The following is a 72089-nucleotide window of genomic DNA, read 5'->3' on the forward strand; positions in this document are numbered from 1 at the left end:
TTGCAATACTTTTGCCACCAGTGATTTGCACAGCAGTCTCAGTCATACTCCATAATCTGTCAATGCTCCATAATCTGTCAGTCAGACCCACTGGACAACATCAAATGCACAGCTTTGCCAGTCTAAACAGTGGCTTGTAATTTGTTCTGGAGTTGTTGTAGTTGCTGGCTCTGATGCTGACAAACTTCTTCCCAAACTTTTCTCGCTTGACATAAGACCTCCTGCACCAAAGATGAGAGAAGGGTAAGGAATATGTCGACGGGCTGGGAGGTGTGCTGTGAGAAGACCATAGCATAGGCTGAAAGGCACCTCTGTTCAAATCTCTAGTGGTTTCAATCTCTCTAGGTGGTGTTTTCAGGGGGAGGTTTTCAAAGGTGAGGTATTTTGGGCTCCTTTTCAAGGCATCTACCTCTCCAGTTTGTGCAGTTTATTTCTGCCATGGCTCTATCTCTTCTCCATCCATCTTCTGGAGCCCAGGCCCAGAGCTTCTGCTCAGCTCTTACAATAAATAGATCAATAAGCGAAGTTGTGTTCAGTTGCCAATAAACTCTCCTCGGTAGTTCCAGAGAGTGCAGCAAGGGTAGTAGCCATAGATTGTGGTCCGGAGGTTCAGGCTGGACTGTAAGAAAAATGACTTCACCAGGGCTGTCAGATCTCCAACCTTGGATCTTTTCAAGACAAGGCTGGACGAAGACTTGGCAGACCTGAACTAGTGATGGTGATGGTCCAGTTTCAACTGGAAGTTGGATTAAATAATCTTCAAACAATATTTCTACGGTTTTGTGATTGTCTGTGTTCTTAAATTGTCAGAATGGTCGTTTGAATGGGTTTGGCCTGAAGCAAGTATCAGTCTCCTGAACCATTCCCCGGGCATCACTTGGGAATTAGTCTAACCCATACCCAATAAGCAGTTTGGATGGTGCCACGTTGTTTATAAGGGAAAGAGAATTTTATAGTATGGTAATGAGGCATTCTGTACCAGTGTCAGAGTGCCCAGAAAACATATAACTAATTAAATTTCCTAGGATAGATGTGTCTGTCAAGGAATGTAAAGTGGCAACCAGTGCAGATGTGTTTCCCGTTTGGCTGTGTTTCTGGTAAAGGCAATCACAGTGTGGCCATTTTGTTAGCTTGGACAGAGGGCTAACAAAATGTGCACTTATTTACTGGAGCACTAGAATCACTAGTTTATTACTTTAACAGTTCTTTAAAGGATGAAAATGACAATCATTTATCACTGCTGTCAAGAGGGTAATCTAGTTGTGATCTTGCAGATATGTTTCTGAGTATTCTGTAGCAAAATAAAATTTGTCATTGTCTTTCTTTATAGAGATGTAGTGTGATGTTAAACTCAATTAGGATATACAATAAGAGGTGGTGCTGTCACATAATAACCTGATTTCTAAGACCTGAAGTTTATTGTCTTGAATTCTTGGTAAGAATCAAATAAACATGAGACTCTGTTAGTCTTTGTTCATGGGTAGTCTAGTTCATGGGCTCCAGGCTACATGTGTCTGAAAGAAAGGTGGTAATTCAGTGCTTTCATTTAAGAATTTAGATATTGCTATCATTTTACTTCTAGGAGGGGTCACAAGAATTCTCTTTCTGGATCAGACCAGGAGGAATTTAATCCAATGTTTTGTCACAGGCACTGGCTGGGCTCAGCATCAGGGGGAGCCTGAGATTCTGGAAACCAGTGGACACAACAGTCGGTACCAGATGGTGAAGAAAAAAGTGAAAATAACCCTGCAGCAAGGGCTCTGGAGTGAGAGATCAGGGAAATTCACAATAACCATATTTAGACCTTATTTTTCTGACCTTTACCATTGGGTTTACATTGCATCCAAAAAGTCTCCTCTATTTTTGTTCATGTTCACCATTAGCAAATGCTGAATGTGGATGAGCTCTGTCTCCAGGGTGCTGTGCTCAGGCTAAGAGGAAGGAGAGCACAGTGCCTTTGGGCACAGCTGGCCTGCATCACTGTCGCAGGGAAGGGAGGCAAAGCAAGCTTGGCCCTGGGCAAAAGGTCATGCAAACAGGCTGGTGCATAAAAGCTATGGGTAAAGTCTGCAGGCAGTCCTGCCTCAAATGACTCACAAATTACCATCTGGGGCTGAAACTGAGAAAAGTGGGTGTTTGTGCAAGCACAGGATTAGCCACCTCTTCCTCCTAACACCCTTCTGAAGAAGAAAGTTTTATTTCTATTCCAGAACTGGTGAAGTTGGAGCAGTGAGGTTACACTTTCTCCAAAGGCACATGGGGAGTCAGTGGGAGGGTCTGAATGACAACCTGTCTCTTCTGCCTCTGGCCCTGATCTTGGCCTTGCAAAGCGTGCTGCCTCCCTTTTAATTTCCCATTTTCTTTGTCCCACCATATCCACCCGGAGAATGATGAAAACTGGACATCGAGTCTCCTCTCCAGGTTCAATCCCTGTATATTCATTCGATTAGTGACAAATTTACTTTTGATTGTAATGCAGCATGCAGCTCAGAAGGGCATTTTTTTTGAGGTGTTTTAGTCTTTTTATAATAAAATTTTTTTTTTTGTAGTGGCACTTTGCAAAAGAAACATTTTCAAGTAACATATAATTATACTCTACAGTTGTCAAACAGAACAGTGGTTAAGTAGCTGTTCAATAACATGCAGCAGCAATGCTATATCAGGTACTAACGCTGCTTACCTTTTAGCTACAGTGTAATTATTGGTATTTTAGGCAAAGTACTGCATTTATGCCCACATGAAAGTGCTGCTGTAATGTGGGAAAGTATTCTTAAATCATAATGCTTATCAAAGTTCTTATGCATGTGAGTGAAAATGAACATGTCAATCACCCTAGAAAGAAAATGGATAATTGCTCATCCTTTCTAAAATCAGTAGTTGTAAAAAAAGTACGAGTGTGTTAGAGGCACCTGACTCGTGTGTGTTCTGAAAAAGTTCTGAAAACATGTTGTCTTCCCCCATTTTATAGAGTAATAGGAGGGCTATAAAAGAAGATGATGCTTGAATGTAGAGGGCAGCAGAACATAATAAAGGCCATTCAACATTACTCAAACTGGTAAGTGGCTGATAGTATTCAGTTCAGCATGTTTTTCATAGCACCCTAAATTAAACATCCAAAATTTTTAGAAGACTGTGTTTGAGCCTAGAAAAAAATGCACTGGAAGAGCTAAATCGTCTCTAAAATTCTTGAGGTCAAGGTGTCTTTTCTGTAGTGTCTTGAAACCTGGATGCACTGAGAAGGCTTAGCAAAGAAAGCTCCACCTGTGTTTTGTGCATCTTAAGTATGTGTTTCTATAGGTATTAACTTCCTTCGTGGTTAATCAGGATGACAGTGTGGGGATCTGGGGAGTGCAGCACTCTCCTCAGACACTGCACATACTTGCACCCTTGTCACTTCTCAGCACTAGCAGCCTACTAACCTGTAATAGCCAGACTGAAAAGATATCTGACACCCTTTCCTACCTTATTACACAGGAGCAGAGATGCAAATGCACAGGGTAGCACTTTAAAATGCTCAATACTAGAAGTACAGGGAAAATATTGTGAACATCTCTTAGAATTTCAAATGGTTGCTCATACACAGTATTTCTTTACTAAGCATTTCAGTGAAAGGGTGTTTGCAAAACGTCTTTTCTATGTCTGAATACTTATATTCATGTCAAAAAAGTTGTATCTACAGAGGAACGAGAATGCTGTCTGGTTTTAGATGGTTGCTATTTGTCCACTGCTGTTATGCTTGAATCTCTAAAAATATCTGTCTTGGGAGAAGAAACAGGATCATGTGAAATGTAGCCAGTCACATGCCAAACAGAGATTAGCTACCTATTTATGAATTACCTGAAACAGACATTTCTTTATGTATTAAGTTTCTCGTCTTATTCTCAAGAATAATTGACACTTTCATACAAGACATGATTGTTTGCAAAGAGGATAATGGCTAAAGTTTCAGATTTATTCACAGTGAATCATTCAAAACAACCTTACTCACAATTTTTTTTTTTCTTGGAATAAAGAGCTGCTAATAGATGGAAAAGAAGGTTTATTGTCCAAAACATGGAGCACAAGATACTGGTTGGAAACACAGCTGAATTCTTTCGTATGTACATAGCTGCAGTAAATGTGCAGAAGTTTTATTTTGTACACAAATCTTTCAGAGCTACAGCATCAGATGGCAGCTGCCTGCCTTGCTATCCTGTGTCCTGAAATGAATAATATTACTTGTGAACCTCAATTGTGACCTGTGTATTCCTAACAAAATAGGTACTTTTTCATAGCTTTAGTGAAATGTGGTGAATATTCCAGACCAGAAGGTAAGTTGCTGACTTATTGGATAGGTGCAAGAAAACCTTTGGTGTTAATTCTTCTAACTCCAAACATGAGATAAAATCAGAAGCTGACTAAACTAGAAAGAAAGTGCTTTCACTTACTGAGTCAGCTGGTAGCTGGTGACAGAACTTTCTCTGTATGGGATGAACAAACTCTTTCTCCCAGGCTTCAGTTTGAATCATTAGGTTGGATATCACAAACAGCATAACATCCACGGCCTCACACCCATCCTGTCAAAGATGGAAGAATAAAACATTTGAGAATCAGAGAGAATTAATAGAAAATTTTCTGGCTGATTCTTCCTTCCACTGAAGCTCACAAGGTAGTTGCTGAATGGGGTCCTGCAGCCTTGCACTCAACGTTAAGTAAGTAAGTGTGAACATCCCCCCAGTTTTTCCATATCTATGACATATACACAACAAAACTCCCTGGTAAGAATTACATGTAACTTCAGCTCAGCTTCCCTTTTTCCCTGAGTAGTGTTTAAAACTTCCAAATTGCCTGGGGCTTTCTGGGAGCTCTTTTTGCAGAAGGAGAGCAGAGTCACTCCTAACCCTTTGACATCAATTCCCTCTTCCTTCTCTGCACCCCTGGCACTCTGCTCATTTAATTACTTTGCTCCTCAGCTAGGAAGAAGTGAGCATTTGGCACCAGAATGGCTAAATGCTCCCAAAGTGCCATCAGTTGGCTCTGAGGCTGATGGACAAAGGAAGACCGAAGGCCCTGGGGCCAGACCTTGGGGAAAGAGGTCTTTCTGCTCTGCAGCCCTGATCTGAGACTGGCTCAGTTCTGTAGAGACAGAAGCTGACACAGCAACATGCAGACTGTTGTCTCTGGCAGAGTTGCACCTGAAGCATTAAGTGCAATCAAACATAAGTCAGCAGGGCTCTATAGTTCATTTCCCAGTGGTATTCTACTCAATCATGTGCTTAATTTTTTGATACATTTCAGAAACATGATAATAAAGAGATATATCTGTGCAATGCCATCTTTCACTTCTTTGAATACAGCCCCTCTAGGCAAATTCAGGAGCATCTGTCCGAAGTAAAACATGAAGTAAAATCAAGAACCTCAGAAACAGAAAGATAAATCATTTAAACACTAAGTGAGGCATAATTCTGAGTTTGGACTGATAAGTCCGCATGCTTGGCACATCAGTTATTTCAACAGGTGATTCAAAGATGATGAAGGCCATAACCTGAGGCTGTTTAAAAATCAATGATGAAGCAGTTTAGCAAGCATGCTAGTTAATTCTTGGGCTTTCATATAGTGAATGATTAATTAAAAAAAAAATATATATAGTAAAAAATTAATAATTTTAAACTATTTTCTCTTAATAACGGATCTGTATTTTTTTCCTCTCCTAAGGATCATTTATCGGCCTCACTTTATTTTTGTTTGCTGAGGTTTGAAAATGACCTCCTTATATTGGTTCTGGTAAGAATTTTCTGTGTGATGAGATCTAAAACTTCCCCAGTAAATACAATGCTGAAGCTCCTAGGTATTTCAGTAATCAGGGCTTTGGGGTAACTGTCAATTTGGTGACAATAGTCTCAAGTGCCTGGTGCTAATACAATCGTAGAATCATAGAATCGTTTAGATTGGAAAAGACCTTTAAGATCATCAAGGCCAACCGGTAACCTAGCACTGCCAAGTCCACCACTAAACCATGTCCTTAAGCACTACATCTACACGTGTTTTAAATACCTCCAGGTATGGGGACTCAACCACTTCCCTGGGCAGCCTCTTCCAGTGCCTGACTACCCTTTCAGTGAAGAAGTTTTTCCTAATATCCAACCTAAACCTGCCCTGGCACAACTTGAGGCCATTTCCTCTTGTCCTATTGCTTGTTACTAGGGATAAGAGACCAACCCCCACCTCACTACAACCTCCTTTCAGGTAGTTGTAGAGAGCAATAAGGTCTCCCCTCAGCCTTCTTTTCTCCAGACTAAACAACCCCAGCTCCCTCAGCCGCTCCTCAGAAGACTTGTTCTCTAGACCCTTTACCAGCTTTGTTGCCCTTCTTTGGACACTTGCATCCATGTCTGTAGATTCAGACCCTAGCAACATGAATTGCTATACCATAGAGTTATCAAAACAAGAAAAACATGCATTATCTATCTGCTAGAGTGGAATTGGAAGAAGTTACAGTACGGCTGGCTAGTGCCTGAAATATATTCTTAGTGCCTAATCTTATTTTAAATTGTACTTGCATCTGTCCCATTTGAGGATCGAAATTTGAACCACAATTTGACAGCAGAAAAATGTTCCTATTGACCTAAATAAACCTTTTTTCTTCCCTGCAGACTGCAGACTCAAGGCCTTTTACTATAGTGATTTAACAAACATACTGGCTTAGCACAAACATTGTGGGGAGGTCCAATATCTTCAGTGTGACTTCTTCCATGCACTGAATCTTGGTAAAAATCTTGGGCCTTGTCATTAAAATGCCCCTCAGAACCTTGGACTTGAGCTGATCAGAAAAATCATGTGAGCATAAAAGATGAAACGTGGTTGGGAACACAGTTCCTTTAGCACATCAGTGTCTGTGGACGGGGCAGCTCCTTTGCTAGCTTTTTCCATGTCTTCATGTAATGTCCATTATGTGCCCTACATGCACAGCTAATTATTGTATCAGGCACACAGTTTTGCCTTCTGTCTGGAGTGAGGGTGAACAAACACCAACCAGTGTGTTGCTTAATGCGGTAGCAGAAGGGATGTTGACATTCTGGGAAGAAGAAAGCTGCAAGGATTTCTGCAGAAGGGAATGAGTGGCTGATCACTGCTCCCAAATCCCTCTGAGCTTTGTGCGTCCAGCTGCTGAGGTTATGATGATGAGTCTGGACCATTAAAAACGGTTTTCAGAAATGTCAGTCAGCTTTGTTTAACAAACAGAGCTTACTGGCAAGTCTCATGGCATAATAGAATGGGAGGAGGCTGAATATGACCTACATGAAAGGTTTTTGGTCTGAAAACTGGGGTAAACAACAGCAACACAGAAAGTATTTGTGTGATTGAGAACTCACTCAGCTCCAAACCATACAACCAACTTGGCACTACTGTCTCAACAGAAAATGGCCAGGCTAGCAGTGACAGCCCAGCTGGTGTCTGGAGTTCAGATGCCCCTACGACTGATCCCAGAAGCAGCAGCCAAGAGACTTATTTGAAAGTGCTAGCAAGCACTTGGGCTTGGCTGGCTTCACACAGAGCTTGTTTCAGCTAGAGACGGACAGCGCTCATGGTTTTTAATCTGCAGTTTTTATGTACTGACATTGCCATTTTGTGTCCTGGGATTTTGGATGCAGGCCCACAGCTGAATTTAGCTTTTTCTGCAACTTTTCAAGCAATAGCTATTTCATGTTTGTGACTCTTCTTTCACCAAAAAGGGAGAAAGATCAGCCAGCTGTTACTTTAGCACCAGCAGCACAGAGACCTGTTCATATTGCTTGTAACTCTGGGTTGCAAGGTCTCTGGTGGATGTTGCCTGGCTGGTTTTGTCCAGCTGACCTGAGATGTGATAAAAGATGTGTGTTCACCCCTGCTGAGGGGTAAATACAGAAGTCTGATCGAAAGGAGAAAGAAAAAAGTGAACCCCCCTTTGTTCTCCTTTCTGCTTGGGCGGAATAAAGAGGAAAAAGGGTTGGTAAAAATATATATCACAGAGATCAGGAACAGCTTGTGTCATTATTGACCTTCTGCTCTGGTCCGGTGCAAGTTTCCTTCGCATTGCTCACTGCCAGGATGGAGAAAAAAAATGCCAGTTTTATTATGGCTAGGCAGAGGTCAGGCCAAAACTTGTAACCTGATTGCGAGGTCTGGGCTGAGACTACACAGGGCCTACTACATGCCTGCTCAAATTAGTGCTTATACACACTTCATACATCACTTTATAGACAGTAGTACAGAGGGAAAAGAAACTCACGGCTTGGTAACACCCTCCCTGGGAAGTTGCAGAGCTGTACCCCAGTATTTGCTATGAACTAGGTGGAGCAGAGGATTGAAGGTAAATTTCCCACAACTTGAGTGCTTTTGCTATCCATCTACTGATGATGATAGGGAGGCAAATGCCCACTGCTGGTTTACTATCAGTGGTCCCCATGTATGCTGCTGTGACCATCTGCAGCCTGGTGTGGAGTTAGCCTGCATAGCTTGCCCCGAGGGACCTAAATACTTGAAGCAGGTAGATGGTGGCAGGGCACATGTCACCATGGTCACCTTCTTCTTCAGAGGGTGAACCGACTCCCACAGAGCTCCGCATTGCTGAAACCAGGCTAGTTCAGGTCTGAGGCTCTCTCTGTAGTCTCTGTACTACCTGGCAGCCTGCATATAAGTGTTCCTTTTTAGTTCACTGTGATTACTTCAGAGAAATTAATTCCTAATTAGAAAACTGACTAGTTACCAAACTTGGCTTATAGTCACACACAGGTGCGTACCTTTGGGGGTGGATTTTCTTTTTATAAACACAGAATAAAAACATGCGGAACTATTTTCCCCTCTTATTCATGCTAACAATATGGTGTTGTTATTCTCTCTTCTATTCCCAGGCCATCCATTACCGCTCTGTTGTTTGACAGTCCCAATATACACAGTAAATAAACATAGTGGGACCAATTTAAGCATAGGCAGATAGGCAGCCATCTGTGGTGCAGGCTGTAAGTGGTGGTAAAATGGTGATGGTAAAGGAAAGCCAGCATCCTGCCGCTGACTTTGCCAGGGCTGGAGCCTTGGAGAACCAGGATTGCTCTTGAAGGAGATGTGAGGGCTAAGGAGGCAAAGGCTCCTGCTAAGAAAAAGGCGTCTGTACCCTAGATGAGATTTTTCAGCTGATGACAGGAGAAAGATCCCTGCCCTCTACCTGTCTTACCCCCGAAATGCACTGAGCCCCCTCCTCCAACCTGGCCCTGCTCTACTGCTCTGTTGTTCTGTCCCAATTAATTTTGTCCTGAGAAGCCATGAGCCAGCTTTGAGAAATAACAAGATCATCTAACTATATTCCTTGTTATGTTTTTTGATCTTAAATAAAAATACCTCAACATTAAGAGCTCAGTCCTGTTCATCCCGAGTTTGTGGTGAGAGGAGCCTGGCATTGCTCTCAGGATGTGGTTTGCATCTCAGATGTCTGAGAGCATATCTATTAAGAACAGGAGAAAGAAAATACAACTCACCACCACACTGAATTAACAAGCTATTAAAGACTGTGTTTTCCTTGATTTTCATCGGTAGCGTTAATGTGATGCAAGTATGACCTAATGGAAAGAAGATCAAATCCTATGGATTCTCAAAGTCATTGTGGACATTGGCTTTTCTGGTGAAGAATTACTCCTATCTATGGCTTCATAGTCATTTTTTGGCTCCTGCAGTACAGGATGCATTTTAAATTTCTACCACAAATCCATAAAGAAAAATATTTATAGTGTCTGTGGTAGGTAATAATTTCAGATATTTATTAAAAAACAAAACCCCATGCAATTCTTCTTCTTCTAAAATAAATAAATTTCAACCCTATACTTTTTAAAGAGTAAGCAGCATCACAGGGAATTTTGGTGTTTAATATTCTATGTTTGTAGTACTCTGAAATCAGCTAACATTTAAAAAAATGTCACTGCACAACCAAGCACTAATGCATATTTTTAAGGTTGTTCAGGTTTTTGATGTGATAAATCAGTTTGATTTTGAGAGCTTTTTAGAGTGCTAGGACAGTTTCCACAGAGTTTGCAGAGTTTGTTCCACCTTGGTGTTTAGCTGGAACTTCATCTCAAAACATAAATTTACAAAGGTTTTTCTGGGTCTGGACATTTTCAGAAAGTTTTTAAAAAAGAATGAGGGCATCCACATGTTTATCTGAGAAGAACACAGCCGGTTGGAATCTCAGAAGAAATATGTACAGTTGTACAGTCTGGAAATTTAAGAGATCTGAATTATTATATTTTCTGTGGGTCATTTTTGCACCTCTGATTACTGACATGGAAACATTTCCTGAATTTTACCCATTGTGACAGAAGCATGTGTGGAATGACAGAACATGAAGACATTGTTGAATTAGCATTATAATTGCTATATATGTTTTTATAGGCTTGGTATGGCTGTACTCTCGAGGAAATGGATCTAAAAGACAATTTTTATTGCTTAATGCATAGCTCCACTTTGAAAGAATGTAGGTAACAAGTTCCAGTTCAGATTAATTTTACTTGGTCCAAACCTGGAGTTCTAAGACCTAAAACTATGCAAAATGGCTGGACTGGCCTATAGTAGAGAGCAGGGAATGGGAGGTGCACAGGTCTCTGTGCACCCCAGTCGCTGTGCTCAAGATAGGTACTTGCCTGGAGATGCTATGAATCTTCAGTTTGCTGTGTGGAAACTGAATTGCCATTTTTTTAACCCTGGCATTGTAACTGAGAGGACCAAGTGTGGGTGCTGGACTGATCGTGGACCTGCTGTCTTTGCATTGTTGTTAGCATTGCCACCCTCGGGCGATGCCAGTATGGTGCTTACATCCTCAAGACTTTGCTTGCTCTGTTGGTCCCTAAGCTTAGCATCACTACTGGGTTATCACAGTGGAAATGTAATCCCTAAAATTTCTTGGGACTGCATAGCTCACTGCATTTGGACCTTTTTATATAACTAAGATGCTATTGATAATCATTTATTTTGGCCTTGACAGGACAAATATTGACACAGTATCAATCAAACTCTGACTCCTGAGGAGGAAAAAGCAAACCTTTGTCTTCTACGGGTAACTAGATTTTCATTTCAAGAAAGACGACATTTATAAATTCTCATTTCTTTAGCAACTTCTTCCCTTTTTAAATATCTGCTAACAGATTAAAAAAAACAAAAAACAAACAACCCACACCAAAAACCACAGCCAGAAAACACCTACAAGAATTCCTGACCTTAGTTATGACTATGGCAACTCTATGTGGGTAATTGAATTAATCAGAAAATGCACCCTTATGAAACCTTCACACTTACCTGTCTTGCCACTGAGCATTTTTGAGTTCATATGCTTAATCTTGGATGACGATGACTGTGTAGTACCATGAGGAGAAATTGGTGCAGGCATGCCTCAAGGAACCAAAGTGGCTAGGGAAGGACATGGGATGTAGGTGGAAGAGCCCAAACACCTGCTAGGCTGTACCTACATTATTTCCAATAAAAATGCATTACAAATGGGTTTTCTGAGGTATGAAATGGTTTGGGCAAGTGGAGACTGTGTGAGATCCTTCACAGCTGGAAATGTTTTCATAACCTTTGGCATAAACAGTAGCTTCTATGTAGGTATTTCACTCTTAACAAACAAGTAATATTCACGTAGATGAATAATAAGAGCTATCTTTCTAGTCCTTTAAAATTTCCTTTCTGCCTTGGGAACTTTCAGCAGAGCAAGTGAATATCTGAAGTTACTGCCAGTGTTGTGGGGTGACTGGGTTGACTGGGAAAACAAGAGCTACCACCATACTTTGTTTTTCTCTGAGACGTTCTGAGGCTCAGCTGGGCAGCAAGAGTGGAGTTTGGTACAAGCTGTACCTACTTATGTTATTTTGTCAGATTGTATAGTTATTTTTCAAAGTGTGTCCTGCAAAAGGAGAGAATACACTGGGCCGGGCTGGAACATGCATAGATCAGAGTAGCTCCCTCTCCATTTGCCTGTGTGGAGCCACGTTGTAGCTCTGACCTAGGTTTAATGAAAAGGGAGTTTAAATTCTACACAATTTAAATTATTTTTGTAATTAAATTTAATTTCTTCAGAATTTAATTGCATAGAGGGTAGATCAAATATGCTTAATCCCTCTGTGGTCTGTGATACTGAGACTTGTGACCAAATAATTATAGTTGAAGAATGAATCCACTTTCTCTGCCTGTCACAAGGCAGGGATGTGCACGAAGCAGCAGAAGAGAAGGAAGGGGACAAGGTGTGGACAGTAGCCATAAGGTCTGTGAGGGCCATCACACTCCTGCCTCAGACCCTCAGAAGTTTTGTTGAGATGAGTTCCAAGAGCATGGAAACAGAGTTTGCATAATCCACAGGACACCCTTTCTTTTGAAAGCTGCTGCAAAAACAAGCCCTGGTGCTTCAGCATATTTTGAATGTCAGATATGATTTATGAAATGAGACTTCAAGCCTTATTTCCTTTTATTACTGAATAAAAGTTTTTCAAATGCTTATTAAGATAACCTGAGAATCTAGGAGGAAAACAATGAATCACTCACAAAGAAGAAATGAATCTTTAAGAGATTCCTAAAAAAGAAGCATTTATCATTCATGCTTCTTCATTTATCTCCCCAGGCTGAGTTACAGTCCCATCTGTGATGCTGCCCCTGAACAACCTTCTCCCCACCTCCTGCCCTGCCTTTTCTGGGTTAGTCACACCACCTGCCCGGAGAATTCAAGGATCTGGAGCTTCTTTGAGGTGATGTGACAGTCTCCCGTTACCATTCATATTGCAGCCAGTTCAAAAGGTGAACGCAAATCAATACGCTCAGCTGCTGAAATCAAGCAAACCTTATGGGCTGTTCTGCACGGTCTTTCATGATTAAGTCATTTTCCGACCGTGGATTCTTAGGCTGCTGTTACAACAAGAAAAAGATCAATTTCTCCAAGTGAGGAGCTGAAAGACAAAAGCCAGAGATATTCACTTTGATCCCAGTCTTCACCCAGAAACACTTGAATGTAATGGCTGAAAGCTAAAAAATATTAAGACCTTCTTAAGCAGTTGTGGTTTGCATGCTATGGCCAGGTTAGGTGTAGGGTACTTATTCCTGTCACCCAGGTACCCTCCGGTGAATGATCATCATCTGCTCGATCTGTTTAATCTCTTCTCTAGTTTAAAACTATTTTGTTCCTATGAATCTTCTATCTCTCATTACAAAAGCACTACAGAAAAATAAATTGCTTGCTGTGCTCATCTGTATGTTAGCTCAGAGATTGATTTTTCCCAGCTCACAACATCAGTAACAAACAGAAAAGTTTGGAAGTGTTTCTGCAATGCGCTAATGGATAAGCTTCTGCTCTTCATCCCACTCAGCACAGGGCTGCACTAGCGTTGCTGGTAATTAATCTAGAGCTATGTTCAAAAAAGTCAAGAAGAGAAGTGGGGCTTTAAAAAGTTAGTGGCTCACCTTCAAAAATGTTATCTTCAGTTTCTGTAAGTAATAGCAACTCCAGCACTGGACTGCCTCCATTTGGTAAGGCACTTGAGAAAGAGCTGTCAAAGGTAACTGGAGCTCCTCCTCTGCACTAAAAGGGCAAGACATTTGTAAGACTCCATGTTTATTCTCAGTCTTCGTTTGTAATAGAAACCTGCAGAAAAGAAAAAAGACATCTATAATGTGTCTCAGGTGTGATGCAAGCTGGCTGTTTACTTGCTGCTGATGTTGGGCACAGGGATGTGTACGTTCAGGAAGGCATTGGGACCCTGGGGTTGCTGTGAATGCTCTTTGGAGAGGAGAGGCTTCCTAAGTGTCCTGCCGAGTTTGGAAAATGTAATCAGCAATTAAATTGCATTAAATCTGAAAATAAGAATTAAACCCCAGGTTCAGGAAGTATTGGTTTGGGGAAGAGCAATTCAGCACTTAGCTGAGTCTTTGTGTAAGAGTTAGAGTTTAGTTGTCTAAAGATGGCCTGGTGGAGTTTTTGGGATTGATCATCTACCAGAATGCACTGGTTATTCTTTCTTCAGTAAGAGCTTCGCTATCAAACTTTGGCACATACCTCTTGTGCGGTGCACGTGCACAAACACACAGAGGCAAACATCTTTTGTTTCCATAATATGATGAAGATATCTCCCAGGTTTTGACAAAGGTTGCTCTGAACTTCTTGTTCCACCTGTCGAGCCATCTGTCTTGAATACTTTCCATACCTTGGCCTGGCTTCTGCAGTCAATATGTAATTTCCCATTGAAAAGTGTTTCTTTTTAGATTTGTCACAGAGAACAACAGAGCCAACATCCACAGCTTTTTCCAAGGCCATAGGTGAAATACTGAAGAGAAGCCAAAATTTTCCATGAGAGTTCTTGAAAACTGAAGAAATATTCCTTTGAAAAAGGCCAGCAACTGACTTCATTGCTGAGAACAAAACTAATTTTTTATTATCTATACTCCTTATTTAAAGCTCAGTCTTGAAGTAGCCATATGCCAAACTTACCACTGGAACTAGTGGTGACTTTGACATGTAAAACTACAACACCATAGCAGCTAGCAAGACTCCAGTGCAGCAGCATATATTCCTCCTCTTGTGATTTTAGGTATTATTGACAGTGCTACTATGAATTAAAGTCTCCAAGCTCTGCTGCAGACCTATTCTATAGCCCACTTCACAATGCCTTTAGAGACCCCACGTACAGAGACAGTGGGATAGAAACTCTTATGCAGTATGCACAGATTATCTGGAGCTATGTTCTATTGCCATTAAGTTAGTAATAAAACTGCTGGTGATTTACTGGTACAGGAGTGAGACCTTAGGAATTCCTGGTTTTAATGTTATACACAAATAAGAAATATTTTTATTATAACACTATAAATTCAGTTGAAAAAGCAGACTGAATGGCATGCTACCACAATTATTAATGAAAAAAACCCAAACAGTAAGTAAATAGCCAAATAGTAAATCATATTTAAAAGTATATCGACTATATTGATTGGACAGGAATGGGCAGGATGGGAGAAACTGTCTGCCATCAAATAGAAGAAAAACAAATTATGACAGTTTTCACTGCATACTCTGCAAAGATCCAGCTGTACTTTCATCTAATTTGTTTTTGCCATATTTTTACAGTACTGAAATGTGTATAAAGGCTTGGGGAGATGATCTGAGTTTAGACTATGTCCATATAGATTTTATACTTATACTGTGGCCATCATACAATACGATACGATACAACACAATACAAGACAATGCAATACAATATAATGCAATTCAATACAATACAATACAATACTACAATATTGTGCCCCAAACTATCACAGATGAGATCCTCTTCCTTATATTATAGCACCGTTTTCCCCCTAAAATGAAATGACAGAAAAAAGCAGTTGATTTCTTCGAATCAACAAAGCTATCTCATCTACTTGCCCAGCACCACCATGTGCATTTTTGTCTATGTGCGTTTACGTGACGTATTACTGGAAAGGGACTGTCAGAAGGCAATATTTGCAGGAGCAAAGAAGAGACGTTTTAGGGATATGAAATCACAGCAGATGTTCCAGTTATCCCATTAAGATGAGATGTGACCTTTAAATGGAAGAGTGATACTTTGGAGGCTGACATTTGATTTCCCAGTGTGCTCCCAGTGTGTTGTAATTTGCTACAAAACAATGAGTAACATGCATCTGATGCTAAAAGTTTCTTTTGGAAGTGCACAATATGCTGTGAAAACAGCAATTGCATTTTATGACTTGCCAGGCAGTCTTTCAACATGCTAGGGAAATTATCAGCAAAGGAATGGGAACGGTTTTATAAATATTGCATGAGAGGAGCTGTATAAACAAACAAAAAAAATCTATGGTTACAGACATATTACTCCTTTTATTAAAGCAGTATTTATTCATACATTAAAAAATCACATTGAAATATTAAAAAGTTTGGTCTAAGCTGGGAAAACTGAAACAATAACTGTTTCAATCTCTCTTTTCAGTGTCCTTTCCCTCATCACTCTACAGTTCATACACTGCTGTGAGCATAACTCTCCCGCTGGACGTGGCTCTTCGTGTTGTAGGAAATTTTTATAAACACTCTGCCTGGCTTCAGTTCAGGAAAGGAGCTGTTACTTGCAAGGCATGTTGGTTCTTACAAATGATGGATACTCAAAGCTCAAAAGAAAGGTGGGAAAAACCCCAGGGACAAGAGCTTGGTTGCTCGTGGAGGTGAGCAGAGCTGAGGTTTTTACCCTGTAGAGCTGTTTCCCACTCAGCAGACTTTGGTCTTGCACTTCCAGTGCCTCTTCTGTTGCGCTTTCTGGGAAGAAAATGGTATTTCCCTGCAGGGATGCTGTGGTTGAATACATGCATAACCAATGCGTGTCTCAATTTTTTCACCTGATTTCAGCGAGGCTTTGTTGGCAGATGACCACCGTATTTTACTTGCTGCCTCACCAGGGAGCAGCTTGTTCCCAGCAAGTCCCACTGTGCCAGCGCCCTACGAGCACGGCAGCCCTTTCCCCAGGCTCACAGCCTCCAGGGTCACACCTTCATGAGCTTATCTTTTGCCACTCTGAGACACCGGTCCTGCTATGAGGTACTCACCATTCCACCATTAGTATCTTGTTTTTAGAAATTCAAAACAGAGGATTAAAAGTTTTCCCCCATTTTTTGTTGTTGATTTTTTGACAGAGCAAGCTCTAGAAGACCCAGGTTGTCTCACTTGTGGGAAATAGGACAGGCTGTGTTTTAACCCTGTGTTCCTGTGATTGTCACGAGGGACTGCAAGGTGATGCTCCTCTGCTTGGAGTTCGTGTCCTCAGCTCCTCTCCCGAAATTAGCCATCTACACTAGCTCTCCCTCAGAGAAGGTGGAGCTGATGTTCTGCTCAGTATTTTCTTTACCTGGTGGTTATTAGGAACTGGCAAATCCTCAGTGATGGACAGAGAGAAGTTGGTAGAGTCTATCCCATTTGCAGTTCAGCACTGCTTGTGCCTCCCCAGAGCAGCTGCAGAGCCCACAGGCTCTGGGGTGTCCCCTGGCCTTGGGCAGGAGCTGGAGGAATAAAACTAACAGCACACGGTCACTGAGGGCAGGTAAACGGAAAGAGAGCAGGATGGAGATACTTTGTGCGCACTCCATGCTGGGAGTGCTGCAGGTGGACCCAGGGAGAAATGCAGGTTACTGGGACCATGGGTAAATCCACACTGGGATTGGAGAGGAGCTGTTGACCATTGGTGTCTGTGACAGCTGTAGGGACCACAGGAAAACAGAAAGTGTTTCACTGAATTCTATACAGAATTTCAGTTTTTGTATTTTTTTTGGGGGGGGGCTTGTTTCAGAAACATTTGGGGAAGTCAGAAAACTGGCAGATTTCAGAGAAGAAATGTAAATGTTCATCACTAGTATTTTACATCTTTGTCTTGCAGGGTGCTAAACAGGCGGTGAAACTGTCAGCTCCAGAATGGTGGGTTTGTTGTTTGCAGTTGCTGGCTTGGACGGGTTTTTCCAGCTTTATCCACTCAGACCTTGAAAATGTAGCAGGTCTACCGATACTGAGTGAACTAGCGTGTCACACCTTCTCAGGCCATTAGTACCTCTGGGCTTTTGACAGCCAGGATTGTTCTGTAATTATTTTCCATCTCTGCATGGTTGTTAAATGCTGTTATGCAATACAAAATGTTTCTCAAAATGTTTCTGGACTGTTTCATTAGTAATAATAGATTATTTTCCCAAACAAGCAAAGCAGAAGTGAGCTTCAATGTCTCTGAAATTATTACAAAGGTAATTATATTAGTTCCACTAGTGCCAAATAGCATTTATAGTTATTTTGTGTCCAATTCAGTTATTCATTTTCTTTAATAATTTATAATTTGACTGTCTCCATGGCACCACTTTGCTTTATACCTAGCAATAATGGTACTGTAGACAGGAAGCCAGCCAGGGAACGAACAATAATACCTAAAATCTGAAGTCGTGACTAAGAAGAGAATTTTGAATGAAAAAAAACAAGCTTTGCCAGGCCAGACTTCCAGGAGGGTGAGACCATATGCTGGAGGCAGGGCTTCCCTTCACTGCATCCTTTTGCTGGCTCCAAAACCACCGTATTTAGGGGATGCAAAAATGACTAGATCATCTAAGCCTTAAATGTGCTAAGCAGAAAAAAGTACATGTTGTCCTTTGTAATATTGTTTAGTCTTTAAAAATAAATTTTAGACAGAAGATCGACAACTCATAGTGAATCTTCTCTATTTTGTTTGTACTTTGAGACTAGGGAAGAAGTTAAAGTTACCTTCAAACCCCTACCCTCCCATGTTTTTTTAAACTGAAAAGAAAATTGTTCAATTATCTTCTGAGGAGAGGGTTGTGATCTGTTTAATGATCTGTTATTAACTACATGCCCTTCTCTTCATTACTATTATCTCCAGTCTTAACTCTTTGGCATCAGTAAATTTTTTCCTTTGGTTTTAATAATTAGAAGAAGAATGATTACAGACTCAATCTATTAAAGTATCTTCACTGTAGAAGTGAAACACTGTACATTATTTGCACTACAATGAGAAAGAAAAAGAAAAAGAAAAAGAAAAAGAAAAAGAAAAAGAAAAAGAAAAAGAAAAAGAAAAAGAAAAAGAAAAAGAAAAAGAAAAAGAAAAAGAAAAAGAAAAAGAAAAAGAAAAAGAAAAAGAAAAAGAAAAAGAAAAAGAAAAAGAAAAAGAAAAAGAAAAAGAAAAAGAAAAAGAAAAAGAAAAAGAAAAAGAAAAAGAAAAAGAAAAAGAAAAAGAAAAAGAAAAAGAAAAAGAAAAAGAAAGATAAAAAGAAAGAGAAAAGGGAAAAGGAAAAGGAAAAGGGAAAAGGAAAAGGAAAAGGAAAAGGAAAAGGAAAAGGAAAAGGAAAAGGAAAAGAAAAAGGAAAAGGAAAAGGAAAAGGAAAAGGAAAAGGAAAAAGAAAAGGAAAAGGAAAAGTTTTGAATTTTCAATCTAAACAAACTTACATGATGCCAAGGCCATTTCTTGGTTATGATTTTACTGATGGGAAAGCAAAACTCTTTAAGCTTTCTTTAAATTGTTAAGTAAAAATGATTGCACGCCTTATACAATGTCAGTAGAGAATTAGTAAGCTACCTGTGGGAAAGACATGATGCAGGATGCTGATTTTTTTTCCAGTAGAGGGCACTGAAGAAATATAACCAGATCACTGCTTATTACCGTGGCATTCTGAATTGGAAGCACGAAGGGCTGGTTATTTCACAGCAAGGCCTATTCTCTGAGGCTTTATAATCTGAATGCAAATCGGAGAAGTCTGAACCAGCTGTTAATAAACATCTGAACATTTTTATCTACATTCCTCTTTTTCAAGGTTTTAACTAAACTCTGTAGGCTTGCAACTGTTGAGTACCTTTTCTGTTATCTGAGTGCTAAACTACATCTTCCTTTTTGTTTCTTCAGTTCCAGCTTTAATGAATACTTTTGTCATGGAAGGACACAGGAAAGCACTAATTTAGATGTGCCTGGTTCACAGCAGACTTTAGCTTGTCTCAGAACCAATTTATGTTGCTTTTCTGCAACTATAATGGCAACAAAATTTTGCTTGAAATTATTAGGGGGAAATATTTTGTTACCTAAAATAATCTGAATATTAATTTTACTTTGGGACTGATTAAACAAATATGCATTGCAGAAAGTTCAGCAGCTCTCTTTAAAACAAAAGAACAGTCAGAGAGAAAGTGAGATGGAGAAGTGCTGTGAAAATTATCCAGCCTATCACTATAACAAGGCTTAGCTTTTTCTGTTAGATGTGTCACTCTCTTGCTTAGCTGCTGCCTTTTGGCAGCTGTATCAAGGATAGTTTCCAGCACCAAGTTTCAAATTCTGGACAGATTTCACTAGGATTTCAGTTAAATCCCCTGTCATTAATTTTCTGGTGGCATTTTTGTATTAATTTGGTATTAGACAGCACCAGAAACAATGCTTTTTTTCATTTTAAATGCTGCTTTTCTGGATTGTTGGTGGTATGTCCCTTACATGGTTAACTTTGGACGCAACTTTCAGTGAACTCCTTCCTAGTTGTGAGAGATGTGCTTTGCAAGTTCGTTTTAGGCTAGATCTTTTTTCTCCACCCCCTGCACCGTGAAGGATTGAGTCTAACCTTGTACGTGGAGTCTAACACGAGATCCTTGCTTAGCCTGCACAACTACAGGGCAACAGAACAACAGCTACTGAGATATACATTTCACTCATGTTACGGACTGAACATTGATCTGGTTAAGCACAAACAAATCCCTCTTGCTGAGCTAACACAGAAGGTGATCATTCAAGGTAAGCACAATTTCTGCTCTATCCATTTCCTTTTCCAGGGGATAGGTAACAAACATAATTAATTAGACATTTCTTTCCTTGCATTGCAAAAGCAGCCAATGCTGCGGGCATAAACAAATAACTTCTCTTTTGAAAGAGCTTACTAGTTTGGAAACATTATCTATAGTTAGCGTGAAGAGTGTCACAAGGACCAGCAATGTGGCTTACTTTTAATTGAGACCACTGTTTATGTTTTACTGATTAAGTCATAACTTAATCAAAGAGGGGTTTGGGTTTCAAATGAAAATGGATGCAAAAGAATGTACTATAATGCACTTTCCTCCTACCCTCCCTCTGCCCATGGAAATACCCTCAGTTCCCCGTGTTCCCCCTCAGGGTATTCTTTGCCCTTGAGTGTTTTTCTGCCTCCATACTTCTTGTTCCTTCCATGTAGCCTGTTGCCACCACTATATTTTGAATGCTGCCATGTCCTAAGCAGCCTTCACCATCACACCTCTAGATCTGTCAGTGAGGGTCCTCCCCACAGTTGATCCAATCCCACTTGTAACATGTTCCAGTAAAATTACTGTATTTTCCCTTGTCATTTCTCATTCATTCTACAACACCCAGCCTACTCTGCGGTCCTCCCCATTACCCACCTCCAGCCCCTGGCTCTTCCATGTTCTCGCTATGGTGTGACAAATTTCCCTGTTCCTCATTGACTGCTGTTGGCTGCTGGTCGCGAAGAGCTAGCTCTTTGTAATTAGTGACTCTCCAGAGAACATACATATGTTCTTTGACCTGCCAGCCAGCTGGCTGCCGATACAGAAGTGATGCACATTTTTATCAACCTGCTGGCCAGGAAACCCTGCTTTCTGGCTGGGAATTATTGCTCTGCCTGACACCCCAACAGAGCAGACAGCATGCACGTGCAAGCTTTTCCTTAGGACTCGCTTGGCAGCAACAAGGGATGAATTCAGGTTGAAGGGGTTCACCACAAAAATATCATCTCAATGCTCACCAGAAATGTGGGAAGATTACACTAACATTCTGGTGATGAGTGAACTAATTGTATTCACTTGCAAATAGAGGTCAAATGTCTTAACAACCAATATTTTTATTACTGGATGGAAAACTTTAATCTGATTGATAGATAAACAGGGTGACAGCAAGTATTATGGTGTTATATTAACAGCCATTTACACGCCTTCCTCCATGGGGCAGGCCAGCTGGTGGTCTTTCCCCATCTGCAGTAACTGTTAGCTGCAGCGTGCAATTGTTTAAGTAAGTCTTGCTGCATAGCAAGGTTTGATTTAAGGTGAACTGATACAGTGGTGTTTCTGCTCTTCCTCCTGTGGGCTGCCCTGGTGTGACACCTGTTGCCTTTGCTGCCTGCCTCTCTCTCCCACTTGCTCCCAGTAGTCGTGTTCATGCCACCCCATGCTCTGCTCTGTCTGCCGGTCTCTCCCATAGCTTTAACGTCCATCCTTTACATCCTGTGCAAGAAACACAGCGAAGGTTCCCACCACCCCCTTGTTTCTCAGGTTATAACCTATGTGTCCCATAGTTTTGGGAGCTATTGCTTTAGGTTAGCAGGGCCTCAAAAATTAAGGCTGTTCATGCAGCATTAATAGGCCTACAGGGTCAATATGTTATTACACCTGACATTTTCTCCGCTTCACAATATGACTCTCTTTTGGGAGGAAAAACAGCTCCTCAGTAAAAAAAAGAAGGGAAAGAAATAAAGATGTGCCTGGTCTGAGCTCACTATGCTCAAAAAACCTGCCAGTACTGAAGCCTGCAAAGCAGAGTGGGGTGTGGAAGACAGCTTATTTAGGGCTAAAGTCTGTTCCCTCTGTAGCTTCTCGGAAGGGAGCTGGGACAGCTTGAAATTTTTGGCAATTGAGACCCAACAAGGTGATTCAATACTTGGTCTAGTTTTCCTATGTGATCTACCTTTGCATTGGGATGTTTTGTTGCATCTGGCTAGCATGCTCTGGCTGGTATTGTTCATTTATGACCTTACTGTTGCACATTTGCATTAATGCAGTAAAGCAAGCCCCAAACAGTAAAAAAATCATGAGGATTCCCTAAAAACACTTTAAGGGGGGTAATGGACCCTTTTTCCCTCTGTTTTTTTTGAGGCTGCGCTGTCGCAAAAAAAAAAATTGTTTAAGCTGAGACGCAACTACAGTTGCAAAAGGACGAGCATTTTGAATTAACTCTGTTGAGCAGCCTCATTTCAATGATACACCAACCTGCATTATTGTTCTTCTCTCTCTGGTCCTAGAAGCTCTCCCTGGCATTTAAATGACAGATCAATCACTTCAGCTCCAGGCTAAGAAATCCTTCCTGCAATATTACAGGGCAGGCAGGTTTTCAGCTTGACATTCTTTTCAGCACAATGATTGCAACTTGCAATTATAAATTTAATCTTGCCTTATGAAACTCTAAGAGCCTGTTCTGATGTGGAGATCTACATGCTACAAATCTGCACTTTCTTATGAAATACCTGAATTCCTAAGCAATGCAGCACTTTATTGATATGCAAAACTGTTGTGGTAAAACATGATTAATTTCATAGCTGGAATAGAATGACTTATCTATAAAAAAATAACATATGCAATGCATGTCCTCCCTTTATGTTCATGGAATATAATTTTGAGCATATCCTAATTTCTTTGTCTTTGTTATTCCAAACAGGTCAACCATAGATTTAGTACTGTTGATCTGCCTGGGATCTATGCCTAGATCCGGGAGGCCTAAGAGCGATGCTGCTGGGGATGCGCTAATGACTTATGACTGGCCAGTGAACTGAATGGAGCTTTCTCTGTTTCCCATGAGATCCATACAAACACTTCCAGCAGGAGGACTCCTCACAATTGCCAATCTATACCCTTGTTTGCTTGACTGGTTGTGAAATGTATTGCTTTGGATTGCACTGCTAGGAACATTTGTGGTTTTTAAGTTCTGTTATACTGGTTCTCCCTGTGACTCCTGCAGGTAACCAGTGTCTAGGGCTTGTGGGCAGCTCCCCCTGGAAGGAGGAAAGGCTTAGCCTTCTTTGTTGAGAAAGCATACTCCTTTTGTTTTGGGGCATATTTCCTTTTCTTGTTACTTGGGTGGTTTTCTTTGAAAGCTTCTCTGTTGCTGTTTCTGTTTGCAGATGCACACACCGCTCCCTAGCAGAGCCCAGCTCATGCAGCTCAGTTTCTGAACAGTTGTGTGCAGGCTTGTTTTGGATTGCTGTCTCCTGCTCCAAGTGAAATCACAACTTCTACCTAATCCTGCATGAAGGAGAGGTGTCCAGCACTTCTCGCTCGTTCCCCAAGGGAATAAAGCAAATGTTTTTGACAAACTAGAAGAAAATAGTTCAGACCACAACCAAAACAAATTAATTCAGTCTTTTCCAGCTAATTCATTCAGTATTCAGATGGTGCTATTAATTGCTACTGTTAGAGAAGATAACTTAAGTGTTATTTGTGTGAAAAACAAATAAAAACAGTAAACAGAAAATAGTCAGAAAATGTAAAACACATTCAACTTCTTATGAAGCCTATAATCCAGCACAATGCAATCCAAACTATTCACATAGTGAGGTTATGCTCCAGATAGACCACGGTATCCGTGTTTATTAAAGACAACAGAAGAATGCTTAGGAAACTCAGAAAGCCCCACTTCGAACATTTTGTCTTAACTTGTCTGATTTAAGAGAAAATTGGTATTTTTAAAGGAGAGAATTAAAAAAAAAATTAAAAAAAGGCAAAGAGTCAAGTTAAATTAATTGTTTTTCTTCTCCTTTCATCAGTCAGCTCCTGTAGGATTCAAAAGAGACACTACAGTATTAAATTAAACACTTCTGTAAGTTTACTTTTGTGCATATTTATGATCCTGCTTTTGATAAGGAAATCTTACAGAGGTTTTTTGAATAATACACGAAGTAGCTGCTATATCCTCAAAGTAGCAGTATTTTACAGCAAACTGCTGTGAAGGTAGAGCTCTTCCAACTATTTTTTTTTTTTTTTTGGTGTGGGAAGAAAGCATTGGGTTCCTATCCATTTACTGATGAAGACAGGGAGGAATGTCTATGGGATCTGTCTTTTTTTTGTCTTCGGTTACTGCTGCTGGAGGTCTTGGGCTGGGAATTTAAAACTTGGATCTGAATTCTCACAACATTTGCTTTGTCTCAGGTTTTTGCCTGTATTGCTTGTTTTGTTGTTTTTTTTTTTCTGTCAGTGAAGACTTGTAGCAATGAACACATCAGTTCCTTAGCTCTAAGAGAGAGCTTAAACTCGTCCATATAGAATGGGACATCAGTAAGACCAAGCTGTAATCCATACTAATTAAAGATTGTGATAGGTAATGCATTCATGAAGCAGCACAGGCTTAATTCAAGGAGCAGCTGGGCTAAATGGCATGTCCACATGGATGGTACCAGCAACAGGAAATGAGATGGAGTCCCCAGCAGGTACACATGTACATCCATGTGAGAAAAAAAAGGTCAGGAAGGTCTTAAGGGGACATTTCCTTTTTTTAGAAGCCTTTACCCTGAGCATTTAAATTTTAGAGGCTGATAATGCTGGGATGAAACAGGCATATGGTACAGCTTCCCCTAGAGAGCTCTTCCTCTCTCCTCATGCAAGCTGAGTATTGCCCTACTTAGAAAAAAAAGTCTGTTGTGTTGTAAAAGGCAAATTACAATTGATGTTTCCTGCAACTTCACCAGTGGCTTGATGCTGCTTAAGCACCACCTGAAAATTATTTTGGCAAACATCCCAAAAAATTTGGAGTTGGCTGAGCCCACAACTTGATGTGGCCATATGAGGGACAAGGAGTCAAGAGACAAGGACAGGACACCTGGGTCTCTCAGGGGGTACAATTATTTTTGAAGTTAAGCATGATGCACATGTGACAGAAAATCGGTGGGAATGAGATGAGCAGCACTGTGTGAGGGCCATATCAGGACTAGCTGCATCTGCAGTAGAAGTGGTTGGGAAGGGAAGACAGCAGCATGGCCATTCCCCATTTGTGTCCCAAGGTGTTCATCAGGCTGTGTCAGCAAATTACCCTTCATATCTCCCGTAAATCTGCCCTTATTTTTCACTGCCCTTATCTCTTAAAACCAAGTTCCTTATAGTTGGTATGAATATAACTATAGGGTGCTGAAAGTAAACTATAAAAATCTCCAGGAATAACCTCAAGTAGCTCTTCTAGACCTAAAACTTTTCACTTTTTAATCTGATATCTCAAGAGACTTTAAGTCCAACATTCTTGCCATGAAATAAAATTTCTGCTTGTGGGACCAGCTTGGATGAGAAGTAAAGCGAAGTCTGAGGTTTTTTTGATGTTATGGAAATTTACAACAAGCCCCAGGAACATGGATCAGGGCTAGAAAGAGGTGAGGAATTTAGCTGATAATAATATTGGTTAGTCCAAAGTTCTGCAGTTCAGCCTGGCAGGGGTGGAAAGCTATCAGCAGATGGCTCTGGAAAGGCCAATGTGTTTGTTGCCCTTTTTTCTCCAGGCTTCCTTTTTAGGCCAGCTGAGATGAGGCAGTTAATACAGTTATCACTAAAAGCAAAGGATAAAGTTTTAGGTTAGGAAAAGACAAAAAGTGTATGGATAAATTTGAAGTTTGCTGTTCATCTGGGCCTGATGATCTGCACACTGTAGCTTTCTGAGGCTGGATGAGATGCATCTGACCAATCCCAAATGTGAGTTGCAATCAAACTGGCATTGTTTATGCCTCTATGTGCATGTATGCTCACACACATGTGTGTTTGGGGCTGATGAAGGACCAGAATAAGCAATATAGATGAAAAAAAAGTGCTGAAAACAAGGAAATAGTGACAGACTGAATATGGGGTGGTGGAAGTGGGAGTTAAAAACCAATAAGGAAGAAAAAAAAATTATTCTGGCTATTTAAAATCAAAACATCCAATATTGATACTGACTTGATTGCTCTTTACGGAAATAGCTCATTTGCTCTGTTTCTGATTGCTATTTCTGTCTTCTGAGGGCAGTAATTTGGTACTACTACCTTTATCAAATGGTCACTAGACAAAGACAGACCACAAAAGAAAGGATTTAAAAAAGAAATTATAAACTAATGAGATAGATAGTTAAGTCAAGAGGTTTCCACTGAAAAGCCAACATTTGCCAACATCTTCTGTTCCACAAATTTCAGATGCCGCAGGATAAGAACTGTCAGTAAGTACTGACTTATAAAAATAATGACCACTGTAAAATGATTTTCTGCTTCACTTGACTCTATAAGGCCAGTAATGTGTTGCTAATGAAGCACCCAGAGTGCATAGCATCACCTTTTCTGGGACTCTGAGAACCAACCAGCCATATGTACAGCAAATGTCTTTGGCAACACTATGTGGCCTTAACTGGAATTTCCGTGCTGTTGTAGTTTTATGACTCAATCCTAATGTTATTTAAACATAATTTTTCTGTGTTTAATTTATTTATTGTCTCTAGTGGTAGACACAGAGACTGGTGAGCTAGATTATATTAACATTTCAGAGTAATAATAGAAGAAAGCAATTATCTTTGGGCATAAAAATCATTTTAATTAGACAGTCAGTAAAGTGGGAATGGACAGACAATGATGAATCATCATACTGTGGTTTAATCAGACAGCCAGAGAGCTGGTCTGCAAGAGCAGCTCAAGAAAGTGTTTTGGCTAATTGAGTGAAATGTGGACAACAAGGAGAAATAGCCAACTTCCTTTAGCCTCTTTGCATCACCAATAAAATAAATACATTAGTCCATCCTTCTTTGAAGTCATGGGAAGACTTGGAGCTTGCTAAAAGTTAAAAGAAATATTTTCTTTTCTCTGTCTTAAGACCTTGTCAAACCAACAGTAACTTAATACCTGTGGGCCATTCCTCCGAGCCTTCATGGGCGTCTCCTTCTTCCTCAAGTCACCATAATCTTTTTTCTGTCACATGAGAAAATTTGGATGTAAGTCCCCCTCTATAGCAGTCTCATCTGCCACTTCTTCCAGGTAAACCTGGTGCATAATGCTAGATATTGGCAGCAGCCTTCTTGGTACTTGCTACTTTCTGGACCTGAAGATGAGAAAAGAGATTTATGTCTGAGACCTACTTGTCTCACGTGAGCGAGCGGAGCTTTTTACCACTGCGAACTGCAGCCGTGGCCCTGCTTTATTCCTGCGCCAATTTTCAGGTCAAATATAACAAAGTCAGCCCCTAATGTAATGAAAGATGAAACCAGATGGTATTGCAAACTCAGTGTAATTTAGGTGCTGTGTTACACAGTATCTATCATATGATAAACAAGATCCATTTGCATATCGAGACTCTTGATAGCTCTGCACAGAGCCAAAACGGACTGGATAATTCATCATGATTTTTTATCAGCATACAGAGAGGTGTGGGCTAATGCAACTCCAGTGTATACGTGCTGCTCAGTCCAACAAAGGCAAAACCACAGCTCAGCGGCAGCTCTTGGACTTTGAGGCTGTGTGCCAGGGTGCAGCAGGGCTGGGGGCTCACCAGGGACTGGGAGCAGCAGGGGCAGGGCAGGGCAGTTCCTGATTTTTAGATGTGCTGATGCCTACTGGGAAGCCTTCCCTTCCCTGGGCACCTTGCCATAACACACGATAAAGCTGGGTACCTAAAAATGGAATTCAGAAAAGTGAGTGTGCCAAGTTGACAATCTCCTCGGTTAGTCAATAAGAAGCCCTGAGCAGAGTGGTTGGGGAATATCTGCATCTCACTGTGGCTTACAACCTGAAACTCCTGCCAAAGCTGGTCACCTGAATGACACCTTTCTGAAAACTGGTAGTTTTTTCTCCAGTTTCCTTTCTAGAGAAAATCTAGGCATCTGCCCTGAAAGCCAGGTCTAGGACCTTCTAGATGACAGTGATAGCCACCAGAGTAGTAAGTATTTTTCAGCTGGTATTATCCGTCTTGCTGGGTGATGCCATTTCAGTTTCCATTCAATTTTCAGTGGGCTGAAGAGACACTGAGCAAGGAAGCCTGACACATTCTGCAATGTGGTTGCCAGGGCAGCTGGAGCAGAGATGTCAGCCCCATGGGAGGGTAATGGTTGCTTCCTTGTGGTGTGACATGCTAAAAGTGTTAGGAGTCAACAGGGGATGGAAATGACCACCAGGAAATGCCCACTGCTCTCTGTGCTTGATGGGACAAGTAGTCATTTGGATGGATTAGAGCAATCCTCTGAGAAAAAAGCAATTAAATCCCAGTTGAAAAACACATATTTTTGGTTTTCCATATCTGGTGTTTGAAGACCCATGTTAAGTATGCAAATACCCTCTCTGGAGCTTATCTTCATGTGCTGATGTGCTACAGAGATCAAGACTCTCCTAATGGTGCCATAGTGGCAGCTTTCCCCTCTTGTGTTTTGCAAAATAAATTCCCAGGAGAAGCTCCTGGAGGCAGAGAAGGGCAGGGCGGCAGCTGGCAGAGCGGGCATATGAAGGCATATGGCAAGTTCCACTGAGGGCAGCTCTGAGAGACAAAAATTGTCTCCCAAAGCAGAGGAGACATGAAGCGTGGAAAAAAGAGTGTAATTATGCAGCTGAGAAAGAGACTGATTGGCATATTAGTCATTAACTCCTAGAGGAGGTACTGGAGTTTGAAGGGAAACTGAACTCCCATTTCAATGCCGTAAAGAGGTATAGATATTATCAATGCTATTAGGGACACTGAAAGAAGTTAACTGATGGCTGACTTTGAGACAACGCAGACAGAGATAGTCTGTTTCATTCAATTTTTGGAAAAGAGTTTATTAAGGTGGAAAATTAACTAGAATCTTTGACAAATACTACAGATGTGGGTTAGAAATGTTGAGACTATTCTGACCCAAGACAGCTCTTCTCAAGCGACTCCAAGGGGGGCAGTTAGTAACCCCCAAAGTCTAACTCACCCAGGAATAGCACGAAGATCATGCTGGCCAAGTCTCCAGCTGACCTAAGTAGCACAAATGAACTTTAGCTGTGTTTCTCAATGAGTTTGTGAGAAATCTACAAATCAAGAGTTATGCCCTGTGACTGTGGACCAATGTGGTGGCCATGGGGTTTGGGCTAACCCCATTACCACCCCTGATGGCCTTATGGGGGTTCTGGGGATAGGCCCTGCTGGTGAAGCCCTGCCGGTCCCGCCGTCACCACCATTCCCTGCGGGGCAGTTGGCCTGCACTGCCTGTCCGTAGTGACTATTGGGGTCTGATGGCTGTTGAAGAGCTCATCAGGGACATAACAGTAGCTGTGGAAAGGTCTCTGGAGGTAGTGGGAGACTCAGTTCATGTGTGTGAAACAGACACCAACCATTCTGAGGAAAGAACTGCTAGGGAGAGCTGATGACTAATGAGTCATTGGATTCTGTTTTCTGTTTGTTAATTATCTGATTTCTTTTAATTCATTCCTTATGCGTTGAATAATTTCTACAAGTTCTTGTCTATAGCTAGTCTGAGCATTTGCTGTTTCAGCATTTGCAAATGCTCCTACATAAACCTGCTGGCTAGACAGACACAGAAAATGAAGGCAAAATGGATGTGGAAAATACCAGCAGAGGAGAAAAATTATTTTCTCAGATGGCATTTGTGTTTGTTTTGCCCTCCCAGGCCAACCTGTGAGGAACCAAGACGGGGCCTGGGAAGGTGGGGGAGCAGCACTGAGCTGCTGCACGGCTGCTGGGTAGACTTTGCTACTGCAGCCAGCACAGGCTACGATCTCCTGGAACAGCAAAGACTCTGCCTTGCCTAAGGACCTGGCCAGCTGACTGACAAATATTGGCAAATACTGGCCTCTCACTTACTTCTGGTTCATATTATTCTGGATTCACCTCCAATACAGTCACATTTGAGTGACCTGCTAGTTCTGTCACACGGGCAGCACCTGAAATTCCTCACTCATGTTCAGTGGCATGGCTGCCTCTCATCCCGAGCAGCTCATGCTGGACATGCCCACCTCCCCCTCCTCTGCAGGACTCGGCACTGGGGCTGCACAAATTTCACTATATCACCAATCGTTTTTTTCCCACCCTCTCTCTGCCTTCCCTCTCTCTGTTACTGAGTTTCACTGACCAGGCACTAAGCAAACACTGAGTATTCAGCATCAGCCTTTGGTTTCTGCACTTAGAGCGCATAACTGCCTGTGGGATCGAGTCCTAATTGAAAGAGTAATCAGGCATGACTTCTTGGTGATTGCTTTGAATGACCTCATCCTAAGCCCCTCCAAAAGACAAAGGCAGCTGAGGGCATTAAGCATCAGGGATGGTGCTTGGTGTCTCACAGATTTGGATCTTACGTGACCAGGCTTGGAAGTAACACAGTGATTAACTCTCTGCTCCCATACCTGAGGAGGCTAAAGAACTCAGTCAAGAAGTATTTTAAAATGAATTTTAAGTTTAGTTTCTGCACACAGTGGGAGATGAGAATCAGGGAATGCATTTTGGAGAGGATATTTACCATATTTTCACACTTACATCTACCAGGATACCTGGGAGAAAAAATACCCTTTTATTCATGCATTCAAGTTATAAATGAGTGTGGGTAATACAAAGGGAATTGACTGAAGCACCCTCTCTTCTCCCTGAGCCCCCTGGGGCTGCTCTCTAACGTATTGTCCTTCCTCCCTCTCATTTGCCTCTGTCTCTTATTCTAGTATTTATTATTCCCTATCTTATTGCCTTCTACCCCTGATTTTGTGTGCATATCTAAGCTGTGAGTTGTACGTATAAATATCAATTTGCAGTGCTCAGATGACATAAGTTATGTGCAAGGCAAAGCGGTAAAGAAGGTGGATAGTGCTGGGTACTTAACGTACAGGAGCAGACTGGTATATGTACATTGGAAGTCAATATTACTTCTCACAGCTGACTATAAACTACTGGTATTTATTGCAGCTACAGGGTTTTAAAAACATAAATAAAGAGTAATAAACCTTAATCTCTGCTTGACAGAGGATAATTAGCATAGAATCATAGAATTGTTTAGGTTGGAAAACAACTTTAAGATCATCAAGTCCAACTGTTAACCTAGCACTGCCGAGTCTACCACTAAATCATGTCCCTAAGCACTACATCTACACATCTTTTAAATACCTCCAGAGATGGAGACTCAACCACTTCCCTGGGCAGCCTCTTCCAATGCCTGACTACCCTTCTGGTGAAGAAGTTTTTCCTAATATCCAACCTAAACCTGCCCTGGCGCAGCTTGAGGCCGTTTCCTCTCGTCCTATCGCTTGTTACTAGGGAGAAGAGACCAACCCCCACCTCACTACAACCTCCTTTCAGGTAGTTGTAGAGAGCGATAAGGTCTCCCCTCAGCCTCCTTTTCTCCAAACTAAACCACCCCCGTTCCCTCAGCCACTCCATGTAAAACTTGTTTTCTAGACCCTTCACCAGCTTCGTTGCCTTTCTTTGGACACACTCCAGCACCTCGATGTCCCTCTTGTAGTGAGGGGCCCAAAACGACTAATAGAAATGCAAAAAAATTCTGCATGGCCATGTAGCTTGGGCAACCCTACCACAATTAACCAAACTGCAGTGTTTGAAGTACGAAGGACTGTGGTACGTTGACTTTAATGGCAGAAGTTAGTCAGCACTGTACCTGCTGCTTGTGCTTCTCAGACCATTTAGGTGCAGATAGTTTTGGACAGAAGAGAATGGTATTATTTATTGTGTCACATGTACTTGCTTCTAAGAACAATTTAGCTGGACACATGCAATGATGTATGCACACTCCAAAGCCAAAATAATATTAACTGGTGCTCTGCCCAGTCAGTCTCAGCTAATGAATCTCATAAAGCTGCTTTTCTCCCAGCCCCTAACTATTGCTCAGCAAGGGGAATGGCCTTCCCAGCAAGATATCTGTAGGATTTGTAGGAGAGATGTAAACAGATTTCTGTTATAGTCACAGAAAAAATGTTAAAAGTGAAATTCTGTTATAGGCAGATGATAACATTTTGTTGAGAACAGCCAAAAGAACCCATGCTTCATTTTCTGCTTCATTTAATGCATGTTATAAAACAATTCCACACAACTTTATGAGATAACTTTACAAACCAACAAAAATCTGTGATTGTATTTTATTTGAGGCTTTGAGGATTCATTTTCCTGCAACGTACAGATACCTCTGTCTCCGACAACATACCTTTTCCATGATGTCTAGTGGTGAAAGTTTGCACTAGAGGACTGGGAGCCAGGAATTTTCTTCTTTAGCCAAGACTTTTTGACCACTTCCTGCACATCTTGTGGGACTGACTCTTTTGAAGAGCATCTTGACTCTCTCACTCCCAGGTTGACGGCTGTGTAAGGCAGCAAAAAGGAGGAAGCAGAAAGAGAGATAAGCAAAAGAAAGGGAAAAAAAGGGACCTGTGTTCTCCTGAAGCATATGAACTAAATGAGCGCTTTTGCTCCTTACTGTGTTTTTCCTGACCAGTGAAAACTCTTGTTGGTTCTACCCATTGTCCTCCTCTTCCCTGCTGGCTTAAGAAGAAAGTGGCTCTGATTGGTTATTATTTCCCCATGATTTTCCATGGGATAAATCTGATGGATCAGATTTATCCAATCAGCAATCAGAATATGCCTGGATTTCTTTTCATTGTAGTTGTCTTCTTGTCTTAGCATGATTCTTCAGCTTTTTCTGTCCCAGTTTTTTTCTATAGTGTGAAGTGTATGGAAAAGTCAGATTTATTGCTCATTAAATGGAATGCCCCTGTTTCTGTTGCATAGTTAGTGGGGAGAAGTGCTGGTGAAACAGATTTGGGGAGCATACGGGGCTGTTTGCAATTCTGGACATAATTAGCTACTGTATAACTGACCTGTATAATCAGAATTAGTGGCCAGTGCTGTCTTGGAAGGTAAAATACCCAGAAGCATAATTTTATAGAGGCCTTCAAAGTCTCCTACTTTAAGCAGCAGTGAGTCTGACTGGCAGTTGTCCTGCATTATAAATACACTATCCAGAGAGTGTAACTGTTTTTTCAAGGGGGAGGGAAGGGCTGCCATCTACAGCTGATCTGAAATGTCCAAGCTAAGGTAGGTACTGGGAGAAGAGCTATGGGCATCTAGCTGGTATCCTTTATTTACTGAGAGTTTGGTAAAATATAAGCTATTACTTCTATTACCACCACACCTAGCCTCCCTAACTCAGAGCATGTACTGTGGTCACTCTGAAGTGCAGGGCAAATAAGGGGAGTGGGAGTGCTCACCATGAGTGGCTGCTGATGACCTTGCTGTCAGCAAAGCAGTCTGTGCTCTGTTATGGCAGCAGCCTAAATGTTGCTCAGGATGCCTGTGGTATTGTGGTAGAGGAGAATTTGCTGGAGGGGATCTGTGCAGTGGTACAGCATGGCTGACTTGGGCACCTCTGACAAATAGAATCATAGAATCATAGAATCATAGAATCATAGAATCGTCAAGGTTGGAAAAGACCCTTAAGATCATCGAGTCCAACTGTTAACCTAGCACTGCCAAGTCCATCTATACCATGTCCTCGAGCACCTCATCTATCCGTTCTTTAAATGTCTCCAGGGACTGAAACTCAACCACTTCCCTGGGCAGCCTGTTCCAATGCTTTACCACCCTTTCGGTGAAGAAGTTTTTCCTAATATCCAACCTAAACTTCCCCTGGCGCAGCTTGAGGCCATTTCCTCTCGTCCTATCACTCGTTACTAGGGAGAAGAGACCAACCCCCACCTCGCTACAACCTCCTTTCAGGAGGTCAAATAAGGTCTCCCCTCAGCCCCCTCTTCTCCAGGCTAAACAACTCCAGTTCCCTCAGCCGCTCCTCATAAGACATGTGCTCTAGACCCTTCACCAACTTTGTTGCCCTTCTTTGGACATGCTCCAGCACGTTGATGTCCTTCTTGTAGTCGGGGCCCAAAACTGAACACAGTACCTGAGGTGCGGCCTCACCAGTGCTGAGTACAGGGCCACTATCACCTCCCTGGTCCTGCTGGCCACACTATTCTTGATACAGGCTTCCCACCTGCTGTGGTAGTCCCATCTTTGGGGAAAAAAATCAGTGTGCAGTTGCGGATGGGAAGCATGTCCATGTTCTTTGCCTTTCACTCCTTGTCTCCCCTCCTACCTCTGCTACAACATAGTTTTCCATCTTTTGCTTTCCATGCACCTGAAGAACATTTTCTTTTCACTCAGTCAGAGCAGAACTGAGAGAAAAATTAGCTCTACCTTAGGTATGTGCTCCTCAAGTGTGTATGTCCTAAAATCTCTCCTTTGGGGTATTATGATTTTAAACAATGGCCAAACAATGGCACTTTTCAATTTAAACTACAGCCATCATGCATAGAACATCTGTGCTCTCTTATTAAAAAGCTGTTCCTTATAGCCACACTTCATTACGCCAATCTGTGGGTTTTTTTTTTCCCAGCCCAAGCATTTTAAAGGGGCATTTGCACCTTAAACAACTGGCTGGTACTGAAAGTAGAGGAGTAAGGCCAGCTTTCTAGGTACGCCGATACACAGATACACAGCCTGAATTTCCCAGGCTGGCACAGTCTGGAGCTCTTTGTCAGAAGGACATGTAACTCCTACCCAATTGATGTGTCACTGGATTACATCTTTGCATTTATAAATTGCAATGTTTTCCTGATTTTTCTGTTTGTCTTAGAAAGTTTCAGTATCCTCATTAATTCTAACTCTACTTTTAGCTCAGCTCTGTGTTGCCAGCTTGTAGATAGTTTTTTGAGAGAGTATACCTTGTCTTTGACTCACTTCTTAGATAAAATTATTCTCCTCCAACATTATTTACATTTTCTCCTCTCATGAATTATCTCATCCTTAGGCTTAGGTTGGAGCCTTTTCAATAGCTGTTCCTGAAAGAAGAACTTCATATGGGTGAAAATGTCTAACCAGCAGAGGATGGGATGTTCTTGGGTCAAATTTTGATGGTTCTTTTATCACACTTGAATCCACCCCTCTTTTTTGCTTTATTATTATTAATAATAATAATAATAATAATCCCAAAGGAATACAGATTTCATTGCTCACAGTGTTCTCACAGCAGCTTGTCTTCACCCAGGCTTGTAAAACTGGAGGAAGTGGAAAGCTCTGAGGAGGCAAGGGAAAGAGGGAGTTTGTTTCGGCTTTAGCAGGTCTGATTGATTGTTTGATCTTTCTCTTATAGTTCTGCTAAAAGAAAAAAATTCCCGTGTCTACCAAACCTCTGCATAGAATGAAATTCCCAGGCATAAAATACCTGCTACCAAAAAGTACTGTTACTCTGCACCTAGACCTTATATGTAGTGTCTGTGTATTTAAAGGTTTCTACATTTCTTGGTTTTATATATGTTGGTGAATCTGGGTAAATTATCTTGACAAGGAATCCCACTGCTCAGAGCACCTTTTTTTTCCCCTGTGGTTTTAACTGCAACATGCTGGACAGCAAAATTGCAAAGCCCTGTTAAACAGATTGCGGTTAACAGAAAGAAATGGTGAAATGAATACTTTCCCAGAAAGCCCAAAGATAAAATTCAGTAAGAATTTCAAGTGTTACAGGAACAAAACTTTTTAAAAGGACTCAATTCAGTGCATTAGACTGAAAAATATTGAATAATGCAGTGAAGCTCTGCATGGACAACTGAAGAAGGATTGAAATGGTTAGCATAATACATTTTTCTCATTCAAAGAGCCTGTGTTTTTGATGGGGTTTTACCCAGCAGAGGAGCCAACACAGTCTGCGGTGCTCTACAGTTACTTGTTTGTGCAGGTAACGGACACCCTCACTGCCACATCCTCTGCCCCATCTTATCTCTCCCAACATAAAACGAGATTGCTTCTACTTAGTGAAGCATGAGTGTGCTTATGAGCACTCATCTGCCAGGAGGGAGGAGGCTATCATGAATCCAACAAGCGCTGAATGTGGCAGAAGTTGGGCTGGACTGACTAACCCTTCCCTCCCTGCCTCGTGATACAGTGTGGTCTGGACTCTGGGTTTTATGTGAATGATAAAGGTCTTTGGGAAAGTTCCCAGAAAAGGGAGTAAGTGCTCTTAGCTGTTCTTTTAATGTGGGATTTCAGAAGATGATTTCAAACCTATTAAAATTTTGATCTCTAATAAGCTTAGTGTAAAATACTGGAGTTTATTAATCTTCTCAGCTTCTGTGCTGAATAAACTAGGAAAGAAATGTATCCTACAGATGGGATCTAGCATTTTTTATTCTGAAGGAATGTTAACCTTTTGGGAACTGTTATGTCTTTGAGCATGCCAAATCAAGAAAAAAGCACCACCAACAACGTAATTGCTTCTTTTAAAGGATATTTTCCCTTGCAAATAAATTAGTATATTCTAGGTAAAACAAAGAAGCAGTTAAAGGAATAGACTGTTAACACCTCAATCATTGAATATCTACGAATATTGACACAGAACTTGCTACTAGCTATTTTTATTTAACCTTTCCCTGGCAATTAACCATATGTTCTGTGGGAGTTTTTTCAGCTGATTGAGTGTTGCAGAACTGTCCCCAGATGCAGGATGTACAGGAACTCTCGGGTAAACCGAGCTAGTGGTAGAATTTAGTCTTTAAGATCTCTGTGCATTTTGGAGTAATTAATCATGATTTTAAATCTCTGTGGGCATTTCACAGTAATTAATCATGGTGAGACAAACATCTCATTGACAGCAAGCAGCCCCTCTGTTTCTGAGAAGCCAGTTATCCACAGTCAGTATATGATCTGTCTCATGCATAGGTGGCGTAAAATGGATATATGGATCTGAAATATACTTGGGCAGCAGAGAGCAGTAGTGTGACATACAGCAAAAAAGAGCGTTCTGCAGTATTCGGAGACCAAAATAAATAAATGACAGTGACCTTACATGCAGCTGAAAATATTTGGTACCTAGAGTGTGTCTGAAGTGAGACAAGTTGGAGTGCTAATTCCTTGGGTGACTCTGAAGACACTCCAAGTTTTGTAGCTGAGACTGCTGCAGCTGAACTCCTGGGGTACACTAGCTCAAGTCTTTGCCTTTGCCTACCATATAATAACTCTAACAAGAAGAAAAAGCTGAATAGAATGAAGAGGAGCACATTCATTTATTTAGATTAGCCAGCAAAGTGACAAGTATGTCTTGATGCCAAAATGAAGCTGTGCAAACCATCCTCCTGAGAGGAGGCATATGCAGGGGGCTGCCTGGAGCAATGGGCCACGTGAAAGAGGACGAGCAATACAAGAGGCTGTGGCCTGTTGTGAAGTGTGCCACCTCATGAGTCCTATTTGACTGCAGTGCTCTGGTTAGTGGCCCACCTTTCAGTGCTTCAGGCACTTTGCTGCTTCCTTCATCCTGGCACCAGCCCCTCCAGGTCACCAAAAAAGTGTATGTGGCATAGGGAGCATGGACCCAAATTAAGACTGTGATGACATGCTCTAGAGACATGTGAAACCTGGCACTGGACATGGAGCATCTTGAGGTGAAAGAGAGCTCTGTGATTATCATTCTCTGTGTGAATTTATGGCTCTGCAGTCTACACACTGCTTTCTGCTACAGACAGGAGACAAGAAATAGGCAGTGCTTGAGAAAGCCTTATTTGCATAGGAAAAAAACCCTGAGTACTGGCACCTGGGAGATATCTGGGCTGTTTTTTATTTTACTTAATTTTTAAGAAGAGGGATATTATTACTTGCAGGTGAGTGTACAAAATGTTTTTCTCCTATTACTTATTAGGGCAATCACAAAATTCTCAGTTATTTCAAGAGAAGCAAGACCAAGCACTGAAAAGGATGACAACATTTCTTCTTCCCTTCCTCCCCCTCTTATCCCCTTCTTTCTTCCCTCCCTTCCTTCATCCCACCTCCCTTCCCCTTTCCTCCGTATCACTGATCCCCTGTGTGATTTTCCATCATTTCCAAAACACCCTCAAGAGCTTCCTGGCAGTTGCATCGTTTGTCTCCTTCCTTATGATCTCCAAATCACTAAATCTTCTTGAAGGGCAAATACTCATAGAACAATGCACAATGCTCAGTCTTCCAGCCAAAATGCTCTATATACATTAACAATATTGTCCTTGCCCTTTATAATTTCTTACAACATCCAGATTATTAAGTGGAGCTCCATACTTGGGTGCCTAGAAATCAGATGCCTGGGGTGAGTGATAAAAGCAGCTCAGCAGGAAATCAGTGGCATTTTTCACAAGGTTTTCAGAGACAGCACTGAGAGCATGATCAAGTACTGATTCTCTCTTCTTATTATTTTAAAAGTCAGGAGATATACATATATATTTATACAAACACTAGAAAGAGTATGGAAAGAAATTGGTAAGCAGTCTAAAGGGAGGAAAGTCATTCAGTATTGAGAGATTGGTGCTACCAGCTGGGATTGGATGTGGGTTGGCTGGAGCAAAATTGACTTCAAATAATGTGAAAGTGAAGTGAAGCAGAAAGACCAAGGGAAAGTTACTGTACTGCTGCTGTTTCTAGAGAAACTACTCTGAAGATAAACTCTCAAACCCTGCAGGGTCTCCTACAAGCACAGTAGCTTGGCTGGACCACCAGTCTGCTGGCTGTTGTACAACACTAACGCCTCCCATGCCTGGGATAGACGGGCAGCAGTCTGAACCATTCCAGTGACTCGAAAGCAGATTAGCTTGATGCAGAGTAAATCTTTGCCCTTTTTGAGCTCATCCCATGCTTGGACTCCAGGATTGTCTTTATTTGCCTGGATGCCCTACAATTGTCATCTCTCAAAAATGGTTACATTTCTGGTTTTGAATGTCTCAGCTGCTTCCTCCTAGGTAAGTATGCTTTCTGTGCAGTGAAGTTCATTATTACAAATGTGTTATAATTATCACACATATTTCTAAGGCATCTATTATGAATCTGTATATTATTACTTGGACTCTGAATGACACAATAAAAGTTTTAAAATGGTAATGCCCTGGCAGAGGATACAATAAATTAAGACTCTTGGCAACTGTAGTTTAGAAGTCAAGTTTTCTTCACCAAGTTGGCTTTACCAATATGTGTCAGAACCCATACATCAGTCTGGAGATAAGTTTTCAGGTGTGGGGGAAAGAGATGGGATCAGTGTGGAAATAGCCCTGCATCATCCTCCTAACCAAGGAAGTCCCATTCTCGGTCAGGGTGATGGGAAGTGTCCTGTCCCAAGGCAAGTGGTGTCTTGGAAAGTGAATCTCAGTTGTCATGCTGCCCTACTGAAGTTACTCAGAAGGAAAAGCTAAGGTGGAGGTGTAGCATAGGCTCTGTCCCTCAGAAGAAAGTGTCTGGTCTCCAGCCTCACAGCCACAAATATCCTGGAGTTGTGTCTCAGCCAGATCAGTTCTTTTGCGTATCAAACACAGCAAAGAGGAGGAGAGGCATTTAGCACACAGCTCAGAGGAGCTGTTCCAAGTAACAGAAATCCAGTTCATCCCCTTTCAGAAAACTCTTTATAGAAATTTGCCAAAGATAGAAAAATTGAATTAATATAATAAATAAAAGGCTTTTGGATATATCACAAGTGTGGCAATGCTGAGACTGCACTTGTAAGCAGGAGATGTAGGAGCACAGAAACTGATGACCTTCTTTGTCCAAAATTGTTCCACTTAAAATTAAGGTCAATTAGTGCACAAAGAATGAGCAGATGACTATCCTGAGTGATCACAGTTTCATTTGGATACTGGTGACCGATGAAGCTAAGACAAATGAATTTCACAGTTGTGCCCGGGACTCCAGAGCCCACTGTATTAATACCACCGTGCCATTATCATCATGACTTTGAGAGATGCCATAGCCAGACAGTCCTAAAAAGAGAGAGAAGGTGATATCAGGACCACTGCCAGCTCTGTCTGGCTGCCAGATGCCTTTTGAAAGGCACAAGTTCTATAGGTATTCTCATTCACTGCTTTTTTTACCAGCCTTTCCTACCCTGTTTCTTCTCATTCCTGTCTTTCCTTTTGCCCTCTGTTTAAGGAGCCTTTGGTTTAGCTAGCTGAGACTGAGTCTTTTGAACACCTCCAAAATGGCAGCTAAAAGCAGTATATTACAAAAATTAGCACTGGCGTCAGTTTGGCGGTTTTTGAGGTGGCTGATGGAGGCAAGTTTGGTGCCTAAATTTCTCTAACAATGAGACTACAAATAAAACTCAGAAACCAAAGTTATGCCTTCTGTTTTTGCTGTGGTTTCTTTTCCTCTGTTGTATATGCTTCACTTATTTGTCTTCAAGAAAGCAGGATCAGGTTGCAGTAATATCTCCAGGCCATCTTAATAAGCTTTTCTCTTTTTCAAAATCTTTCCAGCATGTTCTGAAAATGTCACACAATTTATAGAGATTTTAAGATAAGTATTCAAGGGATTCCTCAGTGATGATGTGTTTGTGTTGGGTAAGGTTTAATAAAATACATTATTTACTTCTCCAAGCTGCATAATAACGTCAGAGATGACAGGTTTTACCTCTGTATTTTAGGAACCAGTTAAAAAAAAACAAATGGAAAAATAAAAATTTCGGTCACCTGTCATTTCAAAATAACGAAGACTGGATTGCAGTAACTGGTAATTGCTATTGCTGTCACAGTAAGCAAGGGGAGGTTTCTTTACTCTATATTCCTTTAAACTTGGATGTTCAGGTGCTGAACAAACACAGTGATTAATACAAATACAATTTTGTATGGAAAATGCATGCAATTCTATTTAAATCTTCTAGGCCCAAGAACCTGTTTTACACATTGCTGAAATTTACTTTTTTGGTAAGAGCTGGCCAACCCATTTCTTATTGAGCCACTCCATACTCAGTATACATTCATCAAACTGAGATGTTTATAGAATAACTATGTACAAAGCAGGGTGGACAGAATGGTACCTCAAAAGAAAAAGAAAAAAAAAAAAAAGCTTAGACAAGTTTCCCCAATGTCAAAGGATGTCACATATAAGATATTATTAAAATAAAAACCCAGGGAAAAAACATGTCATAGGAGCTTCTCTGTGTGAATTATGAAGGAAAATTACAGTGCAGTCACACCAAGTTCTCTAGGCAAATTCTGTCTTTGTTTCTTGGTTTAGCTCCCACACATTGTTAGCACCTAAATAACAAAAAACAATAAAGACGGGTCATAAATACTAAAAAGTACTGCAGTGTTGCTTAACAGGAACTGAAATTCAGGTATTGCAACTGCCAGTGTCTCCCATACCTATGAGTTATGTACATTCATCAAAGACATTACAGAGACTGAATGATCTTACTTCAGACATTGTCCTTTGATGCTGTGAGCTGACCTATTTCAAAACCCTTCTGCTTTCAGAGTTAAAGATGTGTAGGAGCCAGCTGCCACGAAGTCAGAACATTATCCCTAACAAGTAGTTAGGGATACCATTATTAGCTAGTGGAAAAGTTTAACAGAGCCAATTGGAGGCTTTTCTGTGATGTGATATATTACCTCTTTTTAGCCCTTAGCAAGGAATCCACTTCATTTCCATAAATTCTGCATAAACAAGCTCCTTGCAGGTGGATGCAGAGGGTCCACTGAAATGAAAACAGCCCTGACCAGACAACTAGAACAACAACTTCAGTCCTTCTGCGCTAACTGTGAGAGATGCTCAGATCCTTGCAGAAATGAAACGTGGATCCTTGGTTACTCTCACTGCTTTTCATGCCAGCCTATGGTAGGCTAAAGCCTGCAGGCCTTTAGTATCTATGTGTCACTGCCTTGAAGGCATTAACATATAACATACTGACCAGATTTGACACTGAAAATCTAGGTGAGTCATATGTTGGCCCTTCTCAGAGTGTCAAATTTAGTTCTTAGTGACTTGGGTATTACTAGTAGGTATTTCTGATTACCTTTTGCTTTTTAAAATGAATGTCCATATATGCTACAGCAGTTGAGGAAGAATACTGAAACCTCAGAAGAGAAATATCTGTTCAGTACATGCAGACTTAAGATGTTTACACCCCATAGATAACAGGGATATGTGTCACTAATGACTTTAACTGCACAACGTTGAAAGTTCACCCTTTAGGCAAATGAACAATGTAAGAGAAGTCATTTAAGTCTTTGATGTTTCAAACCTAGCCTTAACTTTACCTTCCTTCTCCAAACTATGAGCTAGCAATGTTTTAAAGTACTTTCATATTACTTTTTTGGCTCTGGAGACTGAAATTTTCTGCATGTTTGTACCATAACAGGGAAAACAGACTTACCTGGCTTTCTGAACTGAAGTTTCCTTGTTTTCTGTTACCTCTTTAAAATAATCTTCCATAGCCCTATGTTCCTCATATCATTCATCTGAGCCCTCTGCTCTTCATATCATTAATCTGAATAATGTACCTGTTTCAAAGTTAATACAGTCCCAAAAAGAAAAGGGTACATTCAGATCCATTGCATGCTCAGCATCTTGGAGGATTGCCCCTACTCTGAAAGGAGAATTTAAACCTTTCCAGGGCAAAAAGTGAGCTATCCATCTGTGAGAAATTCTAAGCTGGATGTGCTAAATTTTGTTAGTGTTTCTCTTTTCTGGGGCAAGTCAAGGTTTGGAACATGTCATTGATTTATTGCTTTCATTAACATGATGGAACACAACAAGTAGAGTTCTGCTGTTGAGTTTACTGCACCTGTCCTGTAATGCAATACCCAGCCATTACCAGATGTAATTAGCATGTTTGAGGCAATATATTAGTCCACCACAAATGCTTTTTAAAAGGAAGAGGGCAGTTATATTGAGTGCTTTTGACTTTTCTGAAGAGTTTAAAAGCTTTTTAAAGGAATAAAAAAAATGCTCACACTAGAAAAGCTGAATCAGGACTTTTCAGGAAACCATTGTTATGGATGGAAAGTTGCTGTTAGCAAAGCACTGACATGGGAAATGAAATGACATAAATTTTAAAATGTTGATACCAAGAAGAAAAAGAAAATTATTTTCTTTTTTTTTTTTTTTTTTTTTTCAGAAAAAATTCTGGTAGCATCATTCATCCACAGAGCCTCTACACATTACGGCTTGTACAGGAAGATCAATAGTGTGGCAAAAGTTGATGGAAGGCTGAGCCCTGAACAGTCTGGCATTTTGAATCTAATGTACCATTGAGTAGTGAAAAAAAGAGACAGGGTGGATGGAGGACAAACACATATGATATTTTCTCTTTTGTGCATATAACAAGAAAAAGGAAAGGTTTCTCTTATTTGTCAAAGGTATTGCGGCACAAACCAATGACTGAGGAAAGCTGTGAGACTTGCTCACAGAGGTATCTAACTTAAGAACTTGCAATTATAAAAAAGCAGATCTAGGTGCAAGTTTGAAAGTAGCCCAAGATGATCTGCCATCTGCAACCTTGGGCCTGATGCAGTTCAAGTGATTTTGTGCATGACTTCAGCAGAAAGTTTACGTACTCAGAATAGCTTGTTGTACTCAAGTGGTAGGGAAAGCGAACACCAAGTACGTCTCTTTTGTATCATCTCCTACCTATGGTGCTGTTAGATCCTGTTGTATTCATCTTCTGTGGAAAATATGGCTGCTTTTTTCTATCAGTGATGAGATAGGACTTTCTGATGTTTTAAGCACTTTTTTTTCCCCTTCCAGTGCTAAAAGAAGGCATCATATGTGAACACACTGTACAACACATGAATGATAAACAATGAAGAGAGCAATGTTCAATTTTCCTCGTCCTCAGCCACTGTCTTCTCACTGTCCAGCTCAGAGACCTCGTCAGGGTGCTCAGGAACTCCTGCCTGCCCTGCAGTTCTATTTTGGGCTTCCACCCCACCTTAAACAAGGGAGGATGGAGGAGTAAAAAGGCAAAAAGGGTCTCAAAGTTTACTTGAGTCCCACCTTGACATGGAGTTGACTAGGTGGCCAGGGTGTGCACTCCAGCCAGGTGCTCTGAAGTGCTCCAGGGGATCGTTGTTAGTTTTAGCCATCAGGCCAACTGGGGCACATGCAGACCTTGGGGCATGAAAGCAATACAGACAAGTCAGTCCGTTCCAGTGAGAGGTTGTGTGTCTAGGAACAAAGATGGGAAGCTGTAATGAGAGCATGGGCTAGTCTGCCCTGGGAAGCTATGCTCCTGAAGGAGATAGAAGGCTCGTCTCCGATCCTCACCTGGACCTGAGTTTCCCAGACAACAGTGTGGTCAAAGTGCTAATGGGATCCTTGGGTATCTGTTAAAGGGAATGTTGAATAACAAGAAAGTGACTCTACCACCTAGTTGATATTAATGTGAGCACAATGAAAGACAGTTTTTGTGTTAATGATTCAAGAAAGTTGTTGAAAACATATAGTGTTCAGGGAAGACTTATTAAAACACTGAAAGAATCAGAGAAAAAAGCCTAAGAACCAATGGTTTGAGGAAGTGAGTCTGTTGAGCATACCAAAGGAATGGTTGAAGAATTATTTGTCCATGAACACCTATGTGGGGAACTGCTACTGTAACAGAAGGTTCTTCAAACCTGCAGGACAGTGGAACACTAATGTCCACTAGATGACAGTTGACAAAATTAAAAGTCAGGACAATGAGCAGGTTTTGTATCCATAGTCAGATCAAATATCTGCTGGAGCAATTTTTGAGAGGTTGCAATAGGTTCCTTTTCCCTTGAAATGTTTTTGAAACAAGGCAGTTACCTGAAGAGATGATCCACAGCTGCTGGGTTTAAACGAGCATCCAATGGCCTTTGCTTGACAGTCAGAAGAGAGGAACATGGTGGTGCCTTGGAATCTGCTAAAGTTTCACAGCCATTTCAGATTTAAAAAATGCAAAGGATGGAATACAAGTATACTAATATTGAAATATCAACCTAATCTGGCCACTGACACAGATGTCCAAATGTTGATGAGCAGCACCAACAAGGCATTGACACTGCACTGCGCCCAGACCAAAGGAGCCTGTGCTTCCTGCTTGGATCTCTTTTGTCCACACATACTGTAATGGAAATTTCTCTTCCCATGCTGTCAGTTGCCTCACAGTGTTTGGTTGCAATATTGTACTGAGGAGAAATGTTCTAGAGAATATTACTTTTGTTCTTTCTTGTTTTTATAAGACATTTTCATCCTGATTGATAAGCTTATTATTTTGATAGCACAAAGTGGAGGAGCAGGTATAGAGAATTCGTCTGAAGACAAAAGCCAAAAGGTGTTTTTGTGCATGTTAAGTACTCCAATACTAGAGTGACAAACACGGCAGGAAGGCCATTCTCTGAAGAGAATCCAGAAGAATTTCTTTTATTATAGAAAACAACTGGCAAAGCTGCAACCATGCTTGGCTGTGCCATTTAAGCAAAACTGTAATAGTTGTCATTTATATACTCTGACTTGAAAATAGGTTGTTGTGGCATTTCCATGTAGGCTGACATCGTGTGTTTTCTGTACAAGATCACTTTTTCCCTCCACGTGCTGCCTCCCTGCAATCAATCAAAGAGATTATTCCAAAGTGACCTTGTTGTAATAGTATGTATGTTAAATTTATACATAACCTCAAATAAGGCACAGGTTTTCATTATTGAATGTATGAGTAGAGCAAGCAGTAGCAGTATTAATTTTATTTAATGTTATGCCTACTATATTGAGCTAAAAGATAGGAAGATTTACTATCCATTTCAAGGGAAGTTATTGCAGTTTGATGCTAATATTCTCAGCAGTTTATTTTTTTTTTTAATCTGTAGTATAATAATGGAGAAATAACATAACAAAGCAAATTTCACAGGCTATTGTAATACACCCAGCAGGGGGGCTGCTGTCCTGTGGGGGCTGAGCGTGACAGCGGGGCTGGATGGAGGTGGTGATGAGGCCAGCCCAGACCCTGCAGCCCCTAGGCTGGTCCTGCCATGGTGGGGCCAGGAGGTCCCATCCATGGTCGTGGATTGGAAGCAGCGGGCCCATGGTGGGGGCTGCAGACACAGCCACTCTGTAGGCTGCTTGGGAGCCCCCCATGTCTCTCGAGGGATGGAGCCGCTCTGGCTGCACTGCTGAGGAGCTGGCCCTGAGCCCCCGCAGCCCAACCCCAGGAGGGGGGATGCTCTCAGCACCTTTACAACAGCAAGGAAAAATGGCCAAAGCACAGGCGTGTCTATGGAGAGATAATGTGAGCTTTGGGGCATGCATTTCCCACTGCATACATAAGGCACTGGTTTGCATTATTGAATGAATAAGTAGAGCAAGCAGTGGCAGTATTAATTGTATTTAATGTGGTCCATTCCTTACAGTCCACTGTCCTATGAAGCTACATAAATCCCTACTGGGTAGCTCCTCTGTTGTACCATGCTGCTTCTGATTATTTTAACACAGGTATTTAGATGACAATTTTCTCTACCACTACAGAGGCCCATCTTTCTTTGGTATTTTATTCATTTAGTCTGAAAGGAACTTTGGATAATGGGTCTAAGCAGTGCATTTAATTCCTGCACATATCTGTCCAAAGCTGAGAATGATGAGAAACGATGTCTCTTTTCCCAGTCACCTTCTTGGGGTGCAGGCTGCTCCCAAAATCAGGCTCTCCACTTCCTGGCTGGTTTGTGGTTGCACATTCTTCGCCAGCAAAATCCACACAAATGGCAGGTGGGGGACGAAGCAGCGGCTGGCCAACCCAGATGTACACCAGCAGCAAGGTGGGGACTAAGCCACAGGAAATCCTTGTCCCAGTGCCACCAGGTTTTAGTCCTGCTCCCTAGAGAGCTCTGCTCCCTCTTCTCTTGCCCTGGGACACGCTTCTTCTCTCCTCATGGCTCCCTCACTTTCAGGGTGCTCCTCAGCCCTCTGCCTCTGGCAGATGAGTGCCAGGGACACGTGGCCTTCACAAAGGACATGGGCATGCCTTTTTGAAACCCCCTGTCAGGAGCCACAGAAGATAACACGCTCTGTATGTTTGGGTACAGGGCATTTCACTCCCTAAGCTTTGATTCCCCATGCGAAACTGAATCCTATTTTCACAGATTTAAACTTGCAATGCCAGTGAAAAAGCAATTACATAGCAAAACACATATAAAAATGATGACAGTCATCTATCTTTCTGAAGCTTTTTGCAGTTTTATTCAGATTTATCGAAGGCTTTTCCCCCAAATGACATCTTTCTGTAAATCCATTTCATCTGCCAGAATATCGAGTCATCAGAATGTCTTCAATGATGAATCATTAGAACATCATTAAAACATGGTCCTTAGTATCAGTTGCGGTCACAGGAATGCAATAATCTGTGCCACGGCAGCACACTTAGAGCCATCTAAATGTTTTTTGAAAGCTAATACACTTTTCACTTAATTACATTTTCAAATTATACAGCCATTTTGCAGTGATTCATTGTAATTATCATCTGTATTTAATTTAAAATAAAAAAATGTACATAATCATCTTTGGCATAAACACACTTTAGTCAGTGGGGTTGTGGCAGGGTGGAATTAACCCTGCAAAAAGACCTTTTCATGACTGAGCTTTCCTATACAAAATATTTGTTAAAGTACTCCTAATACCAGTACAAAAATGTGAGTAATTGTAGCCATGCATAGCTGTGTACAAAATCCCTTCAAATTTGCTAGAAAAAATGCCCAGATGTAATAATTTTGGGTCAGAAGAAACAACATGACTTAAACTTTCAGCTTATAGGTCTCTGTGGTAGGAAAAGCATTTTTGACAGCTTCTCCAGGGGCAGCCTGTATCTTTACATTGAGTCACCACCTGCAAAGTAAACCACATGCACTAAATGCTCCTAAGCCTGGACTGTTGTGCAGATGGTTAGTAAGGACAACCTGCATTGAGTATCTGAGCAGAGGAAAGTGAGCAGGAGCCAAAGGCAACACCGACAAAATCATATGCCAAATTAAACTTAGATGTAAGATGAAATGCCATGTAGTGAGGCTGATCGTGCAATATCCTTTTGGATAAATTCCACTGATTTTAACAGAACTGGATAGACTGTATCCAAAGACTGAATTTGATCAGATCTAAAACATGTATTACCTCTTCATCCCCGCTGTTTACTATACCAGTTTCTAAAGATTAAATAAAAAACCCCCACAGCCCACATAAACATGCCTGAGGTGAAGATCACTGACCTTTTTCAGATATGTCCTCTGTTTACTTTTCATGAAGGAGTTTCACTGAGCATCTTCTGTTTGGGCTATCTCAAAAAGTACCACATTATCAAAAACCTATGTCTGGTTTCCAAATAACAGCTAGCCTAATGGTGATTCAAAGTGGATCACTCTGTCTGTGCTGATATAAATAAGAATAGTTTTAGTCCTGTATATTCTGATAGTGAATCTGCTGCTATTGTGGCAGCTTTTTGTCTAGTGGTTTTATCTACTAACATTTGAAGGGAATTATTATCCCAGATTATCTGCAGTTGAACACTTTTAAATCAATGGAGTTACAGAAGCAAGAAATTTGGCTTATTATTATAGTTATTTGTACTACTGTAGCACCTGAGAAAAGACTGGAACTTCATTACAATGGCTAATATCTGAACTTAGAGGAAGAATTTCCCTTGTGAGGGTTTTACAGTTATATGTAAAACAAAATATAAAAACTTGTTAAAAGCAATAGGAAAAATGGAGGACATTCTAAGAAGTTGATATGATTCTAGGGTTGGTTGGATGTGTAACCCAATGATCCTGAATGAATTGGCTTTATTAAAAATGAAATAAATAAATAAATAAATAAATAAATACTGGCAGTCCCCTATTGACCCTCATTTCTTTATTGCAGTAAATGGACCATTTACAAAGAACTGAATGGCTCATAGCTCTGTGCATTTAGCATCCTGCTATTTGCCAGGACATTTGCAATTGAATCGAACTGATTGAGCAGTTGCTCTGTGACTGAAGTTGCTTTGATTGTGTCAAAACTCAATGCTTTGCTGAACACTCGCTGTTCACTGACCACAATATTGTCCTCAGTCACATGTTGACAAAATTTTTCTGTGCTTTACCATCTCAAGGCTGAAGAGCATAACTTCCTTAATCCTGGCTTTTTAAAAGCTATTTTGGAAGTGTGTTTATAGAATCACAGAATCATTTAGGTTGGAAAGGACCTTTGAGATCAAGTCCAACTGTTAACCTAACACTGTCAAGTCCACCACTAAACTATGTCTCTAAGCACCACATCTACACGTCTTTTAAATATCTCCAGGGATGGGGACCCAACCACTTACTTGGGCAGCCTCTTCCAATGCTTGACAACCCTTTCGATGAAGAATTTTTCTTAATATCCAACCTAAGTTTCCCCTGGCACAACTTGAGGCCATTTCCTCTTGTCCTATTGCTTGTTACCTGGGAGAAGACACCGACCCCCACCTCACTACAACCTCCTTTCAAGTAGTTGTAGAGAGCAATAAGGTCTCCCCTCAGCCTCCTTTTCTCCAGGCTAAACAACTCCATTTCCCTCAGTTGCTTCTCATAAGTCTTGTGCTCCAGACTCTTCACCAGCTTCATTGCCCTTCAGCATGCTCCAGCACCTCGATGTCCTTCTTGTAGTGAGGAGCCCAAAACTGAACACAGTATTTGAGGTGCAGCCTCACCAGTGCTGAGTACAGGGGGATGATCCCTTCCCTAGTCCTGCTGGCCACGCTATTCCTGATACAAGCCAGGATGCTATTGGCCTTCTTGGCCATCTGGGCACACTGCTGGCTCACATTCAGGTTCAGCTAGACCACTTCACAGCATCCTAAGCAGGAAGTAAAACTTGCATGTGAGAAGCTGGTGCGCAGGAGCTGCTGCAGTTCAGAGTCCTGCTATGGTTCCTTTCCCTACTGCTCACTCATGAATGGCCTTCTACAGGCACTTCTGAAAATGCTGCCCACCATCCTTAACGTGCTTGGTGCACTTCGCCTTGATCTGGAGAGCTGTCTTGTACTTCACATCCCCAGTGAGAATGAAGGCTGTGTTTGTGACTTGTATTATAAACCCTCTGTTCAGGTATTTCCACCGCAGTGCCTGTCCTCCCAGAAAATTAGGATCCTGGACCCGTGTGAGGTTACTTTCAGGAGCAGGACCTAAGACAGCAATTAAAATGATGAAAAACCTCTCCACTCCTGAAATATAGATACTGCTCACTGGGGTGATGTTGTCAAGACGGAATACAGCATTTAGGTTAACAGATGAGTAGCTATGATATAAAACAGTGAACAGCTAGGAAAGGGGTGGGAGCAGATGTTCAGTTTTGGCTTATGTGTTTTGCACGTAGGAAAGACATCCTTCTGGCTGTCTGCGTGCAGTGCCTCCCCAGCACTGCTGGACGGTGCACGTGAAGTGCAGCATCAGGGCCCTGAGCTCATCCCCCCTCCTGGAGGTTCGGGTGTCAGCTCCAAGGTAGTGAAACTGAGGGCAGCCCCTTCCGTTGGTGACCTTGGACCCAGGCTCCCAGACGGTGCTGCGGGGACGCCCCAGCCAGGGCTGATCCCCTTCCCAGGAGAGATGCTTTTGAACTGACCAACTACCAGCTGGCCCATGCTGTGCCCTGACGTATATCATTGGAAAGAAAAATGACAAGGCTTGTATCTAGGAACCTGTTTCTGTCTGTTATATCATCTGAAAGATTTTTTTTTTTTTTTAAGAAAAAGGCCAATTACTTTTTCCATAAACTGCAAGGGGAAAACTGCACTCAGCTTGTTTTCATATAAGTCCTAATGTCATGTTGGTACGCTTCAGCTTGCAGAGATGATGATCTACTAGACGGTACTATTTATAATATCACCTGATGCTTTCTACCAGCTAGTTTTACACAAAGAATAAAAGTTTTTCAGAAGAATCTTAGGAATTAAGGTCCTTTGCATTTTTTTAGACTCCTTACTCTGTACAAATTCACATAAAACTGCAATGCTCTTTGTCTTCATCCTCAACTGCTGCTGACACATAATGTCAGGAGGAGAGCTTGTCAGAGATGCCAAAGTACCTTCTCATAACTTGCATTTCTGTAGTCTCTCGATACGTTGAATGCCCACAGTAGCTCAGAAAGCAGAGCACTTGGCTTTTCTAGACTGAGGAGAGGGCAAGCTTATGTCTAGGAGCCTTGATTTTTCTTCATGACATGCACATCCTTTTCAGGGCTGACAAACTGGCAAGGAACTAGTTTTGTGGAGTTAATGGGTTTGGATAGCAAGTAGATGCATACAAAATGATCACCTATTCACTGTGTTTAGGCAGTTCAGATGCCAGCACCTCATTCAAGTCTACAAAGAGCAAGTAGGCTCCAAAAAGTATACTTTGCTGCTTTTGTTGAACAGAAAAACTAAATAGGTCATAGCTAATGCACAACTCATGTTTCTGTAAAGAAACATGGAAGTGGCAGCAAAGAAAGATATAGGTCTCAGATCAGCTAAAAATCACTGAGGAAAAGAAGTTGAACTATAACAATTCTATTCTCTGAGGGATTAAAGACCCTTAAACCAGACAGGTCTGGTCATACCTCTGCCAGCCCTGGAATGTCCTTTTTGAGAAGAGGTAAATTTATACTAGCCCACATTTCAGTAAATAAGCAAAGACCCCAGGTAACTTTCTAAAGCTGCTCCAAGGCTTCTTTTTTTTTTTTTGCTGTGGGAGAAGTTTACTGTAGTTGAGACAAGTTTTCTTCCTGACTGGTATTGACCAGCGTGGAAAAGAAGGTTTACCCCATGCCTGCATTTAGACACATCTTCGTAGCATTTTACTTTGCGTTCTTTGGATGTAGTTTAAAGATGCTGGTGCTGTGTGTGCTTGGGGCTTTTTTAATTTCATTTCATAGCCTTTGTAAAACTTGAGCCAAGCCAATTCCCAGAGAAAGGACAACATTATTTCTACCTAGGATTAATTTTTCGTTTTGAGGAATTTCCAAGTGCTGCACTGGAGCAGGAGGGTATAGATGGCAATAGGCATGTACAAATGCTTCTAGATATACCAAGGCTGCAGTCTTCTCTCAGTCTCTATAAAGCTGAGGGAAAAAGACTAAAGTATAAATAAGACATTTATATAAATACTGGATGAAAATAACAACAACAAAAAAGAATTAAGGAAATATTAAGTTCCTAATTCGGAGTAGCCACTTGCTATATTTGAGAGACTAAGGCAATAATTTATCAGTAGTCATACGCTTTAGCCATAGATGAAATTCTAGCCATTTTTGAAGAAAGGATTCCTGGGAATAGTTTGAATATATGTATTGGGCCTGACTGGGATGGAGTTAACTTTCCCCACAGCAGCCCTCATAGTGCTGTGCTTTGTATTTGTAGCTAGAAGGGTGTTGATAACACACCAATGGTTTGGCCACAGCTGAACAGTGCTCGCACAGCACCAAGGCTGTCTCTCCAACTCCCCTCCTGCCAAAAGCCAGTGGGCTGGGGGTGAAGAAGGGGTTGGGAGGGGACCCAGCCAGGACAGCTGACCCAAACTAACCAAAGGGATACTCCATACCATACAATCTCATGCTCAGCAATAAAAGCTATGAGAAAGGAGGAGGGGGACATTAGTTATTAAGGTATTTGTCTTCTGATGCAACCGCTATGCATACGGAGGCCCTACTTCCCAGGAAGTGTTGGGACATCTCTTGCTTATATGAAGTAGAGAATAAATCTTTTTGCTTTCCTTTGCTTCTGCACACTGCCTTTGCTTTTCCTTTATTAAACTACCTTTATCTTGACCCATGAGTTTTTCATCTTATTCCCCTTCCCCCCCCCCATCCTGCTGAGAATGGGAAGTGATAGAGAGGATTGGTGGGCACCTGGTGGCCAGTCAAGGTCAACCCACCACAACATGCAAAATATTGGAAAATATTTTTAGTTTCAGCTTGAAGTGCTGTAAAGCATAACTAGGTAGGTGAGATGTCTTCAAGTAGTTCCAGATAGGAAGGTAATCTAAACTCCTTGTTCTATAGAATCACTCAAAACCTATATTTAGGAAAACACTTTTCCTTCTTTGCATGCGTGAAGTCTTTCTAAATTGCTGAAACCTTTGGCAGAGCAAGAGATCCAGCCTAGAAACTTAAACACTTATTACAAGGAAAGGTCTTTCATGAAGTTATTTTAAAATTCCCAAGGGTTCTCATTGCAAAGCTGTTCACCTGGACCTATAAAAGGAATTTATAAAAATATGTGATCCAAGTAGTATAAAGCGAATGTTTATTTTCCTAAGATTAAAGTGCATTTTTGGTTATTCAACTAGAAATGAAAATTCACTCTACTAACCATTTTCAATAGCACATTAAGCTTCATAAAGTAAGTTCATATAGATCACAAATTTCCAGACACTGTGTTGTTAATGTTATATTACATTTAGAACAATATAAGTTTTCTACCAATTTTTAATTTGCAAACACTCCTCTCAAAGTCAGAAAACATTTACACATCTTCAAGGTTTACTGATATAAGTAAAGACAATAAAATACATTATTCTTAAATTGTTTGAGTGTGGGAAACAGATGCTGTGGGCCCTAAGAATATATACAAAATTTGTAAAGACAGTCTAAGATCCAGGTTGGTGTTTAGTGAGATTCAAAAGAGTACCTAAACTATTGTTTTGTGATATATAAAATTCAGTGGCTATAGGGTATTTTGGAAAACTGTATTTCTAGAGACATGTATCAGAAGTACTTTGGCCTTTTGCTGCGTGCAGTACCATGTTAGCTAACACATGGCAACTAAAATAAGTTATAATCTGATGTAGAAATTTTTTTCTAACTTTAGAAAAATTATGTATACCTCCATCTTGGAGGTGGCTCTTGAAAAGAAGTAGGCTGTCAGTGTTTCAGCTCTTGTTATTGTGATTTAATAACACTAGGATAACCAGAGGTGCCATTTTTAGATTAATATCTAACATAAATAAGAAAGACTAATTATAAATAATTTAAAAAAGGAAAGCAATCATTTAGTGCATCAGCAGCTGGCATGGAAAATTGATTTTTACTTCTTTTCATAATTCATTAAGTATATGTTAGTTTTGGGCAGGGGAGAGAGAGTTATTTCAAATTCTAGCAGCTAAATCTGTCTGAGCAACATTTGTCAAGCCTACTTGATGGACAGCAGAGCCCTTCAGAGTGGTTTACAGACAGGGCATGCCTTCGCTTGCACTTCTCCTTCTGCTACTCACTGGACTGTGGGAACTGCCCCAGCAGCACTGCGAGGATGAGGCGGCTGGCACTAATTTACTGCATTGGTTTTCACCCTGGAGTGGGGCCAAGTTGAGCCCTGCCCACCTGGGATGTATCCACAGTTGTTCTCCAGCATTTCCCAGAAGGAAATATTGTGTCTGAACCAGTTCTGACAGAAATTTACCCAAACACTTCTCAAAACCCATCAGTCAAAAAGAGCTCGTCATCTTTCCTCATGACCTATTCCAGTGCTGGGCCACTTGTGCTGTTAGGAAATTATTCTTGCCCCATCTCCTGAATTTCCAGTGTAAACCTGTTATGCTTAATCCTTTCACCAGTTGACCTGGAGAATAATTTATTCTCTTCCTTTTAGTAGGAACCTTTGAAGTGTTTTATAAGACTGATATTGTGTTTCCCTTTGGTTTTCTCTAATTGAGACTAAAGCACTCCATTTATTTCAGGGTAGCAGATAATTCAGACTTGGCACATCACAACGTGCACTGACAGATGCCCTCATAGTTGTGTTGTGTATCCCTCATGCTTAGAAGTCTCAGCACTAAGTAATGTATTAGTATCTAACTATCCCCATACACAAAGCAAACAAAGGTCTTTTTTATTGTCTGTTTATGCAATTTATTTGTGCTAAATTATTTATTTGCAAAACGTAGCTCCAGAGTCTCTTATACTAACTTCTGATCACATCTAAAATGCTCTTTGTGCTAGATGAGAATACAAATTGAAAGGACAAAAAATGGCTGGCCCCATTGCTATCCACAAATGTTATTATTTCGTAATGACCTTTTGCTTTGTTAAACCTCAGAAACTGGTTTAGAAAGTGTTGATGGACATGTGTGTTTTATGTTGCATACAGTCTTGCTATGCTTAATTGTCATCATTGGTCATGTAGCTGAGGTTAGTCTCATGGGCTATGAAAAAGATCTAATTGTCCACAAAGACTGCCAAGGAGTTAAGAACTGCGGCTCTAAGCCATGAGTTAAGAAAGATAAACATGCATTTGTAGGAATGACTGAGGAAGAAAAATCAGAAGTTTTTTCTGTTTTTAAAGGTATTGTTCCATTTCAGTGTAATGGGTTGGTTAATGGTCTCTTCAGTGTAAAGGTGGTATGATATATAAGTATATAAATGTCCCTCTGCACATACCATGAGATCCTAAAGCCGATAAGGCAAGCTCAAAGTGAATGAATGGCCAGGCACCCTCCTCTCTCCCCAAATACAAGAACTTCCTGATCACAGCAAATGTATTTCACAAAACAGTGTCTTGGACTTACCATTCTCATCTGCTTTCTGTGATTCTTGTAGCTCTAGCTTTAACTGGATGTATTTAAGTGCAGGAGGAGCAGACAAGGTAGCTTGTGACAACCAAAGAAGATTGAGCAATGACAATTAATTACCCAGCTTTGCAGTCCCTGAAATAGTATTTCAAAGGTAACTCTTCCTTCCCCATCTCCCCTTTCCCCTCCCCCCAAAAAATACCTGCTGTGTCTAATAGGATATTGCGCTTGGAAAGAGATTAGAACAGATCCAAATCTAATTGTCTTTGTAAGTCACTTAGTCATTTGCCTCAGACAATGGAAGACACAAGATCATAATTAAGGCTTCCAGCTCATGGCAAGATAAAATGCACATCATGATAGCAAAGAAAGTGGTTGAACGGGTGCAGCATGTCGTAACGTTATCACCTCGGAGAGAATCTATTGTTCCCTATTGAGCCCGTGAGCTGCTCTTTAACTGACAAGGAAATTAGGAACAGATGATGATTTTGGAAGCAAATCTGCTTTTCTTCTGGAACTGTCAAATTTATCTCATGCAACAGTATCAGCTTAACAGAGGAAAGCACAGGTGAACAAAGGGCTACAGCTTGAGGTGTGACCACATCACGCATCAGTGACCCCCTGTGTCCCACCAAGGCCAAGTGAACCCGAAAGCTGGGACGCTTGTGGCTCCAAACTATTTAGTTCTTGGCATAGTTACTTCTTATATCAATGTTCAATATCTTCATTGATGATCTGGAGGAGGGGATCGAGTGCACCCTCAGTAAGTTTGCAGATGACACCAAGTTGGGTGGAAATGTCGATCTGCTGGAGGGTAGGAAGGCCCTAAAGAGGGACCTAGACAGCTGGATCGTTGGGCCGGGACCAACTGTATGAGGCTCAACAAGGCTAAAAGTGCTGGATCCTGCACTTGGGTGGTCACAACAACCCCATGCCACGCTACAGGCTTGGGGAGGAGTGGCTGGAGAGCTGCCTGGCAGAAAAGGACCTGGGGGTGCCAGTTGACAGCTGCCTGAACATGAGCCAGCAGTGTGCTCAGGTGGCCAAGAAGGCCAATGGCATCCTGGCTTGTAACAGGAACAGTGTGGCCAGCAGGACCAGGGAGGTGGTAGTGGCCCTGTACTTGGCACTGGTGAGGCCACACCTCGAGTACTGTGTTCAGTTTTGGGCCCCTCACTACAAGAAGGACATGGAGGTGCTGGAGCATGTCCAAAGAAGGGGAACGAAGTTGGTGAAGGGTCTAGAGCACAAGTCTTAGGAGGAGCGGCTGAGGGAGCTGGGGTTGTATAGTCTGGAGAAGAGGAGGCTGAGGGGAGACCTTATTGCTCTCTACAACTACTTGAAAGGAGGTTGTAGTGAGGTGGGGGTCGGTCTCTTATCCCACGTAACAAGCGATAGGACAAGAGGAAATGACCTCAAGTTGTGCCAGGGCAGGTTTAGGTTGGATATTAGGAAAAACTTCTTCACCGAAAGGGTAGTCAGGCATTGGAAGAAGCTGCCCAGGGAAGTGGTTGAGTTTCAATCCCTGGAGGTATTTAAAAGACGTGGTGCTCGAGGACATGGTTTAGTGATGGCCTTGGCAGTGATATGTTGACGGTTGGACTCAATGATCTTAAGGGTCTTTTCCAACCTAAATGATTCTATGATTCTATGATTCTATGATTCTATGAAGTTTGGGCACGCAGGCGTGGGGTTACTGGGTGGGTAGGAAGGAAATGTGTATATATATATATATTTAATTCCATTAATACTGCCTGGAGGTGTTCTCTGGATTGAGAAAGCAGGGCTTGGGCGCGTGGCTGGGTAATTAAGTGACCGGCAGCTTGGTCCCAGCAGCTGCCACTGTGCATGCAGAGACCAGTGATACAGCCTGTGTGTGGCATGTCCTGGACAGAGATGGGAGAGACCTTGTGTAGGACAGGGTGCCTCTCCATCACCTAGCACTGCCACATTTGCAGCAGAGATGAATCAGCCTCTGGAAAGGCATGCAGCCAGGACCACACACTGCGAGGTGTGAGCTTGCCCAGCCTCGTTTTCCCCCAGGATTTTAAAATCACTCTATGTACCCAAGTTGTGCGTGTTTTGGCTTTCTATCTCCTGCAGAGAAGCAAGGCTATTGATTGCCTTAGCAGAGGAGCTCGGGAACTCCAGCAATCCTTGAGATACTTTAGAGCCAGAAATCTCTGCAAACGCAATATGTTCCCCATCTAATTTCACTCCATTAAACGATTTATCTGGGAGGGCAGAACCTTCCTGATTGAAATCGAAGAGTGGAGTTCAGTGAGAGTATCTTAGCTGTCAGGTACATGTACCAACCACCAGGCTACAGCCTATTTCGAAATGAGGTTACTTCAGACTGTGGTTTCGCATGACAAAGCCGTGCATTGCAACACTCTCTTGAAATATTCTTGCCCTATTCTTCCACTTCTTATCCTCCCCGCAACCCTCTCCCTGTCCTCATTCCTGTGCACCCTCTTTCCAGCTCTGCTTCCTGGAACTTCAATCGATCTGGCTTTAAAATAACCCCCTCTTTGCTTTAATGACTGGCTTATTTTTGAGCTGGGTAGTTCCCTGAGTCATTTCAAGTGCAGCCTCCCAAGCAGCTATTCTGGCCCTGCAGAAGAGCAATGACGCACAGCACAAGGTAGGAGTGAGCTGTAGGGCATGAATATCTTAAACTGCCTGGATGTTTCATCATGTGAAACCTCGGCTTAAGCCTTTCCTATTAAAGTAAGTTTTCTGGGCATAAACTACTTATACAGTCACAAACAGCATAAAAGCACATTAAAATGGCACTCTTGTCTACCATTTTGGACACTCCCTGGATGATGGATTTCCAGGCTTGATTTACAACTACTGGAAATGTTGGCTGAAAAAAGGAAGAGTACTTCCCAGTGCATCATATCTGCAAATAGGAAATACACATTCCAGTCCTCAAAAGCAGCAGAAGAAAACAAATCTGTAATGCTGTGTGTTCAAAAACAGTGTAAAAAAGACAGCCTTTTCTTTTTCTGGCACTGTTGGGAATACAGCTGTTCCTTTTTCCTAGACTTTCTTGGAATGAAATGTTTTGTTTCAGAACAAAGGGAAGCTTGTGGGTGGGATTCAGTTCAAAAAGAAGATATCTAAATCAAGGTTTCTACAAGTAGGCATTGCCAGGACTTTATGCTCCTGTCACAGTCAGTGCAGTCACTCATGCTTGGAGAGCAGTTCATCTCACCCCAGAGCAGCTGCTCAGTTACCTGAACACAGGCTGCTTATGGTGCTTGAGATGCCAAGGAGATCTGCCCAGGGCAGGCAGATATGACAGGCACAGCATACCTCCACCTTTTTGTGGCAGCAACTGAAGACAGTAAAGATAATTCACAGCATCTAAAATTACACTATACACTAGACACCTATATTTAGGCTACTGAATCTTACCATAGCAGCTAGTCAGTTAAATAACTTTACAATCTCAATACATAGTTGATGGCACTGAACTGGTGTCCACAGACTTTAGTAGGAGCTCAGATGTGCATATTTGGATCCTTATATGTAGACATATAGATTTAGATGTTGTACTCTCAGTTTGAATCCCATAGTGTTTGTCAAATCAAACAACTAGTTGCTTTTTTTATTTTAAGAAAAGTAAAATGTGGTTTTTATAATCCTTTTCATATATATATGAAATTCTGCTGATGAACTGAGAAATCAGCCCATTGTAACAGTTCTGGGAACGAACAGATTTGGCAGTGGCTCTATGCATCTGCGGTCTTAAATATTGACATCTCAGACTTTGGCACTTACACAAGGTGCTATGTGAGACTCAGCTCTTATTTTGTGCATCTAGCTGAAATGAGTAATAAATGATATATGGTCAAAACCAGCAAATATTCATGTTCACATGAATGCCTGTGGTCTTACAACGATAGTCCTCCAAAGATCTTTCTGAGCAAAACCTCTTTCCTATATGAATAATGACGAGGAGAAAAGTTTAAAAGAAAATCTCCCCTAGCCTGTTCAGACAGCACATAGCAACTGCAGGATGTTATATTTAATTGCCTATTTTAATGTTTCAACCTTTCACCCAGACATAGCAAAATTATCCAAAGTTTGAATATCCAGTTTTTGGTATGAAAACCATTTTCCGACGATTTGTAAGAATAGCTAAAAACCTCCTGTGTTTCTAGCACAGGGCAGATTCCCTGTCTGACAGATAACTGGGCAAAAAATGAAGCAATAATGAGTGTTCTGAGGAAATTTTCTCAATTTGGTAAAAATAGTATTCTACTATCATTTATTTGACTTTCTTTGTCTGTCACTACTTATTGTCAGAATAATTCAAGAACTTTTTTTACAGTTGTGGCCCCAGGAAAGTATTTATGTCAAAGCACTGTGACTTACTCCTGTAAATGATTGAGACTGACTAGGGGAAATGTGTTTAAAACATGATGAAACACCAGATGTCTAGTCATAAATAGAATAAATGATGGTGACATTTTTATGCTGGACATTAGCAAAGTAGTGCAGAATTCCTTCTGTTTAAATTTGGTAATTTTTTAGGCAGCTAAGTATGTTATTTGGTTGCCTGGACACATTATTTTTTTAACTAATAATTAATTATACTGTTGCTTATATTTCCTTTGGACAGTGACAGGTTTTGGCATCTTAAGTGAATATTTTCTTCAGTTTTGGATTTACATCTGATATACTACCTTGTTGGGAAGAAAAGATATACTGGGCTACTCATGAAAAACTACTGGCAAAAGCAAAGAATGCTGATTTCTTTTCTCTTCTGATATTGATCAAGGTTGCTAATAAAGAGGTGCTTTATTTTATTGCTCTTAGAATTTTAGATTCTCCCCATCCTCCTCTACTTTTCAGATTTCTTTTAATCTATCTATAGCCACAGAGAATATTTCTGGGTTGGAGAAGAAAAACCCTTTCAGTGTTGCACTGCAAATAGGTTTTGGGAGAACTCAAGTCCCTCAAACAGCCTAATCAGACTGATGTTTCAGGGCAGGCCAGAAGTGAAAAAAGAGGAAAGAAATAAACCACTCCAGAGCAGAGGAAATTACTAGCGCAATACACTTGAAGCAAGAGGAATACATGTTCTTTTGATCTATTATTGTTAGTATGCAAGCCTGAATAAAATGGATAGATTAATTGGAAAATAGCCCATAGCCCATTCATAGGTAATGAACTACTTATGAAATCTTTAAACAAGATGCCCTTGCAGATCAGATGACTACAGTGCTTACTGAAGTGCTGCTGCTTCTGATTTGGAGATAAATAAATCTTGTTTACAGTAAACTGGCAGACCTCTCAAGCTGCCACATGGCTTTCGAGTAGCCTGCAGATTGCAGATTTTAAAACAAGTTGAATGTCTGCTATGAAAAAAAAGTGCATTCTGTAGTACTGCTTGCTGTGGCTTAAGTAGAAATGGAAATGAGAAGTAGATGTGTTTGTGTAGCCAACTATCATGCAGAACCAGTGTGCTTCTGCCCTCTCTGAAGGGGGCAGGAGGAACCCATCCACCGTTATCATTCATTTTCATAAGTCCCAATCCACAGTCAGTCCACAAAGCATCTTTTGCAAGCAGCTTCAGAGAGAAATAGAGTACCACCATGCTGGCCACTGTGGGGCCGTTGGGCTCAGTACCAACTAGCACTGGGTCTTCTGATCCGGCTGAGCCTGCTGTTTGCAGGGGACTGGCAGGAAAAGAAATAAACTCTGCCACAGGCAGTGGCAGAGTGATAGCAGCATTTGTAAGGCCAGAACAGGCCATTAGCTCAGCACGTATTACTGAATTTGAGGCAGTTATTCTTATACTGAGAGTGGTGACTTGCACCTGACTAAAATACAGCTGCAATGCTTCCTTAACTTCTTCACACTAAGAGGAGTGCTCCACTTCCCTATTAAATTCTTAGAGCTCTTAAAATCTGATTTCTGGTGTAAATATTTTATGGAAAGTGAATCTTGATGTTAGACTCCAACACTCATTTAAAAATTGCTGATTCTTTAGCTCTGCCAGCTGTGAAACCCATGCATTGGACTATTGCTGGACACAGATGAAGAGAGTTCATTAAAAAATATTGAACCAATAATTCACTGACATTTCTTGCTGTATTTGCCTAGCTCTATTAGTTCCTAAATCTCTAAGACCTTTTTAAGCATGTGGAGTGAGACTGAGAAAAGAAAACGAATCTGTTCTAACGCAGACATTTGTCACTGAGGCAGATCAGCAAGCCTGAAGTTAAAGAACAGACACTGGGAAATTGAGGACGTTGCTGAAATAAGGTTAAAACCTATGATCACGAGAATTCATAAGCTGAACCAGTCAGGAGCAGCTGATGCCCCAGACCTCATCCAGCTCCGTTTGTCTGAGCAGCGAACTGGAGCAATGATGATAGCTGAAGCACTGGCAGTCTGAAATACAAAAATGCTGAACATCAGGAGTAATTCTTTCCTGAATAAATGCCATGGGAATGGCTTAAAAACTGTATGGCTACTTAAAGCACTCATCAGTTAGCTAAAGGTCAGAAGAAAGTATACTGAGGTAACTACATTAGCTAAGCATTCTCTGACCTTCAAACTTCAAAAGGTACTTGGAAAAACAGAAAAGAAATGGTATAACCAGAAATGGTGAACTCGAATGAGGAAGGACAAATTTTCTGTTGGTGTAAATGAGCCAGTGTTGCTGATTGGTTTATGTGATTCATACATTTTCAGCTTCTGTTAATTACAGTATAAGTTGCATCTAGAGAAGTAGTTTCTTACTCCAAAATCAGCCATACTATCTCTCATTGTAAGAATATGGAATATATGTTAAATGCAAATCAGTACTGAATACTTATGCATACCTGTATACATGGATGGAATACTTTTCTCCTCTGCTTCATATCTCTGTTTCTGTTTCTAGTTATTCCTTTTGGTCTTTTCAAGCATATTTGAAATTAGATCCCAGTCTGCTGGTTGAGGAATCCATACTAACACCTGCTTTTCAGGCAGAGTGTCTCCCACTTAATAGATTGCCAGCTTCTTTGTCATGAAATACTTTTTTTTACCCTAAGAAATGTAGATAAGAATTTCTAGTAATGTACAAATGGTTCTTTGTCAACTTCAGTGCTATAACAAAGTAATATGTTTTCATTCTAAGGAAAAAACATAGATATGCAAATCACAATAGTATTACTGGGTGTACACAGTAGAGCACTGTTTGGGAAATATTAGTTCTACAGAGCCCAGTGCTCCTGCTTTTGCTAACAGAGGACAGCAGTAATATATATTCATAACTGTGTTCAGAATTGCTTGCATTGGGCTGCTGCCATCCACATTGACAGATAAGCATTTTTTCTTTAAGTTCATAATTTTTACATTTGAAGGAGCAGAAGCAACAGAAATCAAGACTGCATTTAAAGGATGGAAAAGAAACCAAAAATATGACCGCTAGTAGTGTGCAAACACTGCCATACTGCTCTAGCAATATCAGGATAAAATGAATGTGCACATTTGAATTTTAAATTAGAGAAAAGAGTCGAGTCAATGGGGTAAAGTTTTCATGAGGGAAGGTAGTGGGTGATAAAAAATTTGAGCAGGAGGTAAAACAAGTAAAAAAATACCCAAGAGTTGCTTTTGAAACAAAAAAGGTACATGGATGTTGTGATTAGAAATGGCCAGAGAAAGGATGTCAAGTCCAGTTTGTTAAGTAGGAAATGAGAAATAATGGCAGCAAGATAATAGGCTGTGAGGAACCATAATTTCTAATTGTGGATTGTGCAAGAAGTTGTGGGATTTACTGGTTAAGACTAATAGTATTTTTTAAATTAACATTTATTTGTGTATAAATGCACCTATAAAATGGTGTTTCTCCAGAATTGTAGATGATCTTGACACTTTTCTGTATGGACTTATGACTAAAAATGATGACGCTCAACATCCACTTGAATATAGGGACAGAGGCACAGCACCCTGATGACAATCCCTTATTTCATAAACTTCATCCACAGACTTTCCTCACCTGACTTGACAAGAGATGTCAAGTGGCCTAAACGGTAACAGATGGGTCTACACAGAGGGGACAGAGACCCAAAGCAGCCCCTGCATCTCTTCCTTCTCCATACTCTTTCCAGGAATATCTTGCTAGCCCAGTCCTTGAAGCTTTTTATTCTTTAGAAAGGGGCCCCAGATTTTCTTCCACCTATTAAAATTTTCACTGTGCTTTTAAATGCATGATGGAGCACAAAAATTACACAGACACTGCCTTCTCTTCAGAGCCAATAGAAAATGAATCTATCCCAGCTCTGTCAAATGAACATAAAAATATAGGAAAAAGAAATGGCAATGATAAGAGTTGAAAACGTGACAGTCTGGGAGACAGGACGCAGCAGCCATCCCTGCTCCCTGCTACTCCTGGGTACTTGCTGCTGCAGCTGACTGGACAGTTGGGTAAGTAGATTTGGGAAATGTCAGGTAAGCTTTTTCGTTGATGAGCATAAAGGGTGTCTTTACCTTTCTCTCAAAGGTTACTTTTGATGAGCTAAAACACCCTTCAAACACAGAGCAGTGGCTATTTCTGAGCTCTCTTTTCTTCTCAACTTTCATGTCTCTTTTGAGGGTAAAATATTATATTTTTGCAAGAACATAAGAAACTTTGCAGTTGAGAAATGCCATTTAGACAATTGTATCTTTATGTGCAGAATGTAGTCTTTGTCCTTTCTTTCAACTGTCTATTCATTCATTCAGGAGCCCATCCCACTGTCTTTTCAAAGAAGTAAATCCCTCTGTTTCAGTGAGTCACTTTCAGTTTATTCCATGTTTACTCTGATGTGTATGAAAAATTTATTAGGTTACTTTAGACTGTGGGTTAGATGAATAGTTGCAAATTCTTACTTGGAATTTCACATTGTAAAGCTGAATTTTCTCTGTATATTACATTCCCCTGTGACACATTTGATCAGCTTCTAGGATAGAATTCAGAGACTGTATACATTCACTTGGAGCTACTTAGCCTTCACAGTGATGGGAAGAAAAGGACACATAGAGGCCATGTTTCAGCTTACCTATTTTATACAAATATTTTAGCCTCTGAAATGGATTGTTCTCTAGAAGGTCCTATTTATCTTCATTGGCTATGAATGGATAACAATGTCCATGTGGAGATGTCTATGTGGTAAGCATCTACATTAGGCAGATAAATCCTGCCTTGGTACCTAAATATGAGAGAGAACAATTCTGTTCCTGTTCTGACAATCTCAGATGCACTTAAAATAACTTGTGGCCTTTCAGTATGTAAAGGGGGCTTATAAGAAAGATAGAGAGACTTTTTACCAAGGCCTGTAGTGACAGGACAAGGGGCAATGGTTTTAAACCATTTAAACCTAAAGGTACATTTAGATTGGATATAAGGAAGAGATTTTTTATGATGAAGGTGGTGAGACTGGAACAGGTTGCCCAGAGAAGTTGTGGATGCCCCATCATTAGAAGTGCTCAAGAGCAGGTTGGACAGGGCTTTGAGCAACCTGATCTAGTAAAAGGTGTCCCTGCCCATGACAGGAGGGTTGAAATAGATGATCTTTGAGTCCCTTCCAACCCAAATCATTCTGTGGTTCTATGATCATGTGGATACTCCACTTTGTCCCGTAGGTTTCCTCAGATACTCAGGAAGAGGTGTCAGTGCCTGTGGAGAGGTGCCACATGAGGACCTGAGCTCTGCTGTGGTGCTGGAAGGAGTAAAGGGACATTTGGTGACACAGTACCTCCAGAAGTAGACATACCCCTTCCTCCAGCTGCACCGTCTTGAAGGGTCACCCCTTCCACACCACCCTCTGCTAGGGAAGACCTTCCAGGATGAGGTGACTCTGCTTCTTCTGCTGAAGTCAGGCCATATGAAAGATTCATGTGAGAGGGAGGCCAGAAGCAAACCAGAGCCTGCCTATAGCCCAGTGGGTAACAGAAACATGGTTTTGGGAATGGTACCTGACCCCAAGACTTCCAGCTGAGCAGCCTTTCTGACCTCCGTAAGCCACAGCCCCTCTTGCTCCACTGGTGAGAGAGTCATTGATCCCAGCTGTGCTAATGTGACATTTCCCAGGCAGCTCCATCACCTCGGCCCAGCCAGGATGTCCAGCTGTGTGGGTACCAAAGTGGTCTCCAGAGGTCTTGTGGGTGGTCATGCTGGAATCCAGATGCCTACATTATCTGACCTCGAGTGCGTTGATGCCTCTGGAGACAGCAAAACCAAGGCAGGTAAGCAGCACTGTTCAGGAAGGGAAGGCTGGGTGTTTCAGGAGGGAGTCTTATTGGCTTCAGAGATGTTGGCTGAGATCTAAGAAAAGAAACAACTGGAAAAGGAAAATATACCAATAGCCCCCATATAGAACATGAGTGCAATTAAGAAACATCTTGAAACACAGTATATTGTTAAATAAATCAGATATACTGTCATTGTGAGAATGCTTCTGTATTTTAAGTAGTTGGTAGTACAATTCATGTATGAGGAATAGGAATGCTGGTACTACTTATCCATCCATGCCCTTTTCAATTTGTGGAAGGTCATTTTAGTTATAAACACAAAACATTAATAAATCTATTTCAGAAGCTAAATTTTTCATATATGTTCATTTGTGAGCTTTTAATTGTTCAGCAAATGAAATCTGCAACACCTGGCTGAGGTATATTTAATAAGATGTAGCGAATGAGCTCCAGAATAAATTTATTATAATCACCAAATACTGAATAAAGTTGTAAAATGATTTATTGGAGCAACAGAGAGTTATATGGTACATCTTATGTGGAAAATAAAATTATAAAATGTTAATGAAATAGGCATTTTAAACTGGAGTTGTAGTGTATAATTTATTCCATTATTAAAGCATTAAATTACTGTTGTGCAATAAACCAGGATAAATGTAAGGCCAATGATTATGAGGATGACAAGCAGGGAAAGTGAATTAGTATGCATTGCTATGGTGTAGAATCAAATGGATACAAATGCAGCTGTATAGTTACAAAAGCAAAATTTTCTCTGTAATACCGTATGTAACAAACTCATCAAAAGAGCAGAAGTTGCATCTGCCACTGTGGGCATTTTCTAGATTTTGCAAAATTTTCCTGCCACAAACCACAATAAAAATAAAGTTTGAACACTTTAATGAAAATAATCTAGATTTTTTTCCAAATAGTTTCAAAAGGAATACTGTTTCAACATTTTATTTTAAATTTCTGTTACTTCAACCTAATGTCAGAAGGAAGTTATTTTGAATCAAGAAAGACTTTTTAGCTAAACTATATTGAATTAGCATGCTTTGAAGTTACAGAATCCTTTTTTTTAACTGCAAATTTATTGAAATGATGTGTCCCCCAGTGGAAAAAAGTATCTGAAAAAATCCTGAACAGAACTGCTTAAAACTTTGCTAAAAGCAAAGAGATATGGGCTTAAGAGGACTGAGAACCAGCTGCAATTGCAGTCTTTCTTCCTGGTTCAGCTTATCAGCCTGCTGAATTAGTTTGCTGTTCTCTCTTAACAAAAAGAGGTGAGAAAATACAACAGAGGCATCGCCATGATACTTTTTTTTTTTACCCATCAATGATAATTTTTTCCTTTTCAAAATGCTAAATTGGTAAGATTGAGGAATAATGCAGTATTTTATGGGAGTTAGGAACTATAGCAGTAAATAATTCTCTGCCTGCACTATAGAAAATTGACTATTGCAGTTTTGGGACCAGGGAGGGGGATGAGAAGGAAAGTGATGCTGGGGAAGTGGTGATGGTGTGTGCCTTCAGCCTCCCAAAGCCTGGGCAGGAGTTCTTTGACCACAACTTTGTCATTCACATTGATTCTTCTGAGTGAGTTCAAGTGACTGAAGTTTTGAGACTTCCTAAAGTACCTTCCAGCCAGGAGGCATCCCATCCCAGAGGATTTCAGAGTCAAACATCTGAGACCACAGTTCAAGTCTTGTCAGTACAGCTGAGGCAGAAAACACAACCTCAGAGGCAAAAGAGAAAAAAAAAAAAGCCTTAAAAGGCAAGGTAAATTAAAAGACACGGTAGGAAAGAAGAACAGATAGCTAATAATAATAAAAGTAAAGACTTATTCAGGGGAAGAAATGGGTAAGAGACATGATTATAACCAGAAGCGTTAGAAAAAGTATGACAGAGAGGAGGCAGACAAGAGAGATGGGAGTGACCAGAGGTAAAATAAAATAAGTTAGAACTTAATTAGGCAAAGTTCTTAGTCATCCCCCTAGTAACAAGTGATAGGACGAGAGGAAATGGCCTCAAGCTGTGCCAGGGGAAGTTTAGCTTGGATATTAGAAAAAACTTCTTCACTGAAAGGATAGTCAGGCATTGGAACAGGCTGCCCAGGGAATTGGTTGAGTCTCCATCCCTGGAGGTGTTTAAAAGACAGGTAGACATGGTGCTTGAGGACATGGTTTAGTGGTGGACTTGGCAGTGCTAGGTTAACAGTTGGACTCGGTGATCTTAAGGTTCTTTGCCAACCTTAATGATTCTATGATTCTATGTCTTAAATCTTTCTGGAGACAAAAAAGCACTTATATGGTGGGGGAAAAAAAAAAAAAAAAAGCTGCTAAACTGCCTTTCATTTCCTAGAACTGCAGGTTTTTGTGCAATGAAACAAAGAAAAAGACTTAAGGAAAGTGGAAGATGACTGAAGAGAAAGGAACTAAAAGAAGAAAGGGAAACTTATGGAAGAAAAGGCAAAATGCACCCAGCTTTAGGACAGAAGCAGTCGATGTAATTTATTCATATTCATTTCAGCCTGTGATTTAGGGGTTGTCAGCAGGTGACTTATTACAAGCAAGGCCTCTCACAGCCAGGGGATTTGCTGTCAAATTCACATCCTCAAGCAAAACTGTGCTGTCAAATCTATATTTTCATTTAAAAAAAAAATTACATTACACTCCTTTCACAGTGCATTACAGAACTAACATGGACTCAGGAGATTGCCAAAGTAGAGATGCCTTGTTATGTTTGCAAAATAGCCTGATACAATTGCTCTAAAACTTAAGTTGCCCAATTTAACATCAGCATGGGAAGTCAATTCCAAAATTGAGTCCTCTAGCTGTCCATATTTGCAACTGTATTACCATGCAATATATTTATTGATTTTCCAGTGCAAACATCTAATCGTCCTTCAACTACTGCCAGATAAAACTGTCTTCTGATATAATATTTCTGAAGCCAGCTGAAACCAAAATTAGTACACATAAAATATATAGAATTTCACAGGAAAATAAGTAGCAAGGGAAAATCTATATCAACATACTTTATTGACATATTTTATTCAATTAAAAATGCCCATAATACAAAATGAAGCTACATGTTAATCAGCTTTCTCAAATTATCTGAACCAGATGCAACATTTCTGCTGTTCTTTGACATGGTGCTGCAGAAGTCAGGGGCCTTTCTGCACATTTTAACAGAGGGGTGGGACTCACTTCACAGCCATCTACTTTTGACATTAGATATCTTGTCTTACCACTCAGAGCTCCATTAATGGTCAAGAGAGAAAAATAGATTCTTCAGCAGACTTTTTTAGTTCCACAGCAATCCACTGGGATTTTTCTATGAATAGATGAGTGCACTGGTGAGACGTACTGAGGATATTAGCATTATAGGGCTGGATGTCATCTGGAAAAGAGCCACAGGTGTAATCCATACCTTGAAGAAGAGCTTTTCCTCATTCTTTTTCTGTTATTGAAAAAGCGATTAAGGAGCAACGTCACTGAAGAAGAACAGCTGGACGTTAATGGCTTCTTTAGCTGACTGGTGAAAGGCATAGTGGCAACCAGTGGTTGGAAGTGGAAGTCAGACAGAATTGAATTAGAAATAAGGAAGAGTGGTAACAAGAGCTGACAGTCAGAGCAAACTCCCCAAAAGAGAAGCACTGAGTTGTCTGGGTATCTGTACTTCTCCAAGGGCTCAAAGAAATTGGAGTATTGGGTTTAAATTGCTAAATGTTCTGGGGTTTGGTTTGTGAATATCTGGGTGAAATGTAATGTCTTCGAGATACAGAAGGTCAGACTTTATGATCCAATAATCTCTGACCTTAATATTCAGAAATGCAGAAATGATTTAATGTTTAATTATCATGGTATACAGAGGGAACTGAAACAACCCCTGCTGCTCAGGTTTTTTGAAAAATAGTAATTTCTCTAAGTGTTTGTATTGCTTTGAAATGTGCATGTGAACATTTAGGACACTGTAGAGAATGAGAATCTGAGATTCCAAGAAATTTCTGCACTTAAAAGTGGGAAGCACATTAGTCAGTTTTAATTTCCTTAGGAAAATTCTCAGATACTGGAGAATTTTCTGAGTGTGAGCACTGTTTGCAGGACTGATAGCACGACACAGGGAGCTTTGAACTCCTGTGCATACTTTATACCTAGCAGGTTTTAAATATGAAAACTTTGCTAGCAGTAGATGCTGCAAGGTAGTTAAGATGGCTGAAAATGTATCTGAAAATGATTGCAAAACACATGGTGTGAAAGTGAGGCTTTCCTTTTTTACTTCCTCTGTTAGTGTTTGACATATCTCAATGAAATAGTTTCCTTGTGAGTGCCCTTTGCCTGCTATTTTTGAAAGAGCAAACTACATTAAGTAATGCAATTACCCTGGAGAATGCCATTATTTGAAAGTATACTTCATACTCACTCAAATGAAATGTATTTTTATTTTATAAAGCCCATATTCAAGATCCGTGCAATTTGAACCTTACTAGTTTTTTCCTAACGGCACCACCCATCTTTCTTCATGTTGGCCAGAACACTTTTAACAACAAAATGATGCACTGTGCTTCTAAAACTGTTCAAATTTGTACAGCCACCTCTGTTTTATGGTAATAAATTGAAGTGCATCCTTTAAAAGGTAAAGAAAAACACCTATCACTTTGTACTTTAAATTAAAATATGAAACATAACAATCTGAACTGCATTGCATATTTTTATTAAATTCAGGTGGAAACTTTCCCTGGTGGGCAGGCAGTTTCCTAATGAGCTTGTTTATCAAGGTTTTCTTGGTGTGCTTAAAATTATAGTAGGACCAAAGTGAACCTTTTCTTCTATGCCTGGCAGATGCTTTATCATAGGAATGATAGATTCAGGTGACTGACCAAGCAGATGACCATAACAGCGCTGAACTGGTATTTAATGGTGATAATAAATGACAAATAAAAAGGCAACACTGAAGTTTGGTGCAACTCACTGATAACAAATTTATCAAGCAAGCTGAACTTCATTCAGCTTCTTAGTGCAAGGCAGCTGACAGCATTGATTATTGATGCATCCTTCACAACACCAGTTGTTAGCATGAAAGCAAAGTCAAGTAATCTTCACAGACTACACAGCACTTTGCACAGCCTTCACTTATGCTGAGCGTCTGTTTGATTTTATTATCATTTTCCTCTCTCTTCTGCTTCTCTTGTCCCTTTTTAGATTTTCTTAGGCATCTCCTTTTCACTTGCAAACTTCTACGGGAAGAACCTGTGGGGCTTTTTGCTTCTTACCGCCTGCAACTTATTTCTGGGAGGTTTTGGGGGAAACTGCTTCTCACTTCATTTTCAGCCACCATTCCAATTTTACCATAGAATATTCCCTTATGAAACCCAATCATGATATCCATGGTCTTCACTGGGAATGAAATCAGACACAAACTGTCCCCATCAGAGAGCAGGCAAATTGCCTTCTGCTGGGCCATTGTGTGCTCTGGGATTTGCAGGACAATCTTTAGTGTAACATATAGGCTTGAGGTAATTGATTCCTTGAAAATAGCCATTGAACTACCTACAACATTAGGACAATACTTTCAATGGGATGTTTTGCAATAATTCACCTTAACAGCAACTATACCATCTAACTGAGAGGCTGCCTGCTCTCCAATGAACTCTGATGGTCTGTCCTCCAATGCATTACATCTCTCTTTGAATGTACAAAGTACGGTGCCCTGTGGCAGCTGCTCTTTCATAAAGGCTTCAGAGAAGAATTATTCTGTAATGTACACTTGAACTGCTTGTGGGTTAGAGGAGGGTTAATGTATTCTCTTCTGAGCTTATTTTCACATGGTTTTGAGAAGGTCAATGTCCTACCTTACCTAATGGCAAAGCCATCAGTATGCTTGTCAAAGCAAGTCACGCAGTCACTACAATCTAAAATACATGTGAAACGGTGACTTTAGGTAAAAAGCCACATATTGGTTTGAGTGGAATGTCAGTGGAGGGTAGATGACGTGACTTAAAAAATTACTTCTGCCTGCTCTGAAAATCTGATTTGCTGAAAGAAGGTTTCTAAGTCTGCTGCCCTTTGGGAGCAGAATTCATCCAGAGCTTTGAAGCATAGTTAATGTTGAGTTACAGCACGATTATTACTCATCAGTTATTTGCTCAAAGGTCCATTTTTCACATGAGAAGCTTAGTTTGAAATGTGTGGCCACCTTTTCACTCGGTTAGATTTTATGGCTTATGAGTTAGCTGCTCAAAGGCAGTCTCTGAGGTCCAAGGAGAAGTTTCCTTATGGTAGAAGAAAAGCTGGTTGTAAACTCTCAGTCATCTGTGTAGGAGATAC

Source organism: Nipponia nippon, unplaced genomic scaffold (assembly GCF_047370975.1).
Source record: "Nipponia nippon isolate SJK-2023a ecotype South Korea unplaced genomic scaffold, ASM4737097v1 scaffold_4, whole genome shotgun sequence".
Classification (NCBI taxonomy): Eukaryota; Metazoa; Chordata; class Aves; order Pelecaniformes; family Threskiornithidae; genus Nipponia; species Nipponia nippon.